Source organism: Humulus lupulus, chromosome 7 (assembly GCF_963169125.1).
Source record: "Humulus lupulus chromosome 7, drHumLupu1.1, whole genome shotgun sequence".
Lineage (NCBI taxonomy): Eukaryota > Viridiplantae > Streptophyta > Magnoliopsida > Rosales > Cannabaceae > Humulus > Humulus lupulus.
The window spans coordinates 80,868,689-80,940,090 of NC_084799.1; the positions used below are offsets into that span (position 1 = coordinate 80,868,689).

Sequence of the window (71,402 nt, forward strand, 5' to 3'; positions counted from 1 at the left end):
TTAGATTACCTTTGATTAGGTTGTTTCTCGTCAAATCATTCGATCAAGAAGCTTCTAATCTTTCCTAGGATCGCTATGCCTCGATCCTCGCTTGATTCCGACTCCTAGAACTCAAGATTTCTTCAAAAATGCCTCGAACGGTAAAATGAACTAACAGGAAAGAGAGAAAGGGTTTTCTAACGTACAGCTCTATCTAACAAGCTACTTCAAGCTTAAGTAACATCAAATAAAACCTAGTGCTCGGGGTCCCGAAAACACCCTCGGGAACATTATTGCCCAAACTTCCAGAATTTCCTCCTAATCTCAATAACTCCCAATTTATTATCAAATAACATTCTCATTACTCAATATCCCAATAAAAGACCCCGTTATGACAAAACTGCTAATTCACAATATAAGACAGTCTCGTGCCGAATAGCTCGAATATATCTCCATAATAATGGGATCTCATCCATAACTCACAATATGCACCAAAATACACAAATATGCCCTCAACGGGCCAAATTACCAAAACACCCTAATAATCAAATATGGACCCACATGCATGCATATAACATCATATTATAATATAATTCACATAAACATGCATATTATCAGTTAATGGCATAATAAAACAGTTATGGCCCTCCCGGCCTACTAATCCAGTCATTAAACCGCATTAGGGATTTCGGGGCATTACAGAAACTAGCACACAACTGCTTGAATCTCTCTCAATATTCATACAATGGTTCCCCTGTATATTTCCTTATACCGCAGATCTCTTTCCTGATGCTTCCAACTTTAGATACTGGAAAATATCATTCTAAGAACATAGTCTTCATACCATTCCAGTTTTCAACAGTACCAGGTGGAAGATAATACAACCACTCTTTAGCTGCATCCTTTGGGGAGAAAGGATAAGCTCGCAACTTAATTTGTTCTTCAGCCACTGCAGCAGGTTTCATACTAGAACAGACAATATGAAACTCCTTCAAATATTTATTTGGGTCCTCACCAGCCAACCCATGGAAAGAGGGCAATAAGTGAATGAGGCCCGACTTCAACTCAAAGTTGACATCCAAAGGTGGATATTGGATGCAAAGCAGTTGTTGGTCAAGATCCAACATTGCCAACTCTTTCAACGTCCTTTGCTAGGCCATTGTTCTATAGGATCGAACTGAATAGTCAGAATCAGATTCGTTATCATACGGTAATGGCTCTTTAACAAAATCTTCATGTGGATAATGACGCTGAAAGTGTAGATTATTAGCAATAGATCTAGAAGAGTGTGACGCTGACGATGCCTCAAGATAATCTTTGATTTTTTGTAGTCGATCTTGTGTATCATCTTCATCAGACATATACACTTGACAATTCTAAGGTAAAAACTAGCTAGTTGCAAAAAAAAAAAAATTGAATGATAAAGTGAATAACAATTCTGTCCCAAATTTACTAAAAAATTCTTTTCAGCATCACCAATTATATCAATATAATGGTAAATACGAGTTGAACCCACAAGGACTACGTTCAAATTATTATTCAAGAATTAACAACAAAAATTAAATAAGGGATTTTATCTCGATTTGAAATTTAAATAACATAAACATAAAAGCAATAATGAGTTGATATTATGATTTAAAGAAACAGTTAACAGTCATTCTCCACCCTCCACAGTCATTCAAGACCAACAATAATAAACATTATTTTGATTTCCCAATTAAATTATTAACCCCGTAGATAACGCTAAAGCAGTCAATTATCTCAATCTCCCAATTACAATTAATCAAGGTGAAGCGCTCAATAATTAAATCTTTATACCAAGCAATAAATCCATGAAGCATGTAATCTATTTAACCTAGGAATAACATTAATTTCCATGGAGATAGGTTAATCTAAGCAACAAACCAATTTAGCATATAATTCCTTTAACCTAGGTTCTAAACTTCATCACAATCAGTTATACCTATGACAATACTATCAATGGCAAATTATCACATACACTTAGAACCCTAAACTATTATGTGAATAGTAATTCTAAGATGATAGTAGAACAATGAAACATCCTAATTAGTTGGCCACCTAACAAGATATCACATAATTCATAACAATAATCATAGAAGAAATAAAAGCAATTTAATATTGGAGAAATAAAAAATAATATTCATTATTGAAAATCAAGAATTCATGTCTTGGGTTTTGAAATAACCCTCAACCTAAAAGAAGATTACTCCATAATCACAAACATAACCAATAACATAATCATAATTGAAATTAAAGAGTTTAAAGAGAAGAAGAAAAAACTAGTTTGATGTAGGAAATATTGTTGTCCTCTCCTCTCCTCTATTCTTCTAATCTCCCAAAATTCACAATTCAAAACTACTGAAAACATTAGCCTTGAAACCTTTTATAATCCTTTTAAAAATCTAATTAAAAATAACATAAAACTCTGAAATCACGATGAATGGTTGCGACCTGAAGAAGTGGTTGCCGCGGCCTCAGTGCTTGATTTAGCCTTGAGTCGCGGCCTGGAAAAGTAGTGGTTATGGCCAGTGTATGTATTCTCTTAAAAAAATCAGATTAAGGCCACTACATGAAGAAGTACTCGCCGCAGCCAAAACCTACTGTTTCCAAAATCCTAATTCCTTGTAATTAGGTTGCAACCACCACTTCTTTGAGTCGCACCCAACACTCCAAGTTTCACTTCACTTAATTTTGTAAGCCACTACTCAATCTTAAATTAGAGACTTCAAAACACATTAGAATTACATCTCAACTTCATCTTGCAAATCCTTTTTATAGCCTATAAAATCTTAAACCAAAATTGCATATATCAGTGTTATCAACAAAAACTACAACTTAGTTTAAATATTGAAAACTTACAAAATGAAGCTAAAATCTCTTAAAATACAAAATTAGCATCATCCAAATACGAAAGAACTTGCAAAATATATATAGAACAATGAACATATCAAATCCATAGAGTCTTCTTCAGAAGAATGGACTTCTTCATCATCCACTTGAGCAAGCAAATCACCCCATTTTACAAACAAGTTGTAAAAGTAATCATCTTGGTTCATTTTTCCCGGTGGATTGACAACAACATCATCAGGAAGATCAGATTCCACTTCCTCGAGGCAGCAACCCAAATTAAATTTTTCAGGACCTGCTTCGGGGATATGTCTTACAACCGTGTCATCATATTTTCACTCCACAGAAAATACAACATATGGTAACACCATGTTGTTATCCCCAAAAATTGGAGATCGATGACGTGGCAATAGAGGTGACAAGTGGCAGTGCATGGTCCGTAAACGACACATTAATAGTCAATAAATATATTGGCTCCTCAGAGTTGTGATAAAGTGATCTGGCTTAGGAGTAGCCCGGTAGGCCATTGAAGAATTTTGACTGGCTTGAGAAGTGTCATGACCGACCAGGCATGACCTTGTCCGACCAGTCACATGTTTGTCTGCCCAGGCATGACCTTGCCTACCTAGGAATGACCTTGTCTGCCCAGGCATGACCTTGTCTGCCCAATCATGACCATGTCCGACCAGTCATGACCATGTCCGACCAGTCATGACTTGTCTGCCCAGCCAAGTGCATGTCTGCCCAGTCAAGTGCAGCCCAGCCAAGTGCATGACTGCCCAGTAAAGATGTGGCCGACCAGACTGAAGGTGATATGGATCAACTAGATAGAGCAGGACTACGTCAAGATTCCCAGAAACGGCTTCAACAATAATCGGTCTTGGCATACGCAAGAATCTCACATTTATCCCACAAATTTAGTGTATTGTTACATTTTGAATATTGTTGTAATTTAAATATTATGAGAATAATAAAATATCACGATTATGGGGATATCATCTGTACGATCCTAAGCCTATAAATACAAGGCTTATGGCATCATAAAGGGGATTCGGCTTTTTAGAGACTTTTGGGCTTTTGAACTTCTGATCCAAATTTTCTAGAGAGAGAGTACTTGTATTTGAGAGAATTCTTGTATTCTTGTAATCGGCACTAAAGAAACTCAGTTGACTCAGGTTCATGTGATCTTGAGTGCAAGTCTATAATCACAACTCTAAGTGGATTAGGCTATTACCAACACATTGGGGCTGAACCACTATAAAATCGTCTGTGTCGTTTATTTTCTCTTGAAAGTTTTATCATTTTTGACGTCTACACGTCGTTGGCCAAAAACGCGGTCAACACATGTATATTTGAACCTCCCTATAACTTCGGTCCTTCATGTCATCCAAAAATAGTTTAATCTCCTTCTCCCCAAAAACCATTATCCCCATATTCAAGTGTTTCCCATAGGGCTTGAACCAAAAACCAAAGGGAAATTTGTAACCTAATCCTTGACCCATATCATCTAAATCCTTCTTCTTAAATTTCTTAAACTCACAATTGTCAAAATAGGAAACATACCCTCCTTCATATCGCTTGTTTCCAAAAGGAGTAAACTAAATACCCCCATGGCATAGCTTCACAGTGAATAGGTCAGCTTCAGTCCCTGCAAAGTGGATTTCAGTTTGAATGATCAGTACAGGACCAAAAATTGGGACAAAACCCTTCACCTTTTAACAAAGGGAAGGCAAAACCCCATTAGCATTTTACCCCCACAACAAACAAACAGACAAAAAAACATGTGCAACCGTAGCCACTGAACAAACATAAAAAATCCAAATCCACATGCAATCATACCCCACTGAAATGGCAACTAGATTCCCTACAACCACTGAACCCTTTGTTTTTTAGCGCATTATTCAAAGCCACCTTGACCCTATAAAACCCACCCTTAAAGCCTTTGACCCATTTAACCCATCGAACTAGCAAGCATTGCAGTACAACCATTATCCTCTAAAACCCTAAAAATCTTAAGCAAGAAATCAAGGAAGAAGGTTAGGGTGCTTACCGTAGTCAAGAGGAGCCCCGTCTTCACCGCTTTTCTGAAATGCCATTTCTTCGCGTCTCCTGCATCTCCTTCCTCTTTTTGTCATTTGTTTGTCTCCTGCTTTCTTCTTCCTCTTTCTCGACTTTCTCTGCTTCTTCTTCCTCTTCGCAGTATATAAAAACAAAAATATTACTACCTGTTTACTTTTTGAACCATGGACACTTGCCTATACTCGACAGTTGCATTCAAACCCATTTGCCCCTTTCTTTTGTTCTGATTTAATTTATTTTCTTTTTCATTTCTGGGGTTTTTTTATTTATTTTTCTAATTTAATTATATACGTGGGTATCGATGGGTGAGATGGACAGGTTTCAACGGGCCACGTAGGAGGGTTTGGGGAAATAATAGGGGGAATTGACGTAAACAGTAAATATGGTAACGGAACATAGGTTTGGGAGGTTTAACCGGTGAAAATAAAGAAGTGGGGGCTGAGTGTATAAGAAAGTAAAGATTGGGGTTTTGCCGCTAATTACTCAAAATAAATCCTAAAACTAAGTTTTTTCCCTTCGTCCTTATCCTTTTCCTTTTCCTTTTTTTCTTCTTCTTCTTTACTAAATTTGTTCCATCCTTCCCAACCACCCCATGTTCTACAGCAAGATGGACGGTCAGAGGACACAACAGAGACAATTAAATTTTCTTAATCTTTTAAAATGATTTTTTTAAGGTTTTAATTATTTTTTAATATTTATACTAATTTTGTTAATAAAAGGAGCATGGTAGTGGTCAAAATTTGGGAGGTCAAATTGCTAATTATTCTACACATGAAAATGTCACATCAACAACCAAGATGCCATGTCATATTTCGTTAGCCACCTAGGATGAAATCTAACAAAAGTTCCACATCACAATAATGTGTATAGTTCGAGGAAATTTTTAACATCACAAATCATTCGAGGGGTACGATCTGGTAGTATTCATAATTCGGGGGGATGCTATTTATTTTTTAGAATAAATAACATTTTTTCCCTCGAACTATGATCGATGCAGATCTTTCCATCTGAATGATTCATGATGTTAAAAATTCTCCCGACCTATACACGTTACCAAAATATGAAATTTTGTTGCATTTTCGTCCTAGGTGGCTAACAGAATGATTATTTGTCATTTTAACCGTTGATGTGGCAATGCCACGTCTTTTCCACATGTTTATTTTAAAATAAAAAAATTAAATTTAAAAAATATATATTTTCTAATTAAAAGATAAAAAAGAAAAATTAAACTCAAAGTCATAATTAATTTTTTTTTTTTTTTTAAAAACTCAATCTCATCACCAATTCATACAAACAAAAATCTCATCTCAAATTGATTTCATCTATAAATAACAAACCCAGCTCTTCTAAAATATTAAACCAAATTTCAATATCACTTCTCAAAATCAAAACTTAAGCCATTTCTTTGTTTTATTTTTCTTCTTCCTTAAACAGTCACTCATGCCCATAATTCTCCCTATTTCTCACATATCCATGGTTGTCGGCCCTGTAAACACAAGACCCACCTTCACTCACCTCAAGTGAGTCTGCAACCCAAAAATGAGCTATGCTGCCGATGACTCCTACAACCCATAAATGAGACTCGTCGACAATGACTCTTCCAACCCATAATAAATCCTCTTCGAGCCCCTGTACCCCTAACAAATGAGCCACTGTCCCTCCCCACCGAGCTTCTGCTCCCCTCACCTTCAAATACGCGACCCATAACCACAACCTCCGCGAGCGAAGTCGAGATCTGCCCAAGCTTCTTCGTCGCTCTCCTCAAAGGTTCATTCATCACCTCTGCCAACCTAGGTCAAGATCTGCCCAAAATTCTCCTCCAAGCTCTCCTCTAAGGTTTGCGCCCCAAACCAGTATCAGGAACAGAAAAAAAAGAAGAAGAAAAAAAAAAGAAAGGCTTTATTTGTTTTGGAAGAATCACGTTTCAACTTTAGATTTAGGTTTTATTTAGTTTATGTTTTAATTTATTTTAAATTTAGTAATATAATTTCTAATTAATTTTTGAAATATTTAATTATAAATTTTAATTATTTTTTTTACTTTTAAATAAGAAAAAATATTTTTTTAAATTTTAAATTAATTTTTTATTTTGAAATAGACATGTGGAAATGACATGGCATTGCTAGATAACGGCTGAAATGCAAAATCATCATTCTGTTATGTTACCCACCAAGGACGAAATGTAACAGAAGTGTCATATTTCGATAACGTATATAGTTCAGAAGAATTTTTAACATTGCGAACCATTCAGGGGCAAGGTTTGAATCATTCATAGTTTGGAGGGTAAAAATGAAATTTATTCTATTTTTTAATTTATGTGTTAAAGTGTGTGTTTAAGAGAGAGGGTAAAAAAAGTAGGTGCCACGACTTTTTCTACACATATATTTCTTTTTTTTTTTTTAAATGACCTTTTTGTATATTAAATACTATTAATAACATTTTCACTCTTGATAAAATTTAGTATTTCCAAAAATAAAAAGGTTAACCAATGTACAATAGTATTAAATTTTTTTTAAAAAACTCTGACATTTAATTATTTTAATCTTATTTGAATTTTATTTTAATATTATATATAAAACATTAAGGTTTTTTTAGAGAAATATCTAAAACATTTAGATGTGTAAATTAAGATAGGGAAAATACTAGTTTGACCTCTGTATTTTGCCCGAATACTCGATCGACCCATGTGTTTTGTTAAATGACAATTCAAACCCTTTACTTTGCAAAACGGTTCAAATTATACCCTGGACTAGGGCTGGGCATTAATATCACTGGGTCGACCAAACCGGCCAACCCAACCCGCTAATGGGCCAAACAACCCGAAATTGAGCAGGCCAAAAATGATTGGCCCATTTTTGCTACAGGTCAAAATATAATAGGTCAGTCGCAACCCAAAGAATTCCAAACCCTATTAACCCAACCCGGCCTGGCCCAAAGACATACATCATAACCCTAAAACTTATACATCATATATTAATAGTGAAACCTAATCTGTCGTCTTGCCTCCCTTTACTCATTCTCTCTCATTATTTCTCTTCACCCCATCTCCAAAGACATAGGCGCCGGTGGTCTTGGTATTGGTCTTGTCGCTGCCTCTACTCTCTCATCTACGGCGCCAGCCCCAGGCATAGGCGGAGGAAGCTTTAGCGGCACAGGCGGAGGCAACTCCAGCAGTTCCAGGAAGAGGTACCTCCAGGAGCAGGCAAAGATGGCTTAGCTATCAACAATAAGTTATTGTGCTATTATTACTCTCCAATCAAGTTTTTAAAAAAAGTTTGAATCTTTGATCTATTAGCTTTAAACCTTCTCTGGGTATCTTTGGATTGACTTTAAATGTTATGTATTTATTTATTAGTTTTGGAAGATTACATGACAAAGGGAAGGAAGTTCTCAAGGCAACAAAACACAAATGAGTTCACTAGGTCTTTTTTTTTCTAACTCATTTTATAGTTGATTTCTGATTTTTGACTCTTTATATATGTGAGTTCTTGTTTTCCAACTCTATTTACATTGATTTTAGTTTTTTGTTTTCTTGTTCTTGTTCTTGTCCATCAACTAATGTTTATTATTGTATTTTTTTGTAATGACCCAACTACTCTAGACCTTGGACCATTACTAACTTCTATACAAAACTTACGAAAACATACATTTGAAATAACATATCTTTATTTCAGAACTGTAAGGTAAAGGCTTAAAACTATATAAAATTCATAAGTATGACATTGGGATCCCATTGTTAGAAACAAAACATAACTTTGACATAATGAAAACTTAATTAAAACTTATTGCAACCAATTGCGGAAAAATACATAGAAAACCATAATTAAATCGAACTCTCGGTTCTTCGATTCCATTCCGCCTCAATACACATCCCCAAGCTTCCAAGAACCTTTCCTACCACCAAAGCTATTTTCCTGCACATATAAACATAAAGGAGTGAGCCTAATGCCCAGTAAGGAAAATCTAACACATAAATCATATACATAAAATTCATATCAACATATACTAAAACATATCATAACATATGTCACATATACTATAATGGCCATTATTACTTGGGGTCCCGTAAACTAAACAAGTCATATGCCCATTAGATTTGTGGGGCTTGCTAGCTAAGCAAGTCATATGCCCATAAATTTATTGGGGCTTGTTAGTTATACAGGTCATATGCCCAAGTCTACAAACATATATAATATAACATATAACATATACATAACACTTAAATCATAAGATAACACATAACATAACATATAAAATCCTATCATATTTTCCTTACCAAAAGTACCGGATATGAGAACAGGTTTGGGACTTTGGAACACTCCTAAAAACTGTAGCGACCCAAATTCGCTATTAAGGCTTAAGGGCCTTGATTAGTGTGCCTGGAGGGCATAATGGGATTTATATGTGTGATTTTAATAAGTTAAATGCATGATTATGATTTAAAGCATGATATATGACTATTTGAGATGCATGACTATGTGTATTAGTATGCATGTAGGCCCTGATTGTGTTAAAAAGGGCATAATTGTAATTTTGGCCATTTTGGGCACAACGGTATTGATATCTGTGATCTGTGACTCGAGACGATCCTAGAATGAGCGGATTAGCGGAAAAGTCAAAGCGGGAATTTATACCCGGCTTGGGTTAAGCCTGGGGAGTTTAAATGGGAATTTAGAGAATATATATTAAGGTTAATTTTGATGATGAGGAATATATATATATATATTTGGTGATTAATCAGGTATTGGGTAGCAAGCGGGAAATTATTAGAGACACTCCAGGAATTAGTGGGAATTGGGTAAAATGACTAAAATGGCCCTACATGGATAAAAGGGTGTAGAATTAATAGGGAGGGCATTTTGGTCATTAGGCTTATTAGAGATAAGTTTATTTAAGCTTTATACTTAGTGGGATTGGTAGAAAAGAGTTATAAGGCTGTGGAAAAGAAAGAAAAAGGAAGAAAAAAGAAAAAAGAGAAAAACAGAGGGGTTTTGTTTCAAAGGAACGGTTTGTGGTTCTCCCACCATTTCCCTTCATTTTTCTTGGAGCTTAGCTCAGAGGAGAGCTAGGATAGGCTGAGCATCAAGGATCCTAAGCTAGACTTGAAGATTGGCAAGGGATTAGCAAGAACACATCAAAAATTGAGGTAAGTTTTTAGAAGTTTCAGTTTTAGGGTTTGACTGGGTTGAGCTTTGTATCTAAGCTGAATTGATGGGGATTTTAGGGGAATTCAGACCAAGGTTGTGAAGGAGCAAGCTAAGGAGGTCTAGGATTTAACTCAAGGTCGAATTTCCATCCACGGTATGAATTCTAAGTCTTTAACTTTGATGTTTGACTGAATTTCTGGGTTTAGGGTTAATTATGGTAGATTTTGAGATTTGGGTTGCATGAGCTTGGGTTTTGAGTTCTTGGGATGCTTGGGATGAGTGGGAGGTGTTGATAAGTTTGTTTTTGGGTTTGGTAAAGATTTGGACAAGTTTGGGGTTGAATTGGTTGAAAGAAATCGCAGAAAACGAAATTGGGTGTTGCCTGTTTGCAACTAGCGCTACAGCGCTAGTCTTTGGGCGCTGTAGCGCTAGGCCCTGTTTCTGGGGAAGTTTGGTTCTGCTTGTAGCGCTATAGCGCCCTCTTTTGAGCGCTGTAGCGCTACCCTATTCCCAAAAAGGGGTTTTTGGGTTATTTTTGAGGAATTTTGACCTAGGGTTCGGGGTTCGATTCCACCACCTTGTTTTGTGGATCTAGGACTTCCCGGGGGGCTCGGGATTGGTCCCGAGGCTAGGTTTTGGACTTGAGGTTTGATGATGACTTTGACCTATGAATTGTGTTTAGGTGAGCGCTAAGGCTCGAGTGGGATCGTGCTCGAGGAGTCAAGTGATCAAAGCTATCGAATTGAAAGGTAAGAAAACTGTAGCACCTGAGAATAGGGCACGGGCCCATAGTGTTATTGCAGGGCATGGCCCTAGATTGTATTACATGCTAGGGTATAACCTTAATTGAATTATATATGTTTGAAGGATTATTTCGAGTTGTACGATATGTGTAATTATAGTGAAATGAACGGCTAAGGCCGAGAGCGGCGAAGGCCGGGAACGGCAGTGGGGCCGGAAGTAACACTTAGCACATGGAGTGCTTATAGTCAGGGTAGGACCCAATGGATACATGGGGTATCCTTACGGTGAGGACCGAGACCCCAGGCTTTGGTAAGGCTTCTGGGGTGGCATGGCCGTGTTTGCTTGGTCTGATGGTTGACTTGTTTATCTGTGGATTATATGTTAACTATATAATATGCATATGCTATATACTGTTTGAGTTTTCTTGCTGGGCTTCGGCTCACGGGTGCTCCGTGTTGCAGGTAAAGGCAAAGAAAAAGTCAACCAGCCATGAGTATGGAGAGCGTGGGGGCGGCGCGTACATGTTCGGCCGGCCTGACTGCTTTGGTTGGGGGCATTTTTGAATATGGCTGTATTAACTTGTTCTTTTGATAGTTAACCAAGTGTAAATCTATTTTTGAGTTGTAAATATTTTGTAAACCTTATTTTTGGGATCCCAGATGTTTGATACTTAATGTTTTCAATGAAACTAAGCATTTTCAAATATTACAGCCTTAACTTCTGGTTTAGTCACACATTTGGTTTTAGAAACCTTGTAGAGTCAGTTAGTTGCACAATTTCTATTTTAAACTCACTTAGTAACGACTCTAAGGTAGTAGGGCGTTACAAAAACCATCAATGAAAGGGTGAGTATACTGAAGAAAAAGGAATGAAAAGAATGGACGAACTATACCATCAAGAATATACTTACCAAAAACCTTATGTTCAAGATCTTAGATTTCCTATCCAAAAATAAAGAATAAAGTTATGGTGCTGAGTAGAAAACTATAAGAACTTAAGGAAAACAATACCAAAAATGAACTAGAGTTTGGAATACCTTGAATGCTTCTATGACCGATCTAAACCTTGAACCGAAATGTGCTACAAACCTTACTTCCCAAGTGTTTAGTAAGCTTATAATCCCCAAGCCAAGTGTTTACACTCTCAAAAATAACCTAGCAGCTTGCAGCCTCTGAACTTAGCTTAATGAATGAAAATATGGCTGGGTACTAGGTCCTATTTGTAGAGTTCAAGAATGAAAAGATCTTCATTTAACTTGAATAAGATAATGGCTTTTTAAGTGAAAAATATTTGAACTATCGTTCAGCAAAGGCTGAAGACTCGGTCAGAAAGATGCTGGACTTATCAAGAGGTTAAAGATTAAAATGAGAACGTTTTCAAAAACATTCAAAAATATACTAAAGGAGCCGATATATCGCCCCTTGTAGGCGATATATCACCTGGGCCAGCATGCCCGAGGCTCGTCGAGGTGATCATGCGAAGTTACATGTTTTTCGTATCCCCATACTGCGATATATCGCCCCCTATAGCTGCGATATATCGGCATACGCTGAATATTTAAACACGAAATTGCACAATTTCAGCTTAATTTGAATTGAGTAAACAGCCTTGACTAAGTCCTCTAACGTTTTCAAAGCTGCTGATAGACCCTAGGATATTCAAATATTACTCTTAATAAACTTATTCCTCAAAAATACTTAATTATCATTAAACATACACATGACAAGTGTTACATTCTTATTGAGTCTATCTAAACCTTATAATATAATAAATATCACCATCAATATCAGTCATATTAATCAAACCTTAGGTTAAAATTAATATTCTTAAACTATAGGTTAAACTTAGAAAATCTACAAGTGTTACTACGAGTGTTCAATTAAATCTCGATCTGAACCAAAATCCACAGTCATAAAAATACTACTATTATTACTATTATTACTACTATCTAACTAGCTAAGTAAAGTTTTTGGACTCTATATTTTTTGGGGAGGTTTTTTTTTAGGAGATGGCTGGGTTTTGGTGTTTAGATACACTAGTCAAAAGCTTTCATACTTGGTGAGTAATGTCTAATTTTGAGTTTGAAGCTTCATTTTGGTCATCATAATTCTATGATAATATATTTAGCTTTTGTTTCTTTCTATGCATTGTGCTTGACAAAATGTCTCTATGAATTTTGGAAGAAAAAAAAATAGCGTAACTATATGCAACCATTTTGACTTTATAGCTTTATTTTGATCTTTGTTCATTAAGACACATTTTGATATTCAATAAAGAAGTTTGAGTATTGGTATTTTTAGCATGGACTTCTATACTCTAATTTTCATTTGTTATTTTGACTATCTAAATTCAATCTGAGATTCATTGGATTCAGGGAGTCTCAAAATCTCAGTGTTGTATGAAAGAATTGTTGAGAATAATAAACTATTGAAATGCGCTGATTCATTGGATTCTAGGACTTTCTTTCTTTTATAATTTTTTGTTATAGTAACTGAATTGCATGTTCATTTTATGTTGCGTATAAAAAAAATTGCATTCATGTGTATTTAAAAATTAATGTTGTATTTTATGAATTTTACTTGAAATATGTTAAATAATTTCATGATCATTCACTCTTTGGTGTACTTGATCATTCTATCTTCTCATATGTTTTTGTTTAACAAATAATTTTGTGCTTTGTTCTATACTCAAATCTATTATCTATATGTATCACTGTTTTTCTCATTAAAGTGTGTAACTTTTGCATCGTAGACAATAAAATTAAGGATAAGGGCAACAAATCAAGTGTTTTATTTTGTTTAAATTTCTATGAACTATATCTAGTTGCTAATATGAATGACTAATAATTTTAGTGCTTGTGTTTGGAATTTGGATAATTGTAATATTTGGCGGTAGTAAAAACTAGTAAAACATGTTTTTCTTCATTTTAGGTTTTAATTTGATATAGATTTTTGTTAAATGGGTTATAAACCAACCCAACCCAACCCAACTCTTAATATAATTAGTAGGGTTGGGTTATATGTAAAAAAATATTTTAAATGGGTTAGAATTTTCTAGGCTGATGTAATTGAGTTGAATCATTCAAACACTCTCAATCCAGCAACCCAACCCATGCCTAGCCCTACCTTGGACCTAGTTTTGGTCAAATAATTTTTTAATATGACTAAAATGACTCTTAGATTTTAATTAATGAATTAATTATATAATTAAAAATACATTTTAAATAAAAATAAATTAAATTAATTTTTAAATAAAAATATCTAATAAAACTATATTTTAATTAAACATAAATATTTTTTATTCAAAATTTAATTTAAACCTAAAACTAAAATTTTAAAGGGTGTTTACCTTCTTAATTAAAAAACTGTTTTTTAAAAGCAAGTTGGGAGTGTTTGGCGTTGTTTTTATAAAACAATTTTTAAAAACGAAGTTACAAAAAACAGAAAATTTTGAGAACAACAAAAAATTGTTTTCTGTTGTTCTAAAAAAAAATTTATCTATCTTTTTTTTTCTCTCATAAGTTTTTTAATTATTATCTAAGATCTTTTATTGTCACATCATTTTCTCTCTTACTAGTTTCTCTCTTTTCACTTTCCCTCTCATCACTTTCTATCTCTTTATTTTCTTTCTCCTTACATTTTCTTTCTTCACTTTCTCTCTCTCGTTCTTTTCTCTCTTCTCACTTTCTCTCTTTTCATTTTCTCTTTCATCATTTTCTATCTCCTTATTTTCTCTTGCATCACTTATTATGTCATCATTTTCTCTTTCATCACTTACTATATCCTCACTTTCTCTCTCATCACTTAATATATCATCATTTTCTCTCTCATTATTTCATCTCTCATCATTTTTTCTCTACTCACTTTTATCTCTTCACTTTCTTTCTCATTATATTCTCTATCATTTTTTCTTTGATCAATTTCTCTCAATTTTTATTTTTTCAAATTTTCTCTCCTTACTTTCTCACTCCTTATTTTTCATTATTTTTTCTTTCAAATTATTTTATCTTATTATTTATTATAAACTTTTAAAATAAAATTCTCTTTGTTAATTTTTATTTAAAATTTAAAAAAAATAAAACTAAAAAATTATTTTTAGAAAACATTTACCAAACACTATAAAAAAAAAAACTTTTTTATGTTCTCATTAACAAAACTTTGAAAACAAAAAAATAGAAAAAATGACAAACAGACCCTTAGGGTATGATTGGTATAGAATTTGGATACAACTTTATGATTTAGAAAACTGAAAATTTGTGGGCCCATGAAAATAATTGATTGTTAGCTAGTTTTTGAAAATCAGATCCAAATCTAAATTTGGACTTTATGTTGTAAAATAGAAAACGAATAAATCTCGTTTTGTTCGTTTTGTGAAATTTCTTCCTAAAACCCCTAAAAACAAAATCCATCTCTTCTCCCCTCCATCATTTGCGAAAGACAGAGCTTCTTCATCTCTCTCCCATCAATGGTGATTCGCTGCCCTTACTAACAGCACCTGATCCACTCCAACTCCACATCTACCATCAGCCACATAAAATGGTATCTCTAAAACTGGTTTCAATGTCTATATATATATATATATTTATGTTTGAGAGTTTATCGTTATTGTTTCTGCCTTTCCATTCTAGTCGAGTCATGTGATTGGAACCCAAATATTGACGTGGGATTTATATTTCCATCCTTTCTTCTCCAACACTGAATTGACGATTTTGGCGGTGAAGGGAGCGGCGATGGTGGCTCTGTACCGTTACCATATTGGGGACTAAGCGCGGTAGGGAGAGCTTTACTCTAGAGTTTATTCTTTTTCTGCTTGATCTATTATCCAGCAAACAAAATTAAAAAAAGAAAATAATGTTCTTTTTGGTTTAGAATTGATGAAGAAAAAAAAAAGAAAATTTGTAATTCTCTGAATATTTTTAATTGTTCTGTTATTCGTTAATTGAATTTTTTTTATTGTTGAGATTTTATAATGATAAAGTTTGACTTTTTATTTATTGTTTTGCTCTGTTGATATTTCTGTATCACTACAACACCTTCTAGAGGAGGAACTGAAAAGAAAATAAACAGAAACAGTCTAGCAAAAGAAAGAGAAAACACAAACAGAAACAGAACATTCCTAAAAAAACTCAATCAAGTAATCCTGCAGTCATTTTGGAAGATGTTATTCTAGTTTGCTTCTTTATGTCTTGAAAGATGTATAATTAGAAGATTGTAGTATGTGTTGCATCAAATGCTGAGTTTTCTTCTTATTTTTTATATTTTGGAATAATGTCAATTGGATTCTACATTTAATACTGCTCTTGAATTTTTTTGAAGTAATTTTATGCAACAATGTTTCTGGTTTAAGAAGAAAGAAACAGTGCACTCCACATGTTTGGGGAAATGCCTTAGAGACATAATGTATAATGTATAGAATATAGAATATAAATTTATATGCTTTAAATCACTATGGCTCAATATCAACTTTAGTAATTTTAATGTTACACTTTAATCCAAAAGCTCTAGTGCTTTTTTGTTTCTTTTGATTCTATACTTTTCTCTAATTTTCTCATGCTGAAAGTCTTTCATTTAATGTTTAATAATCAGTCGAACAAAGTTTTCTTCACCATTTTTGTCTACATATGTGTATATCTTAATTCTCAGTTAAAACATTAAATGCAAGTCTAAAAGCTCTCTCTTGCCTTTAATTATGATTTGGTAGGCTTTTGATCCATTGATTGTGAGCTAACTCATCTCTTGGACTTGTATGAGTTTGTGCCTAGATTTTGATTGCAACACAAAGAAAATATTCTTTGCATAATTATTTCTTTATTAAATATTTATAGTAAAATTGACTTTTTGATGGTTGTATGTTGTAAGGAGATGAAGCAGGAATTTCTGAGGCACCAGAGATTAATTTTAGTCAAACTTATATGGCTCAAATGGGAAATGTTAGAAATAATATTGCTTGACAAATGTTGCTTAGTTATAACAACAATGTTTAGTTAATTAAAAAAATGTAACTTTAATTTCGAAAAAAAAATATCAACATTAATGACAATGCAATATTGTTATGAATTTTATCAATGCACTATTATTAAATTTTAATTTATCAATATAATTAAATTTTACTTAATTAAATCTATTGATAAATTAAAATTTAATATTATACAACCTATGTATATAAAATTAAAATAATATTCAGATTCAGCTGAACCAATCACATATTTAGTTTCTGTTATATTTTCAAATTTAATACCAATCACAGATTTAGTTTTTTAAAACTCAAAAATGTGACATTGAACCAATCACATTTTCAGAAACATGTTTTTAGTTACTAAATTCAGATTTTCATTTCAGAATCTCAGTTTTGAAAAATACAGTTTTCTAATCGCGAACCAATCAGACGCTTAACTTTCCTTTTTTTTTTTTTCTCCTTTCCGTCTCTTCTTCTTTTTCTTCCTGCATCATTGCTCTTGCATCTTAACTCCCACGGTAGCAGGTTTCCATAGCAGCAGATCTTGATGGCTTCCATGGCGGCAGATCTTGATCTTGTTCAAGATTTGAGTCTATGAATGGCAAGATCCGAGTTTCGCGAATGGTGCTTTTCCATAGAGATTTGAGTCGTGAATGACCTGAGTTTGTGAACACTGACATCAAGGAGCTATTCTGTCGATCCCTACTTAGCCACAAATTTGAAGCTTTGCCTCCAGTTAGCCTCGCATCACTGACGACGCCCAAACCTCGCAAATCTGAGCTTTGCACCTCCGACTAGCCTCGCGCCCAGTCCTAGAAACTATTACAAAACCTTGGAAAATCATATCAGCGGGAGGGACGACTAGCTTCAAGTCAAAAACTATTTCACTAGTTTTCTTAAATTTTAGTCATATGTGCTTTTGAATGAAATGTTTGCAAAATTGTTGTTTGGAGAGGAAGACACGTCTGGTTCTGGAAAAAAACTTGGCACATCTTTGGAAAAAGGGCTTGGTAGCTGATATGAAGAAGAAGAAGAAGATGATAAAGGGGAAGATGTGGAGAGGGAAAGAAAAGAAAGAAATATTTTTTTTTTTGGTTTATGATAGTTTTAGTTTGAATAAATAATATTTTGTGCCCGAATAAAATTCTCCCCGAACTATGCACGTTACTAAAATATGAGATTTTAACCTGTGTAGAATAATTATCAATTTTGCCTCTTAAACTTTGACCACTACCAAATTATACCCCTTTTATAAAAAAATATTTTTTTTTTCTTAAAGTAATAATTATTTTAAATATCAACGAATAACTATTTTTTACTTTTTCTTTTACAATATTAATCAAAACTATTTTAGAATGAATATTTAAAATAAATACAAAAATTAAAAAAAAGACTTTTAATTAAAGAGGTGGCTAAAAGATTTAAATAAATAAATTAAAATTTTAATTTAAGAAGATGAGACAAATGAGAAAAAACTTTGTTTTAGGATTTATTTTTTTAATTTTTATATTAAAATATTTATTTTATATTGTAAAAGAAAAGAAAAGGTAAAAAAAAGTTAATTGCTATTAATTAGATTTTTAATTTTTGAGTATTTGAATTTTATTTAATTAATTTGAAACTCTTAGTATTATTTATTTTCTTAATCTTTTAAAATGATTTTTTTTTTAATTTTGAAGGATTTAATTATCAAATTTAAAAAGAAAAAAAATTAAATTAGTCTTAACAAAAAGGACACAATTTGGTAGTGGTCAAAGTTTGGAGAGCAAAATTTCTAATTATTCTATACATGATACCGCCACATAAAGAGACAAAATGCTACATCATCAATCTGTTAGCCACCTAAGACGAAATCTAACTGAAGTCTCATATTTTAGTAACGTACATAGTTCGAGGGGAATTTTTAACATCACGAATCATACAATGGTCATAGTTTTGAGGCAAAAATGATATTTATTCTTTTAGTTTTGTTTCTTAATTTTAATTTTTGTTTGTTTCGGGTTCAGGTTTTATGGATTTCGGGTGGAGAAAAATGATATCAAACCCGGTTCAAAATTTTCGGATTTTGTTCGGTTTCGGGTTTGGTTTAGTCAGATTTCGAGTTGGACTGGGCTGATTGGACTTTAGGCCAAAAATCCCAAATTTTCAAATATACCATTTCTTTTAAAAAAATTCTTTTTCTTTTTCAATATTTTGGTCTTATAAAGAATTCGTGCACGTCCTTGCCTTCTCAACAGCCACAAAAATCTAAGCAAAGTAATGACCACACATATGCAATCTTCGTCTTTCCTTAATTCCCTTAATTTATTCAAATAATAAGGCTATTAATCATAATATATATCAACCAGTCTCATACTTATTTATCAAACAGATAAAAATATTTATATTTATATGCAAAAAAAAAAAAAAAACTTGATACAATCAAAGATAAATGTACCAGTAAAATTAAGGAGCTTTTTAGGTACTTTGATGGAGGAAAAGAGGTGGTTGGCTGGCTGGTGGCGCTGTGGCGGCAGTGGGAGGAGGTCCCCGTTGGGCCAGCGTGCTCCCTAAGTACGGGAGGAGGTGGCTGGCTGCGCCAGCGGGGTCTGCTGCGGCGGTGGGAGGATGTGGTTGTGGTGGGTCTTGCCCGTGCGTGAGAGAGAAGGTCAGTGGAGAGAGGTGGTGGTGGTGGTGGTGGTGGTGAGCCGTCTGGTCTGGTCTGGTGCAGGACAGTGGAGAGAGAGGCTGCCCCCCATGCGTGAGTGTGAGAGGGAAAGAGAAGAAAGAAAGTGTTTATTTCAGTTTAGGTTTTTTTTTTTAATTAAACTTGGTCGGGCTTGGGTGTAAACCGAACACCCGAACCGTGCATGCTATACTAGAACCCCGAATCAGATTAGGTTCGAAATGTACGGCTTTTCAAAAAACTAGGTTGGAGTTCGGATCGAGCGGGTAAATATTCACCCCTAGTTTTAAGGAATAATTACAACTCCTACCGTAATATAAAAAACAATTTATTTTATTCGGTATGTTTAATAAATTACAAAAATATGAGAGTCTCAACCATGTATATATTTATATATGTTGACTTTTGTTTTAATTTTTTTTTTATTTTGAATTCAGGCACACGGTCTTCCCCAATTATTTTTTTTACCTTTGTTTTAATAATAAAAGTAATAATAATTATAGTTACTACCTTCAATAAAATAAAATAAAGTAGATTAATTTATTTTTATTTAAAATAAATATATTTATTAATATTAAAATTAATATTTATACAATTACTCAAAAAATAAATAAATATTTATACAAGATACAATATATTGTTAATTAAAATTAATATTAATACAATATACAGTTAAAGATAATCACAATATTATTATTCTTTATAAAGATATTATATATATTTTTTTAAATCATAGCTAGTCAAATTTCAACACTCAATATTAAACAAAAATCATAATCTAATCTAAATTTCAAGTTTTGTTACAAAAATATATTTAAAGTTAAAAAATTAGTTTTGTAAATCTTTGTAATAATCATGTTAAATAAATTTATAAATATTTATGTAAATGTGAGTTACAAAAATAAACTTTTTAGTTGTGAAATTAGTTTTGTAAATTGTTGTTACAAAAATGTAAAACTTGTTTTAAAAAAAATATTGTATTTCACCACTATATTCAATAAAGTGTTTTATAAATAATAAATATCTTAAATTTATATTTTTAAATTGTATAACATAAATATGTTGGTTCATATAATTTTTGGTACAATATTGTAACAATGTGAAAAAATATAATATTTTTATGTATATTTTGTTTATGATTTCTTAATTATAAAATATTTTCGTAAATGTTAATTACAAAAAGATATTTCTTAGTTGTAAAGCTAGATTTGTAAACCATTGTTACAAAAATAAAAAAATTTAATTACGAATTTGTTTGTAAGTTTTATCTACAAAAAAAAAATATATATATAATTCTATAACTGATTTTGTTAATATTATTTACAAACATGCAACAGATATTTACAAATTTGTAACAGATATTTACTAGTTTATAAATATTGATCACAAAAAATTGTATTTTACAGCTTTTATTTATGATTTTGTCACTCCGTATTTACACTTTTGTCATTCCGTATTTTTATCCAAAAATTCTGTATTTTTGTAATGTACCGTATATTTTATATTTTTTTTTTAACTTTTAGTGCATTTTTGTAGATTTCCCTAGTTTTAATCTAATTAGAATAGATTTTAATCAAATTTAATATGTTTTCATAATTTTTAAATGCATTTTTATTTTTAATTAACTTTTATATTTAAAAAATTAAAATTCAATATTTAATAAAAAATGAAGGGTATTTTAGTTCAATTAAAAAATTAATTGACTAAAATTGGGTCAATGATACTGATTTGAACCATTTGCATAATACTAAATCAAAATTATCATTTAACAGCGTAACATAGTCACAAACTAGCATACGCTCATGAGTAATATCGTCTTTTTAGTGAAGGTAATCTTGTCGTTTGAAAACCAAATACAATAATAATAAATTTGAGAGCCCATTTTTAAATTGGTAGTCTTTGTCGTTTGGTTTGTGTACTCCTAAAAAGAACCATTTGGGATTGGAGGCTATGATTATGAAATATTGAAATGAGCACTAAAAGACTAATAATGTCCAAAGCTCATTTCCATTCTATCCCACACATGGTTCGAAGCTCCCTACAAAACCCCATAACCCAACCAAACACACCCTTCTTGCCGAAAGCACCATCAGTCTTGGCCACCAATCTAATGAAATCCTACTTAGAGCAAGGCTTGGTCAAAGAAGCACGTTTGGTGTTCGATGAAATGCCTCACAGAGACGTGGTTGCATGGACTGCCATGGTTGAAGGCTACACTTCTTGCCATCACCATAGTCAGTCATGGGTTTTGTTTTCTGAGATGGTAAAGAATGAAGTCAGCCCAAATGCTTTTACTTTCACCAGTGTTTTGAAAGCTTGCAAAGGAATGAAGGCTCTTTCATGTGGGGCTTTAGTGCATGGCTTGGCTATTAAGCTTGGCATGGAGGGAAGCATTTACGTGGAAAATGCAGTCATGGATATGTATGCTACTTGTTGTGCTAGCATGGACGATGCATGCCGGGTTTTCCAGGATATATGTGTGAAAAATGCCGTGTCCTGGACTACTTTGATCACTGGTTTCACTCACAGAGGTGATGGCTATATGGGGCTTCGAGTTTTCCAGCAAATGCTACAGGTAAGTGGCTGTTACAATCTCTAATATTTGAATGATCACTTGAATCATTTATACTCGTTCAATTCAAGTCGTGTTACTGAACTTGGGAGCTTTCTGCAACGTTAATGAATTTCCTGAATGTCTTGGCAAGCAGGAGGATGCAGAACTGAACCCGTTTAGCTTTTCAATTGCAGTTAGAGCTTGCGCTTCAATTGGCTCACGTACTTCGGGGAGGCAAGTACAGGCAGCGGTGATCAAATGTGGGTTTGAATCCAATCTTGCTGTGATGAACTCAATACTGGACATGTATTGCAGGTTTAGTTGTTTGCCGGAGGCTAACCAATGCTTTCTTGAAATGAGTGAAAAGAATTTGATTACTTGGAACACCTTGATTGCCGGATATCAAAGAATAGATTCAAGTGAATGTCTATATTTGTTTTCACGGATGGAATCGCAAGGCTTTAGCCCGAATTGCTTCACATTTAGCAGTGTAACAGCTGGTTGTGCTGACTTAGCTGTTTTGGCCTGTGGACAACAGGTTCACGGTGGGATTTTTCAGCGAGGTTTCAACCAGAATCTCGAAGTAACTAATGCCCTTATTGACATGTATGCAAAATGTGGAAACATAGCTGACTCACGCAAAGTTTTTGACGAAATGTGTGATAAGAATTTAGTCTCCTGGACTTCCATGATGATTGGATACGGAACCCATGGATTTGGAAAAGAAGCTGTTGAATTGTTCGATGAGATGGTCACATCAGGAATTAGGCCTGATCAAATAGTGTTTATGGCAGTTTTGAGTGCCTGTAGTCATGCTGGCCTTGTTGATGAAGGCTTGAGATATTTCAATACAATGAGGAGTGATTATGGCGTTACTCCAGATCAGGAGATTTATGGATGTGTGGTTGATTTGCTTGGCCGTTCTGGGAGAGTTGCTGAGGCTTATGAATTAATTCAAAATATGCCTATAAAGCCTAATGAATCTATTTGGGGTGCTCTTCTTGGAGCTTGTAAAGCACACAGGCTTCCACATCTGGGCAAATTGGCTGCTACCAAAATATTGGATTTGAAGCCAAATACGGTGGAGGCCTATGTGTTGCTGTCAATAATTTACGCTGCTGATGGTAAGTGGCGGGAATATGCAAAGACAATGAACTTGATTAGAGGTATGGGGAACAAGAAAGAAGCCGGGAGGAGTTGGATTGAGGTAAGAAGCCAGGTTTATAGTTTTGTTGTCGGAGATAAAATAGGTTCTCATACAAAGCGGGTGTATGCAATTTTGGAATTGCTGATTCAACATATGAAAGAAGCAGAGTATGTACCCAATTTAGATTGCTTAATACATGACCTACAAGATGGAACTTGAAGGGGAAGCTGGTAATAATGACCTGAAAAACCTAATTTATCACTAACGGATTTAACTCTGGAAAGGCATTTTATTCTTGACAACATCTTTGCAAAATGCATGAAGGTGGACCAGCTAGGAAAAGAAGGGCCTTTTTTACTATACAAAAAGGATATTTGAAGAACAGGAAGAAGAATTCATCTTTGTTGAGAAGGAGTTTAGTATTTGTTAGATTTATAGCCATAAAGGAAAAACAAACAAGAAGAAATTGAAGGTAGAAAAATTTATGCATAACCAGAGTGATTTTTTGTACATTTCAAGATTCATTCTAAATGTATAATAATTTGTGAACCAAAGTGATAATAAAAACCAGCAAATTGCCCTTACTATTTTATGATTAATCTGTTGAACAATATACAATCATGGTTGCTTCATTATGGTAAATGAAGTCGCTAGGAGTCCATGAAAATGGTATTTGGACCTTAAATCAAATAATTGTTAACTCAATATTAAAGACTTTCTTTTGAAAAAACAAAGTAATTTCCAAATCTTTACAACCTAATGATTTGATTCCAAGAGCTGGCCATTTAGCTTGCATCTTATTTTCTACTACCAATACTCCAGGCAAGAACAAGAACCATTGTTAAAGTGATGAAAACGATGCCGATCCCTCACCACAATTACACGATTATATGCTTTTGAGATTAACTTTGCCGCCGTATGACAGTCATTGCATATTCTCAGATTCTTCATTATCCTTATTGGTGTTGGAGGACTGGTACTGATAAGTCCAAAGGCAATGGCAAGCTTTTCACTGTGTTTCAAAAGGGCAGTTTCCTTTTCTTCTAAGTCAATGTCGAGTGAAACCTCATTAGTCTCTGGTGCATAACCTTCCATCTTCAATTTCGTTGCCATTTCATCCAACTTTTCCTCAATCTCTTTTATCATGGGGTGTGTTTTGTCCCCAGCAAGAAACTCGTGAACTATACCATTTGCTTCGATAATGCTACAACCTGGAGTCTTCACCACCCCACGCCGCATCATTGTTCCCCTGACATCAAGAACATCATTCCAGTTTCCTCTTGAAGCACATATGTTTGACAATAGAACATGGAAACCATCATGATCTGGCTGAAGCTCAATGAGCATTCTTCCAATCCTCTCCCCCATGTCATGGTTTCCATGTTTTTTACAAGCCCCAAGTAAGGCACCCCAAGTAGAAACATCTGGTGCCATAGGCATACTTTTGATCAGTTCCTCGGCCTCTTTCAGCATGCCTGCACGTCCTAAAAGATCAACCATGCATCCATAATGCTTAACATTGGGTTCTATCTTGTGTTCTTGAATCATAGAATTGAAATGGTGACGCCCCTCTTCAACCAAGCCCATGTGTCGACATGCTCCAAGAATAGCAACAAAAGTAATCTCATTAGGCGCTACCCCACATGCTTTCATTTCTGAAAACATGTGCAGTGACTTCTCTACCAACCCATTCATAGCCAACCCAAGAATGAAGGCATTCCAAGTGGAAATTCGCTTCTCTGACATCCCTTGAAAAACCTCCACTGCGTTATCTACGCACCCACATTTCATGTACATGTCTATAAGAGTTGTACCCAATATGGGATTAACCTTTAAATTGTTTTTCCTTATATAGGCATGGATCCATTTTCCCAGGTCCAGGGCAGCCAAGTGAGTGCAAGCTGAGATAACACTTACCAAAGTGGTCTCATCAGGCTTGACTCCAAATAGCTGCATTTCCTGGAATAACGCCAGAGTTTCAGAGAAGCAGTCATGTTGAGTATAGCCTGATATCATTGCACTCCATGAGATGACATCTTTCTGAGGCATGGAATCAAATAATGCCTTAGCATTTTCAACTAAACCACATCTTAAGTACCCAGACAGCATGGAGTTCCAAGTTATCTGGTTCAAAAGATGAGCTGCATTAAACAAACTCTGAGCAGCCATTATTTCACCACAACTCGAGTACATGTGAATTAATGCATTTTGCAGGTTAACATACGTTTCGATTCCAATTTTCACGACCAAGCTATGGACTATTTTCCCTGTCTGGACGATCAACAAGTTTGTACATGCAGAAAGAACAGTAATCACCACAACTTCATCCAACTTAATTCCATCAGCATTCATTTTCATAAACATAGTCAAAACCTCATTGAACATCTCATTCTGTTCATAACAAGAAATCACAGCGCTCCACAAAACCATGTCTTTCTCAGGTATATCATTGAACAAATGACAAGCCTCGGTCACCGAACCTGCCTTACCAAACAATGCGATCATCGAACTTGAAGCGATTGTGTTCTTTACTGGCATTCGATCGTAAATATACTTCGCCTCCTGTACCTTGGCCGTTTGAACATAGCCTCCTAAAATTGAATTCCATGTCACTAAATCTAAGCAAGGACTTTCATCGAACAGCTGCCTTGCATCAGTCATATTCTCACAAACAGCATACATGTTAATCAATGTGTTCTGAACATAAACATCCGAATCAAAACCCATTTTGAAAACATGACTATGCATCTGCTTCCCTTCAATTTGGGATAAGCGAACAGCACAAGCGTGAACTAGAAGTGGGTATGTGTAGTAATCAGGACCCATGTTTTCTTCCAACATAGATTTGTACAGAAACAGAGCCTTTTGAGGACAGTTTCTTTGTACATAAGCTCTCATCATAGTATTCCAAATGAACCCATTCGAGTTCTCAATGAGATTGAATATATAGAGGGAGTAGTCAACATGAATAAAGGGTAACTCAGTGGAGAACTTGAGAAGCCTACTTGCTGCAAATGTGTCTTTGATGAACCCAGTCAAGACCATTTGAGAGAGGACTTGCTTGAATTGCTTGAAATCTTGGCATTTGTTCAAGTGTATCTCTAAGATTGATACATTTATAGTAGTTCTATGCAGAGTCCTGTGATTCAGAGTGGGTTTTATGGCTGCAGAAAGGTGCCTCAGATGGACCAAACTCATAGATGGAGATGATGGTTAGACAAACAAATGGGTTGCAAGTCATTCAATAAGCAAATGAAGGCAAATATAATACAAGCCATTTATATATATTTTTTATGTAGGTGTGTGACATTTATTTTGACTTTGGTCCTTGTGACTTCAAGATGGTTATTCTCTCCTACTCATTCCCCAAGGATACAGTACACAAAAGAGGAATATTAGAATACAATACTGTTTAAGACTCGAAGTCAAGAGTCAAATACTCAAAACCCTTCAAAAACCTCGAAAGAAAAAAAAATGGCTCGAAAGCCTAAACTCAAACCCATCTCTATCTCTGAAAACAGCATCTTCAGTCCCGGCACCGCCGTCGAGATCAGCTCCGACGAGCCGGGATTCCGAGGATCCTTCTACTTGGGTTCCATCGTGAGAGCCCGCTCTTCTGACTCATACTTGGTCGAATACAAAACCCTGGTTAAAGAATCGCCAAAAGGGCCCCGACCCTTGAAGGAAGTGGTGCGTTTAGCTCAGCTCCGGCCGGCGCTGCCGCTGGAGACCAAATGGGTTTTCACGGTTGGCGACGAGGTCGACGTGTACCACAACGATGGGTGGTGGGAGGCCGTGGTGACAAGCGAGTTGGGAAATGGGAGGTTTCAAGTGTTCTTTGGTGCTTATAAGGAGGAAATGGAGTTTGCCAAGGAGGATATGAGGCTCCACCGCAAGTGGGTCAATGGGATTTGGGTTCCACAGTTGGATAAAGACAAAGAAGATGAGCAGGTTTGAAAAGCTTTCACTTTTCGTAATGGGTTTTTCTCTACTCGACTCTGTCTCTGTTTTTACAGTTCGCAACTTTTCTTTCTTGCCTTTTCGACCTTTGAAGTTTGGACAGTTTCTCTCCTGTATTTTTGCATGTTGGCCTCCCGGATGTCACTGTCTTCTACTTGAGAACGATGGGTTCATTGACATTGTTTATGAAGTTTGATGCATTTTGTTTGTTTCTAAAAAAAAATTGAAAAATTAACCCAATCCAACGGTAGGGGAAGAAGGCAAAAAAACAAAATATTCTTCTTTAGCGGAGAACATATTATTTTGATATCTTTTGACTTGTCACTTAAGCAAATAGAAAGAAATATACGAAGAAGACAATACTTAGATTTTTTTCTTATTTGCAACTCACCGTTTGTTCTTTATTCTCTTTGGTTTATTTATTTATTCAAATATATATGATGAAGGGTCTTCTTCTGCATGTCGTGCTTAGCTTTACAAGCTTAGTTTCTCATGGACTACAGAAAACGCAAATTGGGAAGGAGAAAAGTTCTGGTGAAGAAACAAAGGAAGAGAAGTTTGGGTTTGAGAAGGGGACTGTGGTTGAAGTCAGCAGTGATGAAGATGGTTTCCACGGTGCTTGGTTCACTGCAACTATTGTTGAGCCAGTAGGGAAAGACAAGTTTATTGTGGAGTACAAGAACTTGAGGACAGATGATGACAAAGAGTTTCTGAAAGAAGAGATAGATAAACTCCATATAAGACCTTGTCCACCAGAAAATTTAACAGATGGTTGTTTTCAGTTGCTTGAAGAGGTTGATGCTTTTTACAATGATGGCTGGTGGGTTGGTGTGATTTCGAAGCTTGATACCGATTTAAGATATGTTGTCTACTTTAAGAGTACTAAGGAGGAAATGCAATTTCATCACTCTGAATTGAGGCTTCATCAGGAATGGATTGGCGGTAAATGGGTTGTGACTTCTCAGGTATGAATTCTATAATTGTAACCAAATTTTCTTCAAGTGAAGCTTGCTTTGGTATATTAAACAGTTCTCTTACAACTTTAACACCTGCCTTGCTCTCTGCTATATAGTATATAAATGTGGTCAAGGATCTGAAAAAATATATGCTACTTTTCTTTTTCCTTCTGTTGGGAAATGAATCAAACGATAAAATATGTGTATTTTTTTAAAAAAAAAAAAAAAAAGATTTTTTCAAGAATAAAGCAATGTGGAAATTTTTATAACTGGTGTGAATAAAAGGAAAGAAATCCCCTAGAAGGTTTGGGAATAGCCTTGGGAGCTAATTTATATTTACTGACATCAAAGCCTGAAGTTTGAGCAGTGAGGTTTGTGAAAAATTGTTAATAAACAAATAAGCTTTACCTATAGCTTTAACTACCAACTGATAACCTCTTCGAGCATTATTTGTGGGGTACCAACTGATAACCTCTTCGAGCATTCTTTGTGGGGTAAGGTGGATGAAGATATTCATAATGGTATCATAGTTTGACAAAAAAAAATTCTTACTTTCTTTCTTTAAAAAAAAATTCTTACTTTCTTTGTTATAATTATTCTTAGTTGTACTTCACTAGGTTTCTAACATTTGTCCTGGCAGGCATTAAAGTTTTGATGGCGAAAGCAAATAACTACAAAAAATATGCGGTTCAACTTGTCGTTTGAAGCCATGACTTACTATTGCTGAGGAAAACAGAGTTCGCAGCCTCTTTTCTTTTTCTTTTTTCAACCATGTTTATATGTTTAGCTTGTCTAGTCTAGACTCTTGAACTCACACACCAAAGCTGATGCTTGATGCTTGTAAATTTCTGGCTTAAACGTCACTGCTTTTGAGGTAAGTTCAATACTGTCTTTGTCATTTATTGAATCATCAGTCCCAGCTTCTTTTTGCATATAAGATAGTTTCTAAGAGAACTCTACTAAACGAAATGCTAGCTGTAGGCACAACTTTTTTCACCACTTCAGATACAAAATTTAAATCAAGCTGATTGAGAAATAACCTTCATGGGTATTAAATGCCTTACACATTGAGTACTGGGCTGCATCTGCTTACTGATTCAAACAAAAGATATAGGTTACTTGTTCACCTAAATGGGTTATCTACCTAAAAATATCATCTTCTAAGTATCAAATATCTTGGCAGAACTTAGAAACCAGACTAGGGTGTCCTTTTTTGCCGTTTTGACTTTCTAGTCTTCGTCCAAAGTCGATGATTTTGTAGTGGGTTGTCAGCAGTACATTGATTAAACGCTGCCAGTTGAGACATTATTTCAAGGTTCAGTATTCCCATAACCCAAAAATCAAAAGGGTTTGTGTTTTCGATTCACTATATATGTCTGATCTACACACAAAAATTGGTGTAAAATGGAAGGTGATTACTGTTGGACGATGATAAATGAGTCCATCTAAACCAATGGAAACTTCTAAAGTTCCTGTTATTTTTCGCTTGGCGAAGAATTCTATATGATTTAAAACCATAATTAAATATTTATAATTAGATCTAACGTTAACAAGCAATTAATGGGTAAAAAGCTGAGTAATGATTAATAAATGTGCATGATCCAAACATATAAATTTTTGTTAACAGAGTAATACCATGAAAAAAAAAACAGAAAGTAAATGATTTTTATCTATTACCATTGTAAGCAGTACATAATTATATAGATAGTGCATGATCCAAACATATAAATAGTAAATACATCCATTTTTGTTTTTCTTTAATCCTTGTTTACTAAGATCTCTGCCTTGTCTCTGGGTTACCATGAAACAAGTTCAGTAAACTAAAACTTTATTTCATTATAAGTAAAAACACTAGTAAAGGGAATCGAAAGCAGTAGCAGTGGCAGTAGAAAAACATGAAAAGAACAACAAAAACCAAAAGAACAAACAACAAAGATTGGTAGTAGGCTATACTACAAGTCCTCTTAACTTATCTTAAAGAGTTCCTAAACCTCCTTGACCTGAACAGGAGCAACGACTCCATTCACGTCCTTGTTCTCCTTGGCCTCTTTGTTCTCCTTGGCATCTTTCTTTTCCTTGGCCTCTTCTTCGACCTGGAAAGCTGAGACAGGAAAACTCCTAGAGAGCCCTGAAGGGGTCTTGAAAGTGATCTTCCCAGTTGGAGGGTCATCCACATAGATGTCACTGAGTGTAATCCAAACCAGAAGCTCCTTGGTCTTGACCCCAGTGAGCTTCCTGATCCTGTGAGGCTCGGCAATGGCTGTGACCTCATTGGCATAAGAAACCAGCTTCCCAATCTTCTCGAACTTGTGGGTAACACTCTTTTTCTGCTTTAGCCAAACAAAGCCAGTCTCTTTCACATAACCGCATTCCTCAATTTCCTTCAATGGCAACAGCCCATTTGGAAGAAATATCTCGTTTAGTAGAAACTTGGACTTTTCTTGGCAGATTTCATCTCCACGGTATATCTCAGCTTTGGCCCTGATCTCTTCTGTTACTAGTGACATTTTTTCTCTGAATATAAAAACTTAGTTTCTTTCTCTCTAAACAATTTTCTTTCTGAGAAAACAAAACGATACTATGCTTGTAAAGAAGATTTTCTATGAGATGTGGATACACTGGATGGTGGTGTCATAGAAAAGCTGTGTGAGTGGGGTTCATATAGTTGTGATGCCAAATATTTGCCCTTCTACTTTGCCAAAAATTACCAAACTTGCCTTTCATAAGTACCCTTGGCTTTCATCAAAATTGCAGAAATGCCATTGTCTTTTGTTGTTGCCATTTTTTTTTAGTTCAACCAACTCTCTTTCTCATTGCTATCTTTGGTGGACATGTAGAGAGATATACAAAATTTGCAAAAGTTTTATTTTTTATATATTTTTATGACACATAATAATCACAATAATAATATAAAAATGCTGTAGTTATACAAAATAATCGGCAAAGTGGTAATTACGTGAAAAGGAGATGGGTTTTACGTACGAAGGTGATATTAATGATACGGTTGAGTAATTATGGCCCAATTAAAGGTGTAGCGGTGGGGGCTAAAGAGTGTTAGCCAATGGGAGACTGCCACGTTTTGCGTAGTTGGGGATTTACTTATTTATTGAGTGAAGGAACGGGCAATGCTTTTCCACTATTTGGCAAAACTCCCAACTCTTCAACTAATATCCTAACATATTTAATTTCTCTAATACTGTCCCTTCATTTTATTATTATTTTGACAACAACAATAGTATTTTTCTTCTGAACCATAACCTTTGTAAAGATTTCTCCCCATTTATTTTGTTTGGCAAAAAATTCCCACGAATTAAAGAAATTATTAAAAATGAGTCCTTTTGTTACATCGTGTAATTTCTTTTTACGCTTTTTTATGGCTGGATTAGATCCAAAATGTGAAAAAAAATGTCGCACTTAAGAGTGTTTACAAAATTCTTAATCCAAACTAATTCGCACAATTAAATCTAATTGGCGAATTGATGATTAGATGCAATTTCACTGGTAAAAGTAACCATTTCAATCCAATAAGCATCTATTTATATAAATGTATATAAAAAATTAATATTTTAAATATTTAAAAATAAAAATATTAATATTTTTAAAAATTGATGTATGATATTTTAAATAATTGTATTGTTGAAAAATTATGTGATTGCTTTATATATATTGTTGTTAAAGACTTAAGCTTTGCTTGATGTTATATGTTATTGGAGCTTGTTTATTTTATTACTCGATATTTAGATTTAAAAATATATTTTATTTTATTATTTAGGTGATTTATTGGTTAGAAGGAAAAATGTGTATTTTAGTAAAAATTATTAAATAATTTAATATTAAAATAATAACCGCACTAAAATAACTGATCCAATTCGCACTATTGTGGATTTCATTGGATTGGATTTGAGTTGTTATGCAGATTAAATCTAAAATATAAATATGCACTTAGTGCGGATCAGATAAACTATAAACAAAATAGTGCGGATTAGATTGGATGAACACCCTGGTCACACTTTAATTAGTCTAAGTTAATTAACTCTTTTTAAAATTTATCTTTAGACAAGTTTCTTTGATTTTTAAATATTTAAAAAAAAATCTTCTTTACAATCAATTAAGATGATGTTTAAAAAATAATTAATTAGCTAGACCAATTAATGTGCCATAGGTGTCCGCACTTTGGATTTGGTTCAACCACGTTAGCAAAAAATCTATATAAGAATAACTGTTATTTTATTATAAAAAAAATTTGGTCCCAAATGAGAATAACCTCTAAATTGTAAAAAAAAGAATATACATTTTTCAAGTGTCGTATTAAAAAAATATATACATTTTTTAAGTTTCGTATTAATAAAAATATACATTTATATAGTAATAAATATGCACAGTCAAGTATTTTTTTCTAACTTTACTCACTATATATGAGATTAATTGTACATAAAGATGTCACAACAACTCTAAAAACTAAATCAATGTGTCACAACTTTACATACATATTTTTCAAATAATATTTATTAGAGAGTTCTTATTGTTTTTTTTTTTTTTTTTTGATCAAGAAGAAAAATTTCATTAATCAACCAACAAATTACACCCTCAACTCAATAAAATCCGACCCAAGAGGAACAACAAACTGAACCTCCAAAACTGAAAAAATAAATGCACTAATTACATGTTAATCTATGTATAAGGTCTCTCTCTTGTCTAGACAATTTTCTACTTTTAATAACAAATAATCTGTAGCTCACTATACTTTTTACATCTAAGGCAATCAAAGTATCAGATTTGGAGCAACCATCAAGGACACATCTATTCCTGTTCAGCCATAGACCATAGCAAGTTGCTGCACTAACAGCTATGCTGATTTGTCTCACAATACCAGAAGCTTTCAGTGATATCCACGATAACCAGCCATCAAACTCCACCGGCCACCCTCTGAAACCCAGCCAAGTAAACACTTACTCCACCACTCGTCTAGACAGGCAGCATTTAAAAAATAAATGTTGATGTGTTTCAGGCTGAACTCCACAAACAGGACAAAGAAATGAATCTAGAACTATGTGAAATTTACTCAAGTTGTCCTTAGTTAAAAGATTAGCATTCACAACTTGCCAAAGCAAAAATCGATGCTTTGGAAGATTGAGACTACTCCATATAGCTCTGTGGTAGTTAACTTGAGTAGGAGGGAGAAAGTTGTTATACAGAACTGATGAACAAAACTTACCCGAGCAACTTGCCTTCAAAATCTCAGACATGGAAAATTTTTGCCTAAGTCGACATAGTTTGCGCCAATACCAACTAGAGTCCAACTTTAGCTCATAAGACCAGAAGGAAACCCCCTTAAGATAGGCAGTGTTCACCCACTTGACCCATAGTAAATCTCTTTTCTCAGTAATAGCCCAAATGTATTTGGCTAAGATAGCTTTATTCCATTTGGTCCTTTCTTTAAACCCAAGACCACCAAAAGCTTTGGGAAGACAAACTTTCTCCCAAGAGGCCAAGTGAATTATGCTTCTATTACCATTCAAACCCCATAGGAAGCCTCTACAAAGTTTCTCAATCTCTTTAGAAACACTCTGAGGCAGGATAAAAGTACTCATCCAATAATTTCGAAGACCAAGTAAAATTGAATGAATCAATTGAACTTTACCAGCAAATGACAGGTGCCGACTTCCCCAAGAATGAAGTCTCATTTTGATTTTTTTAATTATAATCCCACAGTCCTCAACTTTCCATTTTGTAGGTCTTAAAGGCACCCCTAAGTACTTTAAAGGGAAATCACCTTCGGCCAAACCAAGATCCTTAATGATCTCCTCTTTCTCCCTAGTCTCAACTCCTCCAAAGAATATTTGTGACTTATTAACATTGATATGGAGCCCAGTAGTATTGCTGAAATCATCCAAGACCTCTTTAAGAACTTTAATGGACTGCTTAGTCCCTTTACTAAGAAGAATCAAGTCATCCGCAAAGCATAAGTTGATTAGCTTCAAACTTTTGCAAAGAGGATGATATCTGAATTTAGAGTCTTGAACAGCATGGAGAAGGTTTCTTGATAGATAATCCATAATCAGAACAAAAATCAAAGGTGATAAAGGATCACCTTGACGAAGTCCCTTAGCCCCATGAAAACCACCTTGGATTCTACCATTCATAAGGAGAGAATAGGAAGTGCTTTTGGTACATATCATTATCAGCTGCACAAACCTACTGGGAAAGTTCAAAGCATTAAGAAGATCTTCAATAAAATTCCAACCCACAGTGTCATAAGCCTTACTGATATCTATCTTGATGGTGCAGCGAGGAGAAGTGTTTTTCCTTCTATAATTCTTCAAAATATCGTGGAGAATCATCACATTATGAGCAATTGACCTCCCTTGGATAAAAACACCTTGGTTTTGGTGAACCAGTGAAGGGAGAACAGAGGCAAGTCTAGAGCATAACAGTTTTGAAATGCATTTGTATATCGTTGTACAGCACGCAATGGGTCTGTAGTCAACTGCTTTAGTCGGGTTCTCTTGTTTAGGGATGAGGGAAATCATCGTATTATGCAACTCAGGTGGCATGAGACCTGTTTCAAAAAAATTAGTAACAACAGCACTAATTTCCCCCCTATAACAGACCATAACTTCTTGAAAAATCCAGATCCAAACCCATCAGGTCCTGGTGATTTTGTGTCAGGAATACTAAACATTTCTCTTTTTACTTCCTTGTACGAAAAAGGTTTCAACAAACCAAGTTGATCATCTAAGGACAGTTTATGTCCCTGCTCAATACAGACCATATTCAATCTGGTTTTGACAGAACTGATACTGCCCATGTAGCTGCGAAAATGAGTAAGGAAATGCTGAACTACTTCAGGAAAATGCTCATTAACTTTACCTTGGTCTGTCATGAATGATGTGATTCTGTTTTCCATTTTCCTCTTCTTCAAACAGGCATGAAAATAAGATGTATTGGAATCTCCTTTCTGCAGCCAGGTAATTTTACTCCTTTGTCTAAGAAACTTATGGTACATCTTCTCTTGAGCAAAAAAATTAGCAGCTGCAGTAGATTCTTGTTCCTGATAACTATTGTCTCTCGAGTGAGATTGAGCCTGTAACTTAGCTTCATTGTAGCAGACTTTAGCTTCCTGATAATTCTTCCCAATATCATCTATCACTTCATGATTAAATTTCTTGAGGCAGTGCTTAACTCTCATCAGTTTTAAGTAGACTCCTTTTAGACCTATAGCAGATAACGGCTTCTTCCAGTTTTGCTCCACTAAACTCTTGAACTCAGGATGATTAGCCCAGAAATTGTAATACCAAAATGGCTTAATCTCAATCGCCTCTGAAGTAGTAGTTGAAACAACACAAGAACAATGATCAGATATGGTTTCCCAACTAAAACGAGCTGTTGAGTTAGGAAAATGATCATGCCACTCCTCATTGACAAAAATGTGATCAATCTTGGAGTAAATTCTATTAGAACCAACTTGGTTGTTAGTCCAAGTGAAAACCGACCCATGACTTTTGAGAGCTTCAAGATGAACCTGAGATAACCAGTAATTAGAGTCAGCCATTTCATTATGACTAATAGGATTCCCCCCATTTCTGTCATCAACATTGAAAACTGAGTTAAAATCCCCAAGAATTAACCAAGAAGAAACAGGAAACTTCAGCTGCTCCGAATTATTCCAAAGCATCTTCCTCTCTTCAATGGTATTATAGCCATAAACAAATGTGAGACAAAATGCATTAGTTTGCCCAGTCATTTTAACCACACAATGAACATGTTGAGGTGATTCTGCAATTACTGTAACTCTAACATAACCCTTTCTCCATATAATCAATAGCATGCCTTCAACAGTAGAGCTATTAAAGAAATCCCAGTTAGCAAACTTAATATCCATAAACTCCTGAACTTTATTCCCTTTCAACTTAGTTTCTAACAAACCCCCTACTCCTATTTTATTGACATTGCAAAACTCTACCACAGAATCTTGCTTAACCTTGTTATTCAAGCCCCTAACATTCCAGCTTCCTATATTGCAACTGTCCATGATTAAGAAGAAATTAAACCCGGACCCTTTGGTTCTCTGCACTCAACCTTATCAGCCACAAAATCCCTTCTCTTCCTGTAAAATACTAAATTTATTCACAGAGCTATGCCCAACTTCTTTGCCACGATCTGTACTTAGACCTGGAACAGGATCCTTCATTCTTGACCCAACAGCTCTTCTAGGAGTTTTCCATGTAGCATTAGGCAGCGAGTGTTCATCTGTTTTTCCTGAACCAGAAGGTTCCAACGGAGAGGAAACAGGAACCGAGATGGGTGGTGTTTGTGTGTGTTCCTCTGGTTTAGACACAGAGTCCTTCTTCTCTGTGTTCCTCTCTTTCTTCACAATATCCCCTTTCCTACAGTCAGCCATTATATGTCCATAACCCATACACGATTTACATTTCACAGGCAGCCATTCGTAGTCTATCCCCTGTTCCACCAACTGACCATTTTCATTTAGAAATTGAATTACTCTTGGCGGTGCATCCGTGATGTCCATTTCTACCAAAACCCGAGCGAATTGAATCCTGGTTCGATCCCTAGTATGCTGGTCCACCATAAGTGGCTTCCCAACAGTACTAACCAGAGCACTTAGGCTTTTGTTCCCCCAGTATTGAAGACCTAAATCGTGAAGCCGAATCCATAACGGAACAGAACGGATGAGCTTCACCGCATTAAGATCTGATGACCAGGGTCTAACTATAACTGGCTTTCTGTCAAACTGAAGAACTCCATTCTCTAACACCAGATCCCTTGTCGCCTCATCATTAAATTTCACCATTGTTAACCCCATGGTCATACGAGCTATCTGCACAATCCCAAGATGGCCCCAAATTCGTTTGATGTATCCCTCAAACACCGCCATTGGAGGGTTCGCACCTAGAACCATACATATTACAGCAGAGCTCCAGTTTGCTGCTTGAAATCGCACCTCCTCAGGGTCAACTTGAGCAATCTTAATGCCATTCTTAAGTAGAGGTTCCTGATAAGTGAGATGGGGATCACGAGCAAACCTATTTTCATTCGCAAAAGAATTCCAATGCTTACGTGCTGAATCCTGTAGTGTCTCCTGACCTTCACTAGCATCCACCTCATCTTCCACTACCCGAGCCCAATCCTTACTCGGTTGCCGATCTTGAATCGGAGACGGAGGGATCTCAGAATCACCATCATAAACCACTTCTGTTATTGTTTCTTCTAGCACTGTTTTATCAGCTGTTATTGTTTCCGCTATTAGATTTAAACCTTCCAAAGGTAACACACCACCAGCTTCTTCCTTCTCAGTATTCTGATTACTACTGGAATCATGCTCAGACAATCGAGGTGCAGACTTTCGGACCACACGCTTCTTCTTCGCCATGGAAGAGAGAAGATCGGGGAGAGTTCTTATTGTTATTGTTGTTAAATTTAATACTTTTCGGGGTTAGAAATTCTTTTTATACCAATACATTATAATCTCTCAATTAGAATATAATTAAGTTGGTCTTAAAAATATTCTTATATAGAGGTTTTACTTTATAAAAAATGGCACATTTTCTACAATTTCCTTAGTTCGTATGACATTTTTGACAAAAAAAAAAAAAAAAATTAGGAGCAAGACTTGTAGGCCATGATTTAGGGGGGGAAATCTATGTATCCATATTTGTATAGATTGCAGCCATTAAACGCCATAAACAAAAATAACAATGACCGGTCAAGTTTTACCAAATATAAGTTGGTTTAGAAAGTGATGAAATCATTGAAGAAGTAAGGTATGAGACATGAATACTAGGTGTAACATTTGGTACAAATAATTTATTTCATTTATACGAGGTGTGATATTTGGTGATAAGTTATGTAATTTATTTCATTTATTGTTCTAGGTACTGTTACTGGTACTGGACCACAACACATCCATCACTTGGTGAATAAAAATTATTGGTAAAATGACACCTCATTCTATTTTTTTATTATTACTATTAACAATTTTATTTATATATTGATTCAAATAGGCTCATATGTCACTTAATCATATGAAGAACATATTAAAAGAATTTTGTAGATAACAAATTTGAAAGTTACATTTTAACTCTAATTTTTTCAACTTAATTGTAAAGTTAGCCTAAGTTTTAGGTTAATAAGGCACTAAAAGCCAAGTTCAGACAAGAAATAACTTTTTCTTTTTTTGGTGGTAGTGAAAATTTCATTAAAAATAATAAAAATGTAATACATCATTGAGGAAAGTTGGGAAATTATCAAACCAAATAAGTATTTCATCCATCTAAACGACAAGAATTTATTATTACTATAAGAAAAAGGACACTAACATGCGAAAAATAAAAGAGATGAGTTATAATTGTAGAATTTCTTGTGAAAATGGGTTTTGGAAATGTATAAATTTTTAGATAAGATATAGTAGTCATAAAAAAAAAGTACCACTCATGTTTTGAATAAATGAGCAAAACTCACAAACACAATCATATAAGATAGATGAGGTGTAGAGGGGGTGGTGGCCGACACCTAAAAATGTAGTTGGTTGGCTTGGCTGGTCTTAACTTGGCATTGTCTACACTACAGTGACACTTATACCCATCAAAATCAAAATCAAAATAAAAAACTAATGGAGTTGAATATCAAAATCAAACCCAAACCTAATAATAATATAATGCCATGCAATGCAATGCAATGTAATGTCTTAGGCCAATCTTAAACTGTGTGCTTGTGTTGGTCCTACAATATTAATATATAAGCTCAAACATGACCACTGACTTTAATATTAGGGGGCCAAGCCAAGGAGTTAGGTTGGGAATGATCAAAACATATTTACTGTTTAGTAATAATGATTTACCTGCACCTTATCTAATCTATGATGTATCTTGTTTTAATGGTTTGACTTTATAATATAATTTTATGATAACCTTGCCCTAAATCCCTTCATATTAAGTGTTAAAGTGGCCAAACAAAGATTAAAAAAGATATTTGGGATAATTTATCTTTGTCAATTATTGTACTTATATTACTTTCTTTTAACGGTAAAAGTTGGTCATTTTTTTAATAATGATTGGAAAGTAGATGTTATTCTATTTTCTTTGCATTTTTGTTTTTTTAGGATTTGGCAAGAGCACAATATGAAATCTATTTTGTATAATATAGAGTAAATAACACTTCAAGTTCTAATTTATATCAATAGTATCACTTATGTCTCCATTTTAAATTTTTGAGCACATGAGTCTCTATTTCCTATTAAATGCTACAATTTAGAAACTACACCCCTTTTACTATTTAAAAAATATTAGACATCTCTAATGGAGTGTCAAATTGATGATGTATTACTAAAATATAGCTCACTTTACAAAAGAGTTGCTCCAATGATATGTTAAAAGTTGTGCTAAATTTGGCACATACTAAAATTTTGGCGAAATTTGACACACAATATAGTAAGATACATATTTTGCATCGCCATAAATGCTACACTTTTTTATTTACTTTTATGCAATTTTTATTATTTTACCATTATCTTAATCTATTAGTATTAAAAGCTATATTTTTTACCTTATTATTTTATTATTATTATCTTTAACTATCAACAATAAAATATAAAGAAAAATTATTACTTTTTGTATATTTTCATTAAATATTAAATGAGTATTAATGAAAGATTGATTTTTGCATCAGTTTATACAATTGTGCATTGAAACATAATGCTAAAAATTGTGTCAAATATATCACATTGTTTTTTTTTTGTCAAATATAACATAATATTTATATCTTCTATTGGAGATAGTCTTAAATTTAAAGGCAAAACTATAACTATAGTGTTTTTATTATTTGTTTAATAAGTTAAGTCTCTCACTTAATTTGAACCGCAAGAGCTTTTATAACTAATCTTCAAACTAAGTTTGTGTTATTACTTTCACACCTGAACTCTCTTCAAAGAATGGTGATTGACCTTCTTCTGAATATCGAGCTTTTTTTCTCTCAAAGAAAAACTTAACAATTCTTCTCTTAAAGATGATTGACTTCTTTCTCCTAAAGAAGCTCAAAGAAGCTTGGTGGAGGGTAAACCTGAATTTTTTTACACTTGATTGAAGGTAATAAATGGAAAAAAAAAATGGTGAATTACCAAATTGTAGATTTTCTAGGGGTAAACCTCAATTTTTTACACTTGATTGAGATTCAAACAACTTGTATTACGTGCGTGCAGCAGGCAGTTTGAATATTGTTTTTTGTACAAAATATTATTCAAAATTTATCAAAAACTTGTGAGACGATTCTTATAACTATAATGTACATCGTCATATAAAATAATTGAGGTTATTACTTCTCCATGTGTCAAGAACAGAAAAGGGCCCATCGATAAATCTTCCTTTTCAGAAGTAACATAATACTTGAGAATTTTTCTAAATTATTAAGGTTTTGTTTCAATAAAATTACAGTAATAAAATGACGAAAAATGAAATAAACAACTAATTTATTAAACATATAATAAAAAACATTATGATTATAGGTGTTGTTTGGTAACACTTAAAAAAATATTTTTTTATTTAATTAATTAAAAATTTGACAATTAAACATATAATGTATTTGGTAACTCTATTTTTATTTATTATATTTTAAATTTTAATTAAAATTCATTAAATTTTGAAAATAGAATTTTTTCACTTTCAAATTTTTTTTAAATAGTTTTCAACTTTTCCTTTTTTTTTTCTTCTCTTCTTCAAATCAATACTTCATATTTGTTAAACAAAAAATAAAAATAAAAATTATCAAACACATTTATTATTTTTTGTTTTTTTTAAAAAAAAAAATAGATACCAAACATATTTTTATTTTTTTAAAATAATATTTCCATTTTTGTGTTTAAAATATTCAAAAACAAACCGAACACAACCATAGTTTTTTCTTTTGATTTAATAGTTTTTTAATAGTAAATAGGGTGTTGGGACTAAATTGTAGTATTTAATAGAAATTAGATATTTATGTGCTCAAAAATTTAAAATGAACCTAACTGATAATATTGGTATAAAAGCGAGCTCATGTGCGATTTACCTTATATAATGTTATCTAATTGAAATTCTTATTTTATGTTAGCTTTAACACCATTTTACTTCTGTAACCATTTTTTTTTCTTTTACTTTGCTATTAAACTTGCATTTAAAAGTAATCATGACTTTATTTATTACGTATAATATAATAATATTAAAAAAAATTCTTGAAGTGTTCCATTACTGTTATAATGAAATAATATAAATATGTAATGATACTATATTTTAAAAAAAAACATTTTTTTATGGAATAATAATATATAAATAAATTAAGAATGCATAAATAAAAATTAATTATTCTATAGTTCTAGAAAATTTTTTTTTTTTTCAAGGACTAATGTTTCACTATTTTTTTTCTAAATTTATATATTTATATTTTTAAATGAGTAACTTTTTTTAGAGGTTGAGTTAGTTTTTTTATTATTATTATTTTATCATGTTTTTTACTATATTATAGACAGAAAAAAAAATCACTATAAAATTCTAAAAATTAAATAAATATTAATGCAAACCAGATTGAAATCTTAGGAAAAATATTAATTTGATTTATGTTTTGCCTGAATACTTAATCGAACTATGTATTTTGTTAAATGACAAAAGTGTTTTGAAAAATAGAATAAAATAATATCCTAAACCATATTTTAGTAAAATAAATTTTCAATAGGACTAAAATTCCTTCAAGTCTTTTAATATATTGAATTAATTAAATAATTAAAATAGGTTTTAAAATATAATTGAATTAAATTGATTTAAATAAAAACTTAAACAAAGTTAAAAATTAAAAACTAAGCCCTTTCTTTCTTCTCTTCCCGTAAGCCCTAATTGTCTAGTCCTCTTCTTCTTCTTCTTCTTCTTCTTCTTCTTTCGGTGGCTGGGGGAAGTGCGCATGGGCAGGGGAAGGGTTGGGCAACGACCTTGGGCTTGAATTTGGGTGAGGTAGGATGTGGGTCTCAGAGTTGATGCTAACTGGGTTTCAGGCAAGAAAGGTCTAGTTTCCGGCGAGATGGCGAGACGAGGGTCAAAGAACTGGGATGGAGACGCCACTAGGCTCAGATCTAGGTCAGTATGAAGGGGCTGGAGGCTTGGATTTGGGTGAGGCATAATGTGGGTCATTGGGTTGATGAAGACGAGTCAACTGATCTAAGGTGCGATGGCGTCAAAGATGAGGTTGGGCTGAGGTAGGAGGCACGACGAGAATGGAGGAGGCTAGATGGGGATGGGGCTGCCTGAGGTTTGAGGCATGATAGTGATTGGTTGTTCTTGCCTTTTGTTTTCTGGTTTTTTTTTCTTCATATTTTTCTGGGGTATGTTTATGAGTTTTGCTCATATTTTTTTCTTGTTTTTGCTGGGCTTTGATTATACTTTGCTGGGTTTTTGTTCAGGTGGAAATTTGTGTATGAAATTGAGTATGAAGAAAAGAAATGGTTCGATTTCTATTACGGGTTTGGATCTTAATTTGTGATGATGGTGAAATTTTTTGTTTTCAAATTTGGGTTCAACAAGAATGAACTGAAAAACAAAAGTCGATTTTGTTTTTATTTTTGGATATGAATCTGGGTTTCAATGATGAACACAAAACACTTGGTTTGATTTTAATTTTTGTTTTTTTAGTTAGATTTTGATTCATTTAGTTATTGTGATATGTTAATTATTAAATTTAGGTTAGATTTAGTTTTAATGTAATTTAGATTATTGATTTTGTTTAAATTTTGATTTAATGAAAAAAATATTTATTCTAATTTAATTAATTAAAATATAATTTATTATTTTTTTTAATTTTATATTTATTTTTAATTCAAAATTATTTTATTTCATATAATTTAATACATTAATTAAAAAAACTTAAACTTAAGGACATTTTAATCATATTGAAAAATTATTTAATCAAAATTGGGTTCAAGAGTATTATTTTGTTTCAATTTACAAAATATAAGGTATGTTTTGTCATTTAACAAAACACATGAGCGAGCCAAATTGATATTTTTCCATTTTATATATCTATTATTGACATAATTTAATTTTAATTTTAATAAATATATAAATTTATAAAATTAAAATTTGAATGGAGACAATTGAACTAAGATAAGTTAATATAAATATAAAGAAATATATATATATATATATAAATATTTATATATTTATAATATAGAAGTTGTTGTTACTTAAATTTTACAAAATTTTGAATCATAAATAAAATAATCTACCATCATTCACTTATAGATTATTATACTCAAATCATGAGCAAAGTCGTTGGTTTACAAAACCAGCTCGAGTGGAACCTATCAATTGGAGGACGTTTTAAAGAACCCAGAAAACTAGGGCAAAAATTAGGCCAAGATTTAAAAGCCAAAAAGAGGAATATGCAAAAAGCGCACAAAATCTCCTCAACTTCCCATCAAGGGCAGCCTAGTAAATTTACTAAGGTTATACCAGAAAGAAACGATCACCAAGCAAGTAGTAAACATCTCAGAGTACAATTTGCGAAATGATAGCTCACAAGCCTAAGTCAAGCTCCAGTAACTCTTACTTGAATCAACGCAATAATTATCTAATCAGTCTATGAAATGAGAGATAATTAGTAAACTCATGGAGATCGGGAGATAATTAGTAAACTCATGGAAATCGGGTCACTAAATTTATTGCCTAGTCAGAATCAATCGGGTTTAATATCTAAGATGTTTAGGAGGCATAAAAAGCCAATTACCTCTATAAATAGTGGCATTTTCTCATTGTGAAGGAGGACATATTTTATCTTCTTCTCCAAGGGAGAACAATCTTCTATCTCGAAACTTCACTCCATCATAGAGTAATAAAAAGATACAGTGGACCAAGGTGATAAATGAGTTTAGACTCATTTATCTGTTTTTTTTAGGAAAAATATTAGGTGCTTGTTTTGTTTTGTTCTATTTTACGTTTGTTTTTGTATGTTTTCAGGTGTCGAAGAGCTTAGGTGACTTAGGTGTGGAAACATGGTGGAAAAATCGACAAAACGACAAAAATTGGTGGAAAATGTGTTTCAGAGCACTTCCTGCGACTGCAGGAAGTGCGTCTTGCGGCCGCAACTTCAGAGGACTTTTTGCATTTCTAGAGCATTCCTGCGACTGCAGAATATGTCTACAAAAGAGAAAAACGCAGATTTTTAATTAAGGGTGTTTTAGTCATTTCATGTTTAACAAAACACTAATTAGGTTTAAATGACGATAAATGAGAGGGAAGGAAGCACTTTTTAATATCTGGACTGGGAGAGGAGGCTTAGGAGGCTTTGGATGAAGATTAGATTGATCATCTAGAGTTTTTTTCTTTTCTTTTCTTTTAATTTTAGTTTATGTTAATTTCATGCTTATGGATTTCTTAATGATAAACATGAACAAAATTCTATTTAGGGTTTTTAATTGAATCTCTTGAATCTTTATTATGAGTTAACGCAAGTTTTTAATTTATTCTTCTTTTAAGGTCTATTCAATTTGTGTTGATTATGTATGTGATTGATTGTGCACATTTTACATGCTATTTATGAATTCAAATCAAAATCTGAGAAGTGAGATTTGGATATGCTAAAATTGAATAGACATAGATTTCAATTTAGAACGAGAGTATCAAATTGGTCTATGTGATTTAGGGCTGAGTTCATTGCTTCCTATTGTTTAGATTTCTTATAGAAATATAGAGAATTTACATTAGGTCGAGTTTTATATTTCTTAATCTGAATATTTAATACTTTTGCATGTCTTTCATCTTAATGAGAATAATTATTTCTGTGATTGCATTAATGAATAATAAAGTGGATAGTAGAGGAGATTAGAATCCCTAATTTATTGTCTATATTTGAATTAAGTTTGCTGCAAGATTATTGTTCTCTGTTGTTTTTCAATTAATTCTGTTATTTATTTATTTTAGATTTAAAAATTCCAATTTTTGATTACCAAATAGAAAATAAAATAAACTATTCGTACTTGATAATCAATCTCCGTGGGAACAATATCGGTCTTACCGGAATAAACTACAAAAACGATTACGTATATTTGCGTAGCCTTAATTTTCGCAACACAAAGTCATATATTAGGCCAAACCACTGTAAAATTTGGAATGTCCCCAATTTCCGATCACAATGTGGAATGTACAACCATCTTCAATTTGACAGTTTCTCTTCCCTCATTCTTTGTCGGCAAAATCTTGCGCCAATATAGACTATTTTCAGTTTACTAATTTTTCATAATAAATATTACTGTTAATCACAATTTTAATATGTTATATAATAATAATTAAATATTATCATACTATCATGAGTTTGTGAATTTTTAAATTTCCTACAGAGCTTGTGGACGCTAAAAATTTCAACCAGGAAGATGAAATATGACCAAAAGAAGAATGTGGCAAATTAAAACAAGATGATTCAAGTGAAATGACGAAAAATCAGCATTAGTAGCACCAACAACTGACACTTTTTACCCATCCAAAACATGTAGTCCCCCCTTTCTACGTCTTGCCAATCAACTTTTGATATTGTTGATCCCCATTACAAGAAAAAGAGAAAAATGTGACTAAATTACCAGAATCACATAACTAACCAATGGAAGCAAAATTTAATGTAAGTTTTAGAATATGATAATCATAGGAGTAACAAAAGGACCAACACCTGCTAGAGCATAGGAGTTCATAAACATGAATAGAAGATGAAAGAGACATATAAACAAAGGATGAAGAATATGAAGATATATGATGTGAAACACCTCCAAGACCCAGATAGGCAACTAACCTATCAAAAACTACGAGGCAACTTACCTATGGAAGAAAACATAGCTTGTGGTTGTAAGGAGAGAAACCTCTGAAATTTCTCAGCAATAGTACTTAGACCGCGAAAGGACCTAGTGAAGCTATTGCTACAGTATTAGACTGGTGGTTTGTAACCCTGAGGTGGTATATTAGCATTAGATTATGAATGGTTTCCAAGCTTCCTAGCTTGAGATTGGTGTAGCCATTGAAATTGTTGTCTCAACTTAGGGCACTGTCTTCCAATGACCTTTCTGCTTACAGAAACTCATGCCATTTTCCAATTGATACCGCTTTGTAGAATTTGACTGAGTTTATAACCACTACAGATGATCTCAAACATCCTTTGTTGTCTCATACTTTGCCAATTGTGTGCCTATGAAATAATCATTAGTGTTGTTAATCCAAGTAGCAATTTTTGCATTGTTTGTTGCGCATGCATTGATCAAAGTAGCATAATTCTCATCAGTATGCCTAGGTTGCACAAAAGCTCCACCAAGTTATCCCAACATCTTTTTACCCTTAAAAAAATTTCTCATTACATAACTCCAATACAAACAATTCTTTCCATTTAGCCTTGCACTCATAGACTAAACTGAATCATCTCTTTTCGTCTGTGGATTATCAACCCACTTTTAGCGTTGAATGGGTTCTTCACAAGAAAAAATTACTTCTACCAAAGAGGGTCCAACCACGATTGAATCTATGGAAGTATTAGTTTATATATTCCTATTAGTCTCAATTCTATGAATCATTTTTAGAGAACCATATTGAAAAAGAAAAACTGAAACACAGAAGTAAAGGAAACAAATACCAGATCGTAGAAATTAGTCAAATACTGAACAAATACAACTTATTTCGACCTTACTTCGTAAAACAATCATATCTTTCTCATCTGAGCTTCAATTGAAGTGATTCAAGATGATATGAAAAAATAAGAAAAGTATCTTCAACTTTCATATTTTGTGTTTTGCAAAATAATTATTGTAACACGATCAAAATTAGGCTTGACGTCCGAGACATAAACTGTGACATGATTGAAGGATTTCTTTATCTTCAAGTCTAAACATCGAGACTAAACTTCCGCCCATAAAACCTTCTCTGATAACATGTTAAACAATCTAAAGAAACAAAATAAAATAGAATAGAAGAGACTAAAAGATTGGGATTTCTTATTGATAAGTTATTATGTAACAAGATACAAAAAGTGCACAAAACCTAAACACAAATAAACATAAACTAAAATAAAAAAAACATAAAAGAGAATTCTACCTTTAATAAATAATACACTAAATAACCCTGTATATCTTAACACTTTTATCTCAAGATTATGAATACAAGTGTAATGATTTTTTGTCATAAATATTTATTATTATACACTAAAGTTCATTCTCTAATAATAAGAATATAAGTGCAACTTTAATAAGCATTATAAAGGGAACTTGGTCAATGTGCCTACATAGATTTGATTATCTATAGAAGAAACAAGGCAAGAATCCGGACAACAGAAGCAATTTCTAAGATTTATTTGCTATGTTATTTTGTGATGTTTATATATTATAAATATGCAATGAAATCAATACATCTCAAAAAATGGGAAATTTTACAGATGACGGCTACAAATTAAAGTAGACCCACCAGAAAGTTAAAGAGCAATAATATGTGCAAATGAAATGTATTTGACAAATGAATGACTTATGCCTTGCTTTGGGGATGAAACATGTGTATTGTAATACATACTATGGAACCATTCACCAACAAAATAACCCTTTCCTCTTGGCTAAGTTAAGATGCAAGGGGAATGAATGATCACTTGGAAAACAACTCTCACATTTAGCTCTCCATTCCAACCCTCATTCCATTTCCAAAGTTGTTTAGCAAGGTTTCCATCTGTTTAACCTCTTTCGGAATTGACCCCGTGAGTACCTGGATTCAAAAAGTTCGTCATGAATTACTAGCTACTATTATCGAATGAAAAGAATTCCCCCAGGAAACCATAGTTTAAATTAGTGGAAATTCAGAGTTTTCTCGGCTATCAAAAAAAAAAACACTATGAAAGACCATTTAAAGACTTGGCCTTTTAGAACAAGCATGCCTCTACCTCATATCCTGTTTCTGTGATGAGAACCTCATCCTCGATTCTTATCCCAATACCTTGATACCTGCATTGCATATCAACCCCTCAACATTTTAACTTATATCGTTCATTGAAACATTCATCAAAGCCAAGTATAGAGTATAAATAAGGTCCTCACAAAGATTGATCTACCACCTAGGCATCTAGCAGTGGATCTAATTTTACAGTTAGGATTACTTTGGTGAGAGATGATTATTCAATATTAGAAATCAAATTGCTAACATCCATAGTAAGACAGGGAAGCCAATCTTGATAGCATTGGATCTATTTGAGAATGAGTGAGACATTTTGCTTTGCTCATTCGTAGTTAAAGTGCTTTAGTGAGTAGTACAAAGATTCATCGTGGCAGACACCTGAGTCCAATTACATCAAATAAAAATGATTTTTTTAAAAGGATAAGTAAGCTCAAATACCTCTCTGGACCATCAAAATGAGATGGAATATAGACTCCCGGTTCAATAGTTATCACCTGGGCAATACCAATAAAATTTTGTCAAAGTAAAAACACAAAGCCGCAGTATGCATAAACATTGGCATGCCATAAAACCATGGAGACAGTATGCCACAAAAGAAAATAGATACAAACTACAAACATTTGTAAAAAGTGGTGTTCAGTGATAACAGAGAACACTTACAACGCCTGGCTTTAAAGGACGGTCATAGCTGACATTAGAGCAATCGTGAACATCCATTCCTAAATAGTGGCCTAGACAACAAAAGAAAAAATAAATTGTCACCAATCACAATTTCCAGTAGTTTGACCTAAATGGTAAATAAATCAATGATTTCTATGACAATGGTCATAGTTTCATGCCTAACATTCATAGCATAAGTCATACAAGAACATGTGTCAAGGTATATGAAAGGAGAACCTATAGAAGTTGGGTTGAGCAGATGATACAAACTGCTTGCTTCTCTTTTCAAGATTCCAATCTCCTTGAGTCCTTTGCGCAACATTTCGACCTGTGCAAGTAATGGACACAGTTCCAACAATTATCTAATTCAATAGTCAGAAAAAACAGACAACCTTAACAGAGAGAGAGGGAGGATTATTAGAAGACATGAAAATGCGAGGAAAACACCAATCACAGCCACCATCCATTGCCAGTCTTCCCCTCACAAAAGATAAAATAAAAGAGGGCATATACCGAATAGTTGTGTATTTGGCGAATACTAGCACCAGGTTTGCAAATCTTCAGGCATTCATTGTTTGTTTGCAAAATAAGGTCATAAAGTTCTTCCTGAAATACAGAAAAATAAAATAAAATAAAATATCTCTCTTATGTGTAAGGTTTGTTATATATTCCATGCTTATAGAAGAAGCCAAAGACATATAGAAAATTTTAAAGACAAAATGTGCCGGTGCATTCTTCAACATAAATAAGGGGAAACAACAGTAACATAAGTACATATTACTTTGTGGAGAATGAACAAAAGAAGAAAAGCAGAAATGTCATCTAATAAAAGTTCCACAGAAATGTCAAACTGTCCATACTTGAGGAGAAGAAAAGCTACCACAGGGTGGCCAAGTACGAGTAAGATCACTGACATAACCATGCAACTCACACCCAACATCCATCAAAACAAGATCCCCATCTTTAATCTGCACAAGATTATAACAGTGTTTAAAACGTGGATAATTTGTGGAGCGAAGTAGATTTGAAACCAAAAAAAGTAAATGACAACTTGTACAAACTCACTTTCTGATCATTTCGAGAATAATGTATAACACTTGCATTAGGCCCACCACCAACGACAGGGTTAAACCTGATCATGGAAAAGGAAAATAGCAATCTTGCATGAAACTACAGTTACTGGCATTATAAACAAAATTCCATAATATAATCATCCACCACCACAAACACTTCTAATTACAAAAGAAGACAGACATGGCTAAAATTTAAGTTACATTTATGGGATCCAACTATAAACAAATGCTTACGCCATTCTCTGAGAACCTCTTATCCTGCATTCATATTCAAATTTTGCTGATAGGATACTCTCACAAGGATATATCTTAGAGTGAAGCATTGTCTGCAGGAGAGCCTATCCAAGCCCAGTATAAAGGTTAAATATCAATGAATGAAGGAATAAATTGATTATTTACAAATAAATTGTATTGTGAGAACATTATTCCACTGAGATCTGATTAGGTAAAGGAATTGTAAATACCTGGCAAGCAATTGATGCAGATTCCCTCATTAGCTTAAGTTCTGCAGGTGATTTTATCAACCGTAACTCGTGGGTGATATACGACACATCTTTAACCTTTCCATTGTCAACTGCTTTTTGGAAAGGCTCCAAATTCATATATGCTGGTATGGCTGTATGCATATTGTGGAACAACGCGGGTGATCCCTTTATCATATCTGGCAGTATCTGCAGTCAGTAATAGAATGTGATATAAGCATAAATGCATGAGAAAGGCCTACTAGAAGTGGTCACAAGATAGTTGTGATATTATAAAGTTTACTAGACAGTGCGAAAGCATATAATTAATAATATTGCTCACTTTAAATTAAACACCTGCATGACGCTTATCAGATCACTGCAATAATCAACTTAAAAAGTAAAGCTTTTCTGCCTTCTGACACAATCTTGATTAATGGACAATGAAGAAACTCATACGAGAATCACAACAACTAAATTTGTGCAACTGACAACATTATGTAAGCTGATATTAGAGTCGAATGTCAATTGAATTTAGTTAAGTTGCCACATGGGAAATGGGGTTGCACTTAGATATCATAGATTCTACTTACGTCTCTTAATTTGTGCATTGGATACGCTTTTTCAGCCTTGAATGTTTCCAAGGCATCGTCAACACCAGCAACTTTGCCTTGCCAGATAACATCCTACAAAAAGAAAAAGACCCTTAAACTTAGTGCTCAATTATGTAGGCACTACAAAAACAACTATAGTTCTATACACAGAACAAGCAACATTCATATGTTGAGAAAAGAAAACAGCAACGTGAATTGTGAAGTATACGAATATTTTTTCATACAAGGCTGGGCATACATGAGGATTTGCGTCAGGCATGAACATGCAGAATCCACACTCATGGCCTAAAACAGCCAAGCCACCAGGTTGCTGGCAGCCAGTAATATATAAATAATCAGCTTCTTGTCGAAAAGTGTAAGGCACCACATCGGTCATCATCTTCACAGGGGCAGCTGCAACGATGGCCAAACTCTTCTCTGGAAGAAGCTCCAGAAACTTTTTCCTTCTTGAAGCATATTCTTCGGAGCTTATGCCTGGTGTTACCTCCCCTTCTTTGAGTAACTGAAAAGAAAATAGGATCATCCTTATAACAGAACGATGTCCTAAGCTAGTTGGTTCTGTGTTTGCGTGCATGTATATGTATAGTGCTTACACTCTTCTTATGATAGGTGAAAGTTGTTTGCAGTACTAACCTGTGGGTGGGATGTAGGAGTTGGCTGTCCAATATCAATAACCTTCTTGGTAGAAAAAGTGCGACAGTAGATAGCCTGAATAAAAAAGAAATCAGGAAATATTAAAACACCCAAAATGTGATCAAACCGGAGTTTCAAATCTAAAATTTATGCCATTATTCACGACTTTGAAAAGCTACACTAAGGAAAGGGCTTGAAAGAGGTGCATATTAATGTACATATTTGGAGAAAGAATTTTCCCCCTTAACACTTATTTTCCAACTATTCTTTAATCAAAGTAACCTACAAATAACATTCAAGAAAAATTCAGAAATTTAATTTTTTGAAAGACCACACTTCCAGAACTAAGCTAAAGTTAGTTGAAAAAGAATCTTCTTCAAGAGTATAATATATATCAACTATTTCTTCATGATAATCTACTAAGAAGAATTAAAGCAAGTGCGAAATTTATATTCAACCAAATAAAATACAAAAGGTAAAAGCAAACAAAGCCCTACACATCTATATGGATATGCATCAATTTAGCAAAGAATCGCATCATAAAACCCAGGCCAGTGTAGAACTAGCCTCGTCCTCTTCGTAAACTAAATGAACAAGACCTTTATATGAACTACAATTCACCAAAGAAGATAAAATCTAACCCCGTTTCGAATATGTAAACAACATACCCATTCGTAATTCAATTCATTAATCAAAACCCAATGTTCATACCTTAAGAAAAATTGAGACGTTAAAATAAAATAACTATATTCCAGAAGCTATTTGAATCGACCAGGTACCTGCTTTAGAGAAACTCTCTGTGATAATTTTCTTAAAACAATCTGCATTTTGATGTCAGAACACAATTCTCCTTCCTTCCAATTTTCTGGTTGAGCTTTTAGGGTTTAAGACATAAACCCTCAGTTAGAAAATTACAGGATCACCCTTTTTTATTAGCTCCTGTGTTTTTCTTTGTCTAGCCTAATTGACTTCGCTAGATAGGTGCTTTACCGGGAACCGTTTTAATTTAACGGCGTTTTATTACCAATTGAATACTTTTTGTTCATTTATCACTTTCCAGAGTCAATATATCATAAATTTAACCAAGGCGTCAAGTCAAAGGATTAATTGTTCAATGAAACTAGACTTTAAAAAACTAGACGTTTAAGGCCCAAATTCCTCTCTTTGGTTAATAACGTCTTCATTTCATATTATTTTTATTTTAGTAGAGATTTTGGAGAATTTGTAGTCCTTAAGATCAAGAAAAATTGTTAAGAATAGTAATGTCATAATATGATGTTGTACATTTATGGTCCACTCCACCTCCATAAGAGTGACAAAAATGTTTCTAAATGAACCTATTTTCATAGAAAGTATATTCTAATACATCCAAACCAAGGGGAGGAGACCATTAGAGAAAACGTTGGAGAAAATCCTTAATCTGGTCAATATAAGGAGACCGAGTAGGGATTATATGGCCAGAGTCATGTTGGATTGTAACAGCACAACCATCATCGAATAACGAGGCCAGTTCTCTGCTTGCTTGGTTTGCTATCTGCCTGTCCTTACCATGGTCACTGCCAAAAATATGAAGAGAAGGGCATTTCGCCAATCCGTTGTCCAGCAGCTCTGGTAATTTTAGTGCAAAACCAGAACACAATATCACGAACCTAAACTCCAATTCACTTTTTTGCATCCCTAGTCGGGCACAAATTGCAGCAGCCATGGCCGCTCCATGAGAAAATCCTAAGATTCCATCAAATGGCCCTTGTTGAGCATATAGATCTCTTAAGTATGCCAATGATGCATCAAAACCACCCGTTTGCTGCTGATACTGAAGAACATCAAATGGGCAGTCAGCAATTTTCCATTCTGTTTCGCTGCTTTGGCTATAGTTGGGTGCCACTAACCATGCAAACTTCTTCTTGCAATGCTGTGATGGTGGAGGAGGGCCTTCTTGTGGTGAAGGTGTTGTACAATCGGGATGTGTCTCTATTCCACTCGGTTGGTAAATGAAGGGTAACTCATGAGGTGCATCCACAAAGACAAGCTCGACAAAGCTCTTGAGTTTTTTGGCTAATGATGCAGTCCGGCCTTTAAAACTAGATGCATTCTGTCGGAACCCATGCAAGCATAAGATTCTGAGTTTTCTTTGATGTCCAATATCTTCTGCATCAGTTGTCCAGTACGCATTAAGGGCATTGACAAACCAAAGTGAGGAAAAAACACTGAAAACTTAAAACACATCAGACTTCAATATAGTACTATTAAGGATTCAATAAACCGAAAAAATTATTATGGGAGGCAAAACTGATATTTTAACAACTCTCCACCCAAGAGAGATAATCATTGATCAATAAGAATCATGAACATAGACCATACATGCAAATACAACGTTACCAATCAAGACTGAGGCCAGATACGGACCTTACCCTGTCTCGGAGACATATGAGGTGACAGTTTGGCATTTGAGGAAACAGCTTTTAGCTCACTTTGGGCTGACATTTCATCTGACCTGCCATTTTCAACCGATGATATTAATCCAACATCCTTGCCGTGTTTCTTGCATAGCTCACAGACCGATGCAAAGCTTTCCTTCTGTGGACACGGATTAAAAACATTAGCTAAGAGTGCAAAATAGATAAGAACCGAAATGAAAGGGCAAAACAAGTACAGTTGAGCAGCCGTGTAGGATGACGGATTGGATAGGTTCAGACAAGATAATTGAAAATCCATTAATCTAATTTATACACCACTGAATATTAAAGAATATTGACATGTGATGATTAAATTATGTCAGTAAATTAGACATACCTGGCAACTATAACAAATCAAAATAAGCATTCTACAATAAGTGCATCGGAGGCGTGAAGAATAGTCATCAAAGGGCAAGCAACAAAGAAGACATGTACCCAATATATCTGTATCTGAACTCCCAACTGAGATCCTGCGGTCATAGTGCAAATAGTTATTTCAATACCAAGAATAAACAACAGTGAAAGAAGCATCGAGGTTTAAGATAAGCAGTTCTTTCAGCAGTAAGAAGTTGGTAAGAAAACTAAATCATACCTGTGATCAAAAACAAAATTCTTTCCTTTGAAAAAACCACCATTTGGATATTGTTCTAAATAACGCTGTATTCCACCAAATAACTGCCATGGAGCCATAACAAGAATATTTAAAAAACAACTCAATAAATAAAAGGTCAGTTGCTATTTAATCATAAAAATTAATTCAAAATAGGAAGTAACTTACTGCCTAAATTACAAACTTCTTATGTAAATAAAGAGAAGGGAAAAAACTAAATCCCCCACCCTTCCTCACCAAAAGGAGAAAATTGATTCTCCCAACTTCAAATCACTTATACAGTATCATAACAAAGCTGAAGTTTGAAAAAAATATTAAAATTAAAAAACAGAAATCACACTTTTTACAGGAGGAAACCTCACCTGGAAAACATTCTCAAAACCAGCACCTTTTGACCTAAGATATGCTGATGCCATCTCACACCTAATTCCTCCAGTGCAATACCTACAACATAAATCACAAATGATGATGGATACAACTGCATACAGACAATAATCTCCATATTCCACTGCAACTTATGCAAGATAAAAGCAAGAATTCATTCACAACTACTAACATGAGTACAGATTTTCCACGCAAGTCATCAGAATTTTCATCAATCCATGAGGGCAGATCACTATACTGCCTAATGCCAGGATCCAATGTCTCCACATTTGGTGCGTGGAACTTCCCAATTCTCGTCTCGTACAAATTTCGAGCATCCAACAAAACAAGTTGTTTTCTGTCTGTTAAAGTTGAACTCTCATCATCCAAACTTTGTCCTAGAAAAGATTTACCATATTAGCAGATAACCCTTACAATAACAAGTTTTCATTATCATTAAATCTGCACAACAATATATATTTTAAAAAGAGTTTGAAGGTATAAAGTCTCAGCAAGTATATTCAATTTAGACCCTTTAGTGAATAACAAATCATCAACAGCAAAAGAGAATAAAAGGAGCCAAAATGGGTGGTTACCAACCAGCAATTTGAAGAGCAGAATGAAACTCAGTTGCAGAAAGATGCTTCCCTGCATCTGAAATTTCAGGTGGTTTGAGCAGAGGATTGGAGTGTAAGGTGACCAACTCCTGATAACAACACTCAACTGAATCAATAAAGGATTGAAAGTGCCATACACATTTACACATACAAGGTTTCTCATAATTATTAGTGTTAAAAGGGTAAAATGACCTTGACAATGCGAATTGAGAGTGAGGTGAATCCACATTCTTTGGCAACCTTATTGTTCAATGGACGAGGACTAGTAGCGAGCTTGAAATCAGTACCATGGAATAGACTATTGGACTCAACCGCAGAAATGTGCTTTTTCAAAGAGCACATTTTCCCACCAACCTAATCAGTCCAAAAATTATAACCAAACAATCAGAAACCCCAAACAAACAATCAAAAAGAGAAGGAAAGAATGTTGTACATACAGTAACATTGACGCCAAGAGGAGAGAGTCGGACACGGCCGAGCAGGTGGAGGGCACTGCAGTTGGAGTTGTAGAAGGCGAGAAGGTCGTCCAGGTCTGGGATCTGCGCATACTTGTAGTAAAGGAGAACACCATGTTCTTCGTCGTCTTCTAATGGTTCTGGTTCCACTATTTTGTTGGGTTCCATTGTTGAGAGTGAGAGGAGGTGACCTTCAACTTCAAGTTCCATGATTATTTAACAAAACACTCTAGCCCTAAACCCCAAATTAGCTAATCCCATAAGCTGCATATTCAATTTGTTTTGGTTCTTTTTACCACGAATAACCTTCGTCAAGGTTTTTTTATTATTTTTTTAAAAAGAAATATTAATGTTTTTATTGGAAATTGCGAAAAAAAAAATCAATCTATCCGAATACACAAGTAAGGAATCATTTGGGAAATTTGATGCCGAGGTTTCTAAGTAAAAAAAAAATGTTAGTCATTTAAATCATTTAAAAAAAAAAATGTCAATTCTTTTTATCAATATTCAAAATATTCTTTTTATAATTTTTCTCATCTACTTTAGGGGTGTTCGTGGTGCAGTTGGTGCGGTTTTTCTCTAATTTTTTAGACCGTACTGCATATGCAGTTTGAATAATTTTCCAAACCGCAACCCGCACCGCATAGACCTCAAACCGCATAAACCGCACCGCAAAAATGCGGTGTGGTGCTGTGCAGTTTATACCTATCGCCAAATAATTTAACAATTAAATATTATAATTAAGAAAGATTCATAATAAATCTCATAGCCATAGAGTGTTTAACAAAATAATTAAATGTACAACAAACTAATAAACTTTAAGCAAAATAATAAAAATATAACAAACTAATAACAAATAAAAAATGTAATATAAAAGTAAATATTATTTTAATTAAGGAGGAATATTTTTAGATTGAAGTAGAATATGTGTTAGCATCCTATAAAACATTATATTTCTTTCTTGGTATTGTGTATATTATATTATACTATATAAATATTTATGCATTAACTTTAAATGTAGTAAAATTGAAGAAAAATATATATAAAAAAGTTAATATATATATAAGGAAAAGTTCTCAATGGTTATTACCCACACATGGGTACCTAGATAAATGTGCAAATATGCTGACATGGCATGTAGGTGACTTGGTACATCAAGTTACCAACAAGTAAAGATTCTTTTTTTTTTGCATAGATTCTTTTTTTTTTTTTTGCATTAATTTCGAAATTGGCTTTTTTTTTTGTCATTAGGAATGGTGATTCCAACCAATAAGAGGTAAACTCTCTTTTCAAGTTTTGAATTAATTTAAAATTTTAAAAATTAGGGTTTCATAATAAATGCACACTCATTTCTTAAACTCTTTATTCTTCTTCTTCTTGTTGTTGTTGTTCTTCTTCTTCTTCATTCAAAGTAAAAAAATAAACATAAAAAAATCAGAATTGCACCATGATTTTCGTGAGCATGTGAAGGAGAGAAAGAAGAAAAAAAAAACGTGTGAGGAAAAAATAGAGGGGGAGAGAGAGAAAACGCATGGGAGTAGAAGGAAAGGGGATGAAGAAGGAAAGGGGAATAAAAAAAGTAGATCTAAGGATTTAGAAGGAAGGGATGGAAAGAAGAGACAATTTTTTTATGATAACTCATTGTCTCCTAACCGAATCAAGTCAAAATTGCTTTTAGATTGCGCTCGTCGGTATAGATCTCCTATGAAAAGTTTGGAGTCGTCCTCTTCAATGTTCGAAAGTAGAACTCGGCATTGTCTTCATAGTGAGTCTTATTGTTCTTTTTGTAAGGTAATGTCTTCATATCTATATATGTGTCTATGATTGAGATCTCATTTTATGTTTATGTTTAAAAACTTCGATTATATTTTTCTAAAATATTTTTTCTATTTGAAAATTAGGAATACGAAAACCATGTATGTGTAGATGAGGTAGACCGTGATGTTCCTATCCCACCATGGAGTTTTGTCATACTTGATGAAGATGGTGATGCAATGACCATTAATATACCATCAGATGTAAACAAAGGGAACCTTCAAATTCCAGACCATGTAAAATGTGTATGTATTATTTTTTTTTATTATTTTTATTTTAATTATTTTTGAAATTTTATATTAGTTTATTTTTTACAGGTTGGGGTGGCAAAAGTAAATGCTTTGCTCACAATGATTGTTGGTTTGCAAAATATTTTGGTTACAAAGATCCTTGAATCTAGAGATAGGTTAAATGGTTCAAATAATATTATCCATCAACTTCGTCGTCGTCTGATTGGTATATCTTAATTAATTTCATAATTTTACAGTATGAAACATTATCTGGTTGATATATGTTTATCTAATTTTATTTATTCATTTATTGTTTTGTACAGCAATTATGTGAAGCATCTCAAATATCTGAAGACCATAATCAAGATATCATTGATAGTAGCAATGTAATCAATAAATAGGGAGATGTGGAGTAGTAATTTGGTTTACTTTTGTATTTTAATATTGTTGATCGAAATAAGTTTGTTTAATTTCCAATGTAGTATTTTAAATATTATTTGGTGCAAGTATATGTAATTTCCAATGAACTAATTGAAATATATTTTTTAATTTCTTTAATGTATTAAATTTTAATTTCAAAATTATTATTTCAAATTTGAAATTTTATTATTTAAATTTTATATTGGAAATCACAACTAATTAATGATTTTTTATGTACCCTAAAATAATGGATGACTATTGGTTTTTCTAACAATAATAGAACATCAAAACAAAAATAAGAAATAAATATTTCCATATTACAGTATAAAATACAAATTTAAAAAGAAAAAACAACTTTGATTTATGCCAAAGTACTTTGATATTAAGTAAAATGAATCAATACAACTCTTCATTTTTTCCCAAAAAATGTTAACTTAATTAATTTTATTTTTTCCATAAACTACAAATCAATACAACTTTTCAAATTTTCTATTATCAATAAATGAGCATTTATTGATAAAATTACATCATAACCAATAACTATTGATATTCTTTACCTTGACAATATATTTTTTAATTGAATTTTTTTTTAAATCATTATTTTCGGCATGCACTAATTAAAAAAAAAATCGGCTAGCATTAAAAAACTATTTTGATTTTTTAAAAGAAGCATCTCTTTGTATTCTCTTGGGAAAATCAAATTATGTTGTTTTGAAATTAGATATTTATTCATTAGTCCTATATTGCCCAATAAGGAATCTTATTCATTTAATATAATTGGTTAGGTAATTTAAAAATCCATTAATTTAGAGATTGCTTAATGGTAAATTGTTAATTTTTAATTAAAATTTTACATTGAAAACCAAAATTAATATACAATTTCGGCATTAATTTTAAAAAAAAAATTGGACAATTTCACTCCAACAAAATTATTAACATTATTAATAAATAAATAATAATAAGATTTTATTTGAAGACCCAAAAAGAAATAAAAGTTTCTTTTCATAACAAATCCTCATAAGAAAATGTCCATAAAAAAAATTAAACATAATAGAATAAAAATATTATAGTAAGACCTAAGGAAACACATAGAAACAATAAATTTAAAACAAAATAATAAAAAACACTTGAAGCATTTTAGAAATTGCCATTCTTCTTTGTCATCTTATTCTCCTTCTCCTTCAAATATTTCTCCCACACCTCGTTCTTTTTCCTCTCTGCATCAAAATAGTTGGCCACTAATTCATGCAGAGTTTGCATCGCAAAAGTTCATCTTGTCATCTCTCGAACAAATTCATCCATGTTGTTCTTCAATTCAAGTAGACGACTGATATTTTCATTAAATTTTTGGAACATAATATCGAGATATATTACATTTGGATTGTACTCTAGTTGAGCATCAAGTGGATTCACATCTTTCTCACCACCGCTAAACTTCTCAGTCTTGATATTATTCAATTGAGATTTTGCATCATTGTCAAACTTCTCAACCTTGATCTTCTTCAATGGAGAATTTACTTCATCATCTTTAGAATCAAATGGTGAAGAGTTATCTTCATTCTTTGAATAGGTTGAATATGATATGTTGATGATACACATGGTAGTTGAATGTTTGTAAAACTTGATTTTTAAAAAAAAAAAAAATAGGACAATCGGTTTGGGTTATGTGGGAATATATTTATAGTGTGTGTTATGAAGAAACAATGCAACCTTTCACATTCTTAATAAAATATTTTGGATTTCTTTAAAATAAATAATAAAATATTATTGAAAGAATAAATAATTAATATGTGGTAACTTCCCAATGCAAACATTAATTATGCATTCACATTAATTAAATATGTTGACGCGGTTCTTCGGCAACAGGTAATTAAGAGAAGAAGAGAAAGAGATTAGCACTCAAGGTAGAACCGTCACAGATATGAAATCTTATATAATGAACTAGGTGACTCAAGACACGTTTTTACGTGGTTCGAAGGTTAAAATCATTCTACTCCACTAGTCAATATTATTCATCCTCTCTGGGTATTTGGTTTACAAAGTATATAGTTCTTCAAAGACTATTTTTCCCAACCCCTAGCAACTTCCAGGGTCTCCATATTTATAGGAGAAGGCACCTGGAAGTTGGTAGGGAGGTCATCCCGTGATCTTACCATTTGTTATATCAACTCTGTGGCATTCATGATTAATTCCTAAACCTGACACATAAGTGTGGTCTAATCAGCATGGAAGGAGATAATGGGCCGCATGGCCCAACCCATCCGTGGGTGTCTGACACGCACGTTCCTACTACGTGTCCGAGAAGTCAGGGGGATATCAGACACGTGATGTCAGATATATGCCCGTTTATCTTGTGTGCGTTGACTTCATAAAGGCTCAGAGCTTCCTGGGCTCCTCGTGACATGTACAGCTCGTATTACAAGCTGTTCTCCTGGCGTGGCCTTCTGATGCCCCTCTCGAGCTGAGAAGATCCGCCCTGGAAATAGGATCTTCGTCCTGTGGGCACCTCGGACTAAACCTGATTAGTCCGAGGCTCGTCCTGCTAATCAGCCCGTGGGAAAATCAGGGCGTACATCTGCCCCCCAAGCTCCTGCTCGTGGTATATGACGTCATGTATAGGAGACCACAGTAGGGGCTTTTAGACTTCCCCCACAACCCTTCACATTCCATTCTTTTCGCAGGCGTCTGATACGTGGAACGTCGTGGGTGGCGACGGTACACTCTACGAGAACCGCATTAAATGGCCTAGCCTACTGACCAGCCGTCGTTTCACATTTCGAGTGGAGGGTCTTCCAAGAGCCTTTCACACGTGATCCTTCCCTTGTATAAAAAGGGGGTGGCCACCCTACGCACGGACCACCTTATCATTCAAAAATTTCTCAAATTTCCTTCTTCCTTCTCTGACTTTCCGAAGGACGAAACCCTCATCTCTGCTGTTTTCATCTTCTCCATTCACGAAGCCTAAGCGTACGAGTTTCTTCAAAGCCTTGGAAGCCACTGTACCAACGAAGCTCCTACCAGCGCAGCAATCTCGCTCACCATCCAGCCATACACTGTAAGTTTTCTGACCCAGTTTATTTTGAAAGCATGCCACTGTAGCTTAGGTAAAAAAATTTACTGTAGCCACATGCAGGGGTTTTCTGGGTTGCGTGGATATGGAGGGTGACGGCCCTTCTTAGATTAGGACACGCCTGTTGCAGGAAATCGTTTTAGAATATGGGTTTCAAGGTGTTTCTTCGGGGACAATTCCTGGGTAGGACCTTTAGGAATTTTGGGTGCAAAACCGGGTAGCTTAGGGAATACGCCTCAAAAGCGGTTTTGCAACGTTTTGCCTGTTGAAACTTTCCCCCCAAGGCAAATTTTTACTCTGAGCCCCCTGACACACGAATTCCGAGTAATCAGGGATCTGTTGAGGGCATAGGCGCGTGTTCATTGAACCGCGTGGTTCCACTCTCCACGGGCTGGGCTTACGCTCGTGTAACTAATACTTGCTTCATCCTTCTGCTTGGGTCGCCTTTTCTAAAGTGTTTTCTTTTGTTCGATAGGCGACCAGATGGCCCCGAAGAAGAACCTGCCCCAGAAGAACGTGGGAAGCTCGGCCTCCCAACAAGATAAAGGAAAGGCGGTGATGCCCAGCTCGCCGATTCCCCACTTTGGCCCCGCCGTGGAGAAACAGGCCGAGGTGGCCCCTGACGCGTTTTTCGAGGCGGAGAGAATCGTCTCGAAGATAACCGAGCAGGCAAAGATCACCAAACTCTTCGTCACCCACAACATTCCCTTGGGGAAAGCCTCAATGATTGCCCGACCTGCCGCAGATGGCGAGCGGAGCTGCACGCCGCTCGATGAATCGTTCGCGGCCTGGAGCGGTGAACACTTCAAGGCAGGGGCCTTCCTCCCCCTGGACCAGTACTTCGCCGACTTCCTAAATTATGTGGGGTTGGCCCCATTTCAGCTCCCTCCCAACTCCTACCGTCTGCTGGCGGGGTTGAGGTATTTATTTCAAAAGCACGAGTGGGAGGTCCCCACTCCTGCTGATATTCTATACTTATTTTGCCTCAAAGCCAGCCCGGACCAGCGGGGGCGAGGCGACGGGTTCTATTACTTAACCCGTTTCCCTAATACAGCGGCGGTCATCGAGCTGCCGAGCCACCCGAATGACTTCAAGGACCAGTTTTTCATGTCAATTGGGTTCCGCAACTGCGATCATCATTATTTTAATCGCCCTCGTAAGTGATCCTTGACCTTAGCCCGCCTTTTAATGGTTATCTTATTTTAGCTCCCTCCTTATCCCACTTCTGACTTCAACCAATCTTGCAGCCATCTACGCGAGGACTGAAAAGTCCGCGACCCTCGGGGGTCAATACGACACACTGGCGAGCTTGCCCCCTAGTGAGAAAGACTACCGCGTGCTCGTGACTGACGAGACGATGGTATTCTGCAAGCTGATTTTCCCAAATCAGACTTTGAATTTGAAGAGGCCCCGGGGGCCGCCCCCAGCTCGCGACAACAGACCGATCGTCGCGGAGGAGATCGCAGACGACGAAGGTGAGGAAGAGGGTGACGAAGTTCCTCTCGTGAGGAGTAGGAAGAGAACCTTGGAGGTCGCCCAGATGATGGACGAGGAGAGGGTCCAATCCGGAGCAGCCGCGGGTCCCTCCGGTCAAGGTAATCCTTACTTATTTAAGAATGTAGATAGGGCCACTACAGACCCCAGGCTGGTTAGGTTCAATCCTAGGCAGCTCGTCCATCGTCACCCGAGGAATCCGGACCTGGATACGCTCTTGCTCCATTGTGTTGACCGGCTCGTGCTGGATCACCAAGAGAGTCGGCCTAGGGGTACCGTAGCAGTAGATAATACCCTAGCTTTTAGGTCGATCCTCTTTGAGGAGTATGGGACCAACTTACGCACGTGGCCGGCGCTCCAGAGGGGCATCTATGCTCCGGGGATTAGGCAGTATGTAGAAGAGTCCAGCCCCGAGTCAGGACCGGACCTAGAACCTGCGCTAGTTCGTGAGATAATCGTCTTAGGCTCTTCCAGCTCGGGGGGTAGGGCTCCCTTAGTATTCGCTTACTTATTGCCTTTAAACCTTTTGCCTCTATTTCTGCATGATTGCTACCTTGTAATAACCATGTTTTTTGTTCTTGGCAGAAGAGATGTCTCAGCCCGGAGGTAATCTGCGGGGCGTGGTCTTCGGCGGGAACCCCTCAGCGGGGCCAAGGTTGAAAAGGCTTCAAGAGTCCAAGAGCTCGGCTGGGACCTCCACCAAATCCCCGGCTAAGGAGAAGGAGAAAGCCCCTCCATCCCAGGTCGCGGGGGCGATCCTTCCTGTCGTCAGGACAGGACCCATGCCCCCGCCACCCCAACGATCTCCATTAGCCGTCCAGGATGGGGTGATGGAGATCGGAAATCCGGCCGCGGCAGCCCCGGATGTGCGTATCCCGGTCGATCCCCAGGATCTGGAGAAGATGCCAGAAGCATTCCGGGGGACGGTGTATGAGTCGGCGAGCTATGCCGTCAGCCATTTCTACAAGCTCAGGGAGAAGGAGCTCCGGGCCATCGAAACAACGAGCCCGGTCCGAGTTATAGAGTCTTCGATGGACATGACCCTAACGGTAAATTGCCCCATTCTTTTAAAGCTTTAACACTCACACGCCGCCTTTTTTCTTCCAGTTAGTTAATTTACCCTTCCTTTCTTGCAGGGCATTGCTGCCGCATACAGAGGCATCGCTAGGACCAAGGCCCAGCTCGAGGGTATGGAGGCTGAGCGCCAGACCGCCCTTCAGGAGGCTAAGGAGGCGAAAGACGCGCTGGCGGCCTCTAAAGCCGAGCTAGAGAAGATCCGCTCCAAGAACCGAGAGCTTAAAAACTCCCTGGCCGCATCGCGGACAGATCTCAAGGTAGCGAAGATCGAGGCCTAGGCCACCATGGAAGCTGCTTTGGAAGCCGAGCGGGCCGTCTCGGAGCAGTCCTTGCAAGACCTGTTCTATCACTGCTGATCCCACAACCCGGATGCGGACTTTTCTTTCATGCCGCCGAACCTCTGGGCGTCTTTGCTGCCGAAGCTCCAAGCCCGCCTAAATAAAGAGGTACCTCCCTCGGAGACTGGAGAGGCCTCTGTCGCGGCGGAGCAGGACGAGACCGCGACCTCCAAAGGGCCAACTGATGGGGCTTAGGATACTTCTCTTTGGGCATTTTGAACTATTTTATTTTCCATTGTAATTTTTTCATGAGGTGTTTCCACCTTGAGACAATTTGCTCAGCAACTTTAACATATATATATATATATATTTTTATGCTTTTGGCTACAATTCATCTCTTTATTTTTATGAACTTAGTTCTGGTTAACCGTTATTTATATCCCGGGCTTTTAAAGAAGAGCCACGATCAAAATTAATGTTAACCCCTAAGTTTTATGACCTGGTTAAAACCAGGAACTTATTTTGAAAACGTAGTTCGCGTCAACTTTTATCCATATCCCGGGCTCTTTAAAGAAGAACCACGGTCAATAAATTCTAGTTAACTTCTAAGTTTTATGACCTAGTTAAAACCAGGAACTTATTTTGAAAACCTAGTTCGCGTCAACTTTTATCCATATCCCCGGCTCTTTAAAGAAGAACCGCAGTCAATAAATTTTAGTTAACTTCTAAGTTTTATGACCTGGTTAAAACCAGGAATTAGTTCGCGTCAACTTTTATCCATATCCCGGGCTCTTTAAAGAAGAACCGCGGTCAATAAATTTTAGTTAACTTCCAAGTTTTATGACCTGGTTAAAACCATGAACTTATTTTGAAAACTTAGTTCACGTCAACTTTTATCCATATCCCGGGCTCTTTAAAGAAGAACCACGATCAATAAATTTTAGTTAACTTCTAAGTTTTATGACCTGGTTAAAACCAAGAACTTATTTTGAAAACTTAGTTCGCGTCAACTTTTATCCATATCCCGGGCTCTTTAAAGAAGAACCGCGGTCAATAAATTTTAGTTAACTTCTAAGTTTTATGACCTGGTTAAAACCAGGAACTTATTTTGAAAACTTAGTTCGCGTCAACTTTTATCCATATCCCGGGCTCTTTAAAGAAGAACCGCGGTCAATAAATTTTAGTTAACTTCTAAGTTTTATGACCTGGTTAAAACCAGGATATGACTTAGTTTGTGATAATTCTTATCCATAGATAAAAATTAACACCTAAGTCGTTGAGGAGACCTGGTTATATCCAGGTACCATATGCCCCCCAAGTAACTGGGAAAGGGTCTTTCGTGGTTACTTTAAAATCACATTTGCAAATAAAGAGAAACATTTGATTTTTATTTATACATGGAAGGTGACCTCCAAGGCCTTACAAGTGGATCATTGATAGTATTTCTTTAGGTGGATGGCATTCCAAGTCCGCGGGACCGCCCCTCCACCAAGTCGAGCTAACTTATAAGTTCCCTCTTTGATGACTTCGATGACCTGGTATGGTCCTTCCCAGTTTGGTCCCAAAACCCCATCTTTAGGATCTTTCCCGGCCAGGAAAACTCTCCTTAAGACCAAATCGCCGACGCTAAAGGCACGTCTTTTGACCTTAGTGTTGAAGTAGCGAGTGATCTTCTGTTGATAATGGGCGAGCTGGAGTTGTGAATCTTCTCGCCTTTCATCCACTAAGTCTAGGGAATGGCATAGGAGCTCGTGGTTCCTGTCTTGGTCGTAGGACTGGATCCTATGTGACAGAACTTTAACCTCCACGGGGAGGATTGCTTCACTCCCAAAGGTTAGGGAGAAAGGCGTGTGACCCGTGGGAGTCCGATGTGAGGTCCGGTATGCCCACAGGACTTGGGGGAGCTGTTCTGGCCAGATCCCCTTTGCCTCATCTAGCCTCTTCTTGAGGCTCGCCTTCAGAGTTTTGTTGACGGCCTCGACCTGGCCGTTCGCCTGGGGATAGGCCACGGATGAGAAGCTTTTCACAATTCCGTGCCTTTCGCAAAATTCGGTGAACAGATCGCTGTCAAATTGAGTGCCGTTATCGGAGACGATCTTCTTAGGTAGGCCAAATCGACATATGATGCTTTTAACCACGAAGTCTAGCACCTTTTTCGATGTTATTGTCGCCAACGGCTCTGCTTCGGCCCACTTGGTGAAGTAGTCAATGGCTACTACGGCGTAACGGACCCCGCCCTTTCCGGTAGGCAGGGCGCCTACTAGATCTATCCCCTAAACGACAAATGGCCAGGGAGACGAAATCATTTTTAGCTCGACCGGAGGAGCTCGGGCAACCACAACGAATCGCTGACACTTGTCGCACCTTTTTACATATGAGATCGAGTCTTTGGACAAAGTCGGCCAGTAATAACCTTGCCTGAGAACCTTTAAAGCCAGGCTTTGCCCCCCAGTGTGGTCTCCACAGAATCCTTCATGAACTTCTTGCAGGATGGCCTTCGCTTCACTTGGAAGAACGCACCGGAGGAGAGGTAGGGAATGCCCACGTCAGTACAACACCCCTTCGACTAGCGTATATCTCGGAGCTTGATAAAGGACTCGCCGTGCGTCGTTGCGCCCTTCAGGTAACTTGTCCTCAACGAGATATTCAATAATGGGAGTCATCAAGGTCGGCCTGATGTCAATCATTTCAATTTCTGCCCGATCCCCGTCTATGCTAGGTTTCTCCAAGAACTCAACTGGCACCAACCCCAGGGTTTCTGTCTCTCCCGAGGTGGCGAGCTTGGCGAGAGCATCTGCGTTGGCGTTCTACTCCCGAGGTATCTGTTCGATTGACCCTCGCCCAAACGCAGACAGCTCGGACTTTACCTTTGCCAAATAGGCGGCCATCTTGGGTCCCCGCGCCTGATATTCGCCTAGAACCTGATTCACCACGAGCTGGGAATCGCTGAAGCATTGGACAGAGCTCGCCTTTAGCTCACTAGCTATCCTAAGTCCAGCCAACAAAGCCTCGTACTCTGCCTCGTTGTTAGACGCCTTGAACCCGAACCTTAGCGCCGAGTGGAATCTATGTCCCTCTGGGGATATCAGAATGATTCCGGCCCCGGAGCCGTTCTCGTTAGATGAGCCATCAACGAAGATCTTCCACGATGAGTGTGGGGAGGCGACCTGAGGTGAGTCTCCCTATGGAATCTCCTGGAATCCCGTTCATTCCGCCACGAAGTCGGCCAAGGCCTGACTTTTTATGGTAGTTCGGGGAGTATAGAAAATCTCGAACTGACTGAGTTCGACCGCCCACTTTAGCAAGCGTCCCGATGCTTCAGGCTTTTGCAAAACCTGCCTTAAAGGCTGATCGGTCATGACGTGTATAGAGTGGGACTGGAAGTATGGCCTGAGCTTTCGCGAGGCCGTGATTAGGCAGAACGCCAGTTTCTCCATCATTGGATATCTTGATTCAGCTCCGAGGAGTCTCTTGCTGATGTAATAGACTGATTTCTGAACCTGGTCCTCTTCTCGCACCAGAATGGCACTGGCTGCATCCTCAGTGACGGCCATGTAGAGGAAAAGAGGTTCTCCTACCTTGGGTTTTGATAGCATAGGCGGTTCAGCCAAATGCGCTTTTAGGTCGAGGAATGCGCTTTCGCACTCTACTGTCCATTCAAATTTCTTGTTTCCCCGGAGCAGGTTGTAGAAGGGCAAACACTTATCGGTCGACTTGGAAATGAACCGGTTCAGTGCTGCCACCCTTCCTGTGAGGCCTTGGACATCTTTTCGCGACCTGGGGGAAGGAAGCTCGAGTAGTGACCTGATCTTGTCGGGGTTTGCCTCGATTCCTCGGGTATTGACTATGAAACCCAAGAATTTCCCGGATGCGACACCGAAAGTGCATTTATGAGGATTGAGCCTCATGCCATATTCTCGCAGTATGTTAAAACATTCTTCCAGGTCGGCAACGTGGTTGCTGGCAGTCTTTGACTTGACAAGCATATCATCGACGTACACTTCCATGTTTTTCCCGATCTGGTCCGCGAACATTCTGTTTACTAGCCTTTGGTAGGTAGCTCCGGCATTCTTCAGACCAAACGGCATGACCTTATAACAATAGACATTAGTCGGGGTCATGAAGCTGGTATGTTCCTGGTCTGCCGGATTCATCGCGATCTGATTGTAGCCTGAGTACGCGTCCATGAAGGACATGAGCTCGTGCCCTGCCGTGGCATCCACCAATTGATCGATCCTTGGCAATGGAAAGCAATCCTTGGGGCAGGCTTTATTCAGGTCGGAGAAGTCAATACAGGTCTGCCACTTCCCGTTGGGCTTTGGAACTAGCACGGGATTGGCGACCCAAATTGGAAATTTGGCTTCACGAATAAAGCCACACTTTTTGAGTCGGGCCACTTCTTCTTCGAGGGCTTCGGCTCGAGTTGTTCCCAGACGCCTCTGTTTTTGAGAATTGGCAGGGACGCTTTTATCCAGGTGGAGCGTGTGCATGATGATGCTCGGGCTGATTCCTATCATGTCCTCGTGCGACCATGCGAATACGTCTAGGTTCTTCTGCAGAAACGTAGTCAGCTCCGCCTTTCTTTTATCGCAGAGGTTCTTTCCGAGCTTAACCGTCCGTGATGGGTTTTGTTTATCGATGCTCACCTCCTCGAGCTCCTCAATAGCTTGTAGCTCGGACTTGTCCTCGCCTACACGGGGGTCAATGTCCTCACTTAGGGCGAGCTTTTCGTCTTCGGAAATCTGAGGTTTTTCAATCTCAGGAGCCGCCTTGGGTCCCTGAGATTCCTCTTCATCCTGAATGGCCATCGTCACCTGCCCGGGTTTAGATTTTCCCTTCATGGAAATGCTGTAGCATTCCCTGGCAGCGAGCTGATTGCCCTTGATAGTACAGACCCCTGTTGAAGTAGGGAACTTCATGGCGAGGTGCCGGATGGAAGTGATAGCCTCGAAAGGCTATGAGCGTAGGTCGGCCCAAAATGGCATTGTAGGCAGCGGAGCAGTCAATGACCACGAATTCGAGTAGTTTGGACACTATTCGGGACTCCTCTCCTAGGGTGATCACCAGCTCGATTGTCCCTATCGCTGCTGATCCTTCTCCTGAAAAACCATATAGCATCATCGAGGTTGCCTTCAGCTCGGCAATAGTCAGACCCATTTTTTCTAAGGTGGATCGGAACAGGAGGTTCACCGAGCTCCCATTGTCCACCAACACTCTCCTTACTTTCCGGTTGGCGAGCTGGACTGCTACGACCAAGGGATCGTTATGAGGGAATTGGACATGGCCTGCGTCTTCCTCCGTGAAAGTTATCGGTTGTTTCTCTAATCGTTGTTATTTTGATTGACGCTGTTCCCGAGCGAACTCCACTCCGTTGTGGGCCTTTAATTCATTCACATACCTCTTCTGGGCGCCCCTACTCGTGCCAGCCATGTGTGGTCCTCCAGAGATGGTTGATATCTCTCCCTCGACCACGGGGGGAAGGACGTCCTGATCTGCCCGACGCCCAGGCTGACTGGCTGGGACCTCCGGAATGGGTCGACTTGCCGGTACCCTGTTCCGCGAGTATTGCGCCAATGGACCTGCTCGGATAAGAGTCTCGATTTCATCTTTGAGGTGCCTGCAGTCGTCGGTATTGTGCCCGACGTCGTTATGAAAACGACAGAATTTGGAAGCGTCTCTCTTTCCCTTAGGGTGCTTCAATGGCTCCGGCCTCTTCCAGGGGACCCGAGTAACGTTGGCCAGGAAAATATTTTCCCTGGTCTGGGTGAGCTCGGCATAGGTTGTGAACACGGGCTTGAACTTATCCACAGACTTATTCTTCTTCTGGCCGTGCTGGTTGTTTTCACCATGTCCTTTTCTTTTGCTACCACCGGGCTGGTTATTCTACGCGACGTCGGGAGTCGCCACTACGATCTCCGTCCCCGTCCCAGCGGTCTTCTCGGGGACCTGGCCGGTCCCGGCGGCCGAAGCTTCAGCTTCTTCCAAGTTTATCCACTCTTGGCTCTGTTAAGGAATTCGCTAACCGAGCTGACTCCCCTCCTTTGAATATCTTTCCACAGGTCTCTGCCGACTAGGAGCCCGGTCCTCATGGCCATGAGTTTGGAGCTATCGTCAGCATCCCTTGCTCGAGCAGCGACATTTGCAAATCTGCTCAAGTAGGCTTTCAACGTCTCACCGGGCTGCTGCCTCACGTTAGCTAAAGAATTGGCCTGGATTCGGGCGGCCTGAGAGGCACGGAATGCCCTCTTGAAGTCCGCCGAGAAGGTCTTCCAGGAGCTGATTGACTGCCTTTTACTCTGCTTGAACCACTGCCTGGCAGGTCCAATCAGGGTGGAGGGAAAGATCAAGCAACGCAGCTCCGAGCCGATGTTATGGGCCATCATTAGGGTGTTGAACATCCCTAAGTGGTCAGACGGGTCTCCATCCCCATTGAACTTTGACAAGTGGGGCATACGGAAGCCAGAAGGGTATGCCGTTGCTGCTATATTGGGGGCGAAGAGTTCCATCTCGTCCCCTGAATCATATTCGTCTTTTTCTTTTTCTGATAGGAGCTTCTTCATCAGCTCCTCCATCTGAGTTAGGCGCTCTAGGGTTTTGTCCTGAGATCCTGGGTTATTTCGGGGCTGTTCAACAGCTCCGGTCCCGTTGTACATATTAGGTGGGTTGTTGCCCCTCCTATCTTGAGATAGGTTATTTGGGACATTTCCACCGTTACGTACTTCGGATCGGACCCCCACTGAGCGGGCCTGGCTACCATCCCTAACTCGATCCTCTCTGTGAGAATTGAGGCGATCTCGAAGGTCGCCTCCCTGGGTAGTATGGTGACTTTGTGCTGAACTTAGTCGCTGGCGCAGGTCTCCTCCCGAGAGATCACTCCGTCCACTACCGGTCCAGTGACTCCTGCTGGACAGGCTCGGGGTGCGTCTTTGGCGGCTACGACCTGATCCTTCCTCCGGCACCCTGCCGCGCCACGAGGGTCCAGCTGACGGCGGGTCTCTCCTGCTATTTCCGTAGGTCGGGATGTCTCGGACGGGCTAAGGAGACGGATATCTGATGGGAGAAGGAGGATGCCTGACCGGGGAGGC

The 71,402-nt window shown here is 36.1% G+C and overlaps 6 protein-coding genes and 2 long non-coding RNA genes across 10 annotated transcripts; 3 read left to right on the top strand and 5 right to left on the bottom strand.

Annotated features, from left to right (window-relative positions):
• Positions 1-8,605: 8,605 nt before the first annotated feature.
• On the bottom strand, positions 8,606-19,554 carry LOC133788362 (uncharacterized). The gene is made up of 2 exons (XR_009873193.1): positions 19,210-19,554; positions 8,606-8,840 (listed from the first exon to the last, which is right to left on the bottom strand). It is a non-coding gene; the product is annotated as an uncharacterized LOC133788362 (long non-coding RNA).
• LOC133789752 (uncharacterized) lies at positions 14,168-15,810 on the top strand. The gene is made up of 2 exons (XR_009873681.1): positions 14,168-15,355; positions 15,445-15,810. It is a non-coding gene; the product is annotated as an uncharacterized LOC133789752 (long non-coding RNA).
• Positions 19,555-21,229: 1,675 nt separating the features above from the next.
• On the top strand, positions 21,230-23,730 carry LOC133788364 (putative pentatricopeptide repeat-containing protein At1g56570). The gene is made up of 2 exons (XM_062225826.1): positions 21,230-22,012; positions 22,146-23,730. Exons 1-2 carry the CDS (start codon positions 21,407-21,409, stop codon positions 23,355-23,357), a joined length of 1,818 nt encoding a protein of 605 aa, XP_062081810.1. The 5' UTR covers positions 21,230-21,406; the 3' UTR covers positions 23,358-23,730.
• Positions 23,694-26,434, bottom strand: LOC133788363 (pentatricopeptide repeat-containing protein At3g62890-like). The gene has a single exon (XM_062225825.1). The coding sequence runs from the start codon at positions 26,334-26,336 to the stop codon at positions 23,946-23,948; it is 2,391 nt and encodes a 796-aa protein (XP_062081809.1). The 5' UTR covers positions 26,337-26,434; the 3' UTR covers positions 23,694-23,945.
• LOC133788365 (protein AGENET DOMAIN (AGD)-CONTAINING P1) lies at positions 26,406-28,983 on the top strand. Of its 2 annotated transcripts, none has more exons than XM_062225827.1 (3): positions 26,406-27,089; positions 27,545-28,063; positions 28,695-28,983. In XM_062225827.1, exons 1-3 carry the CDS (start codon positions 26,613-26,615, stop codon positions 28,707-28,709), a joined length of 1,011 nt encoding a protein of 336 aa, XP_062081811.1. In that variant the 5' UTR covers positions 26,406-26,612; the 3' UTR covers positions 28,710-28,983. The 2 variants fall into 2 exon arrangements, with proteins under 2 accessions (XP_062081811.1, XP_062081812.1); XM_062225828.1 differs by having other exon boundaries at positions 27,602-28,063.
• An 882-nt stretch (positions 28,984-29,865) lies between these two features.
• On the bottom strand, positions 29,866-30,824 carry LOC133788366 (uncharacterized). The gene has a single exon (XM_062225829.1). The coding sequence runs from the start codon at positions 30,559-30,561 to the stop codon at positions 30,040-30,042; it is 522 nt and encodes a 173-aa protein (XP_062081813.1). The 5' UTR covers positions 30,562-30,824; the 3' UTR covers positions 29,866-30,039.
• A 16,555-nt stretch (positions 30,825-47,379) lies between these two features.
• LOC133788369 (intermediate cleaving peptidase 55, mitochondrial) lies at positions 47,380-52,404 on the bottom strand. Its single transcript, XM_062225832.1, has 14 exons — positions 52,212-52,404; positions 51,433-51,507; positions 51,038-51,301; positions 50,779-50,871; positions 50,189-50,395; positions 49,959-50,062; positions 49,717-49,783; positions 49,512-49,619; positions 49,165-49,257; positions 48,889-48,979; positions 48,652-48,722; positions 48,430-48,485; positions 47,981-48,041; positions 47,380-47,805 (listed from the first exon to the last, which is right to left on the bottom strand). The coding sequence occupies exons 1-14, from the start codon at positions 52,257-52,259 to the stop codon at positions 47,713-47,715; spliced, it is 1,431 nt and encodes a 476-aa protein (XP_062081816.1). The 5' UTR covers positions 52,260-52,404; the 3' UTR covers positions 47,380-47,712.
• A 259-nt stretch (positions 52,405-52,663) lies between these two features.
• Positions 52,664-56,226, bottom strand: LOC133788368 (rhodanese-like domain-containing protein 6). Of its 2 annotated transcripts, none has more exons than XM_062225831.1 (9): positions 55,916-56,226; positions 55,671-55,832; positions 55,462-55,567; positions 55,055-55,259; positions 54,861-54,942; positions 54,481-54,563; positions 54,226-54,358; positions 53,844-54,009; positions 52,664-53,577 (listed from the first exon to the last, which is right to left on the bottom strand). In XM_062225831.1, exons 1-9 carry the CDS (start codon positions 56,141-56,143, stop codon positions 52,823-52,825), a joined length of 1,920 nt encoding a protein of 639 aa, XP_062081815.1. In that variant the 5' UTR covers positions 56,144-56,226; the 3' UTR covers positions 52,664-52,822. The 2 variants fall into 2 exon arrangements, with proteins under 2 accessions (XP_062081815.1, XP_062081814.1); XM_062225830.1 differs by having other exon boundaries at positions 52,664-53,580; positions 55,916-56,225.
• Positions 56,227-71,402: the final 15,176 nt, after the last annotated feature.

Coding starts and splice junctions, on each gene's coding strand:
- LOC133788364 (XM_062225826.1), top strand. CDS start 21,407: ATGAGCACTAAAAGACTAATAATGTCCAAAGCTCATTTCCATTCTATC. Junction 22,013..22,145: donor TTTTCCAGCAAATGCTACAG/GTAAGTGGCTGT, acceptor CTTGGCAAGCAG/GAGGATGCAGAACTGAACCC.
- LOC133788363 (XM_062225825.1), bottom strand. CDS start 26,336: ATGAGTTTGGTCCATCTGAGGCACCTTTCTGCAGCCATAAAACCCACT.
- LOC133788365 (XM_062225827.1), top strand. CDS start 26,613: ATGGCTCGAAAGCCTAAACTCAAACCCATCTCTATCTCTGAAAACAGC. Junction 27,090..27,544: donor AAGACAAAGAAGATGAGCAG/GTTTGAAAAGCT, acceptor TATATGATGAAG/GGTCTTCTTCTGCATGTCGT.
- LOC133788366 (XM_062225829.1), bottom strand. CDS start 30,561: ATGTCACTAGTAACAGAAGAGATCAGGGCCAAAGCTGAGATATACCGT.
- LOC133788369 (XM_062225832.1), bottom strand. CDS start 52,259: ATGCAGATTGTTTTAAGAAAATTATCACAGAGAGTTTCTCTAAAGCAG. Junction 49,784..49,958: donor AGAGGTTCTCAGAGAATGGC/GTAAGCATTTGT, acceptor TTCCATGATCAG/GTTTAACCCTGTCGTTGGTG. Junction 48,486..48,651: donor GTCCTTTAAAGCCAGGCGTT/GTAAGTGTTCTC, acceptor GGTATTGCCCAG/GTGATAACTATTGAACCGGG.
- LOC133788368 (XM_062225830.1), bottom strand. CDS start 56,143: ATGGAACTTGAAGTTGAAGGTCACCTCCTCTCACTCTCAACAATGGAA. Junction 55,568..55,670: donor TCTCAATTCGCATTGTCAAG/GTCATTTTACCC, acceptor TGTTGTTATCAG/GAGTTGGTCACCTTACACTC. Junction 54,010..54,225: donor TGATTTGTTATAGTTGCCAG/GTATGTCTAATT, acceptor CCGTGTCCACAG/AAGGAAAGCTTTGCATCGGT.